At 51.9% G+C, this 55,638-nt stretch overlaps 5 protein-coding genes across 8 annotated transcripts; 1 reads left to right on the forward strand and 4 right to left on the reverse strand.

The window, feature by feature from the left end:
• Positions 1-541: 541 nt before the first annotated feature.
• On the reverse strand, positions 542-3,333 carry AURKAIP1 (aurora kinase A interacting protein 1). 2 transcript variants are annotated; one of them, XM_084274640.1, is made up of 4 exons: positions 3,231-3,333; positions 2,588-2,721; positions 2,273-2,425; positions 542-1,385 (listed from the first exon to the last, which is right to left on the reverse strand). In XM_084274640.1, exons 1-4 carry the CDS (start codon positions 3,280-3,282, stop codon positions 1,278-1,280), a joined length of 447 nt encoding a protein of 148 aa, XP_084130766.1. In that variant the 5' UTR covers positions 3,283-3,333; the 3' UTR covers positions 542-1,277. The 2 variants fall into 2 exon arrangements, with proteins under 2 accessions (XP_084130766.1, XP_084130765.1); XM_084274639.1 differs by having other exon boundaries at positions 2,273-2,721.
• Positions 3,334-5,305: 1,972 nt separating this feature from the next.
• LOC311200445 (C-signal-like) lies at positions 5,306-16,075 on the reverse strand. Its single transcript, XM_084274674.1, has 6 exons — positions 15,911-16,075; positions 8,271-8,322; positions 7,774-7,961; positions 7,207-7,362; positions 6,269-6,379; positions 5,306-6,051 (listed from the first exon to the last, which is right to left on the reverse strand). Exons 1-6 carry the CDS (start codon positions 16,049-16,051, stop codon positions 5,938-5,940), a joined length of 762 nt encoding a protein of 253 aa, XP_084130800.1. The 5' UTR covers positions 16,052-16,075; the 3' UTR covers positions 5,306-5,937.
• Positions 16,076-21,208: 5,133 nt separating this feature from the next.
• CCNL2 (cyclin L2) lies at positions 21,209-31,543 on the reverse strand. Of its 3 annotated transcripts, XM_084274557.1 has the most exons (11): positions 31,181-31,543; positions 30,202-30,276; positions 29,828-29,937; positions 29,445-29,565; positions 28,199-28,263; positions 25,313-25,412; positions 25,126-25,230; positions 24,744-24,885; positions 23,869-23,986; positions 23,688-23,780; positions 21,209-22,575 (listed from the first exon to the last, which is right to left on the reverse strand). In XM_084274557.1, the coding sequence occupies exons 1-11, from the start codon at positions 31,502-31,504 to the stop codon at positions 22,221-22,223; spliced, it is 1,608 nt and encodes a 535-aa protein (XP_084130683.1). In that variant the 5' UTR covers positions 31,505-31,543; the 3' UTR covers positions 21,209-22,220. The 3 variants fall into 3 exon arrangements, with proteins under 3 accessions (XP_084130683.1, XP_084130682.1, XP_084130681.1); XM_084274556.1 differs by lacking the exons at positions 28,199-28,263; positions 29,445-29,565; positions 29,828-29,937; positions 30,202-30,276; positions 31,181-31,543 and adding an exon at positions 27,358-27,464 and having other exon boundaries at positions 25,313-26,072; XM_084274555.1 differs by lacking the exons at positions 28,199-28,263; positions 29,445-29,565; positions 29,828-29,937; positions 30,202-30,276; positions 31,181-31,543 and adding an exon at positions 26,604-26,723 and having other exon boundaries at positions 25,313-26,072.
• A 1,038-nt stretch (positions 31,544-32,581) lies between these two features.
• MRPL20 (mitochondrial ribosomal protein L20) lies at positions 32,582-36,745 on the reverse strand. The gene is made up of 4 exons (XM_084274539.1): positions 36,625-36,745; positions 34,977-35,087; positions 34,618-34,695; positions 32,582-32,985 (listed from the first exon to the last, which is right to left on the reverse strand). The coding sequence occupies exons 1-4, from the start codon at positions 36,709-36,711 to the stop codon at positions 32,812-32,814; spliced, it is 450 nt and encodes a 149-aa protein (XP_084130665.1). The 5' UTR covers positions 36,712-36,745; the 3' UTR covers positions 32,582-32,811.
• A 4,888-nt stretch (positions 36,746-41,633) lies between these two features.
• Positions 41,634-45,154, forward strand: TMEM278 (transmembrane protein 278; the record flags this gene model as incomplete). The annotated part of the gene is made up of 2 exons (XM_084274702.1): positions 41,634-41,903; positions 44,885-45,154. 2 exons carry the CDS (start codon positions 41,634-41,636, stop codon positions 45,152-45,154), a joined length of 540 nt encoding a protein of 179 aa, XP_084130828.1.
• Positions 45,155-55,638: the final 10,484 nt, after the last annotated feature.

Here is a 55,638-nt window from a genome sequence, read left to right on the forward strand (position 1 = left end):
GCCTACTGTTAACACATGGTTTGATAAAAGGAACTATTAAAACGTGCCAGCCTGTGGTTTTACAGGACTGCAATACAGATCTCAGGTTGCCAACAGTTCTCTAGCAAGATCAAACCATTTTTAAATGTGGGCACACCCCTTCCTTAAAACACTGATACAGAGCCAGGAGCTTCTCCAGTAGTGGCTAAGGGCTTCCGAAGGCTTTGAATTCACTGCCATCTAGCGACAGGAACACCCCGTGTCACACACACAACCTCAGAGAGGAGTCACCCGTCCCTCCTGGTAGCAAGGAGTTCCACAGATCAATCCCTTCCCTTCCACCTTAGCCAAAGCGTTCTTCTCCTGGCAGATAAAAGGGAACACATTTTCAGGGTCAGTTCCCTGCATGCTGCAGAATGACACACCTAAGGGAGCTGATGGTCCTTCCCCTCTTTCCCTCAGAGATCAGTCCACCCTATCTATCTGGTAGCACACAGACAGGGAAGAGCTAAATCAAACAAGACAAAAAATGAAAAGCAGAACCCAAAACAGAACCCAGATATCAAGTCCTCTGTCAGGGTTTATTTCACACATCTGCATGTTTCACAGCTTCAATGATTCTCCTCAGTGATACTGAATCAGCTCATTACAACAGGTTTTGTAGTTAATGAGTAATTTAATTAACTCTAAACCTTTGTTGGTACAGGTACCTGGATGGTCTGGATGATGGGCATCAATTGTAGAGAAAGAAATATTAGCACAAAACAAAAATAAATCCCTGTTCAGTATGCTCACACCCAAGGCATGTGCACTCCAAGGCTGCAGGTAATTAAAGCCTCTGCAGGTACCCTGTGGAATTCTGATCCAATTCCCATTTCACTGGAACTCTTAACCAGCCCTTCTGTATAAAGGCCATGAAAAGCCTTTTCAAAATGGTTTTGAAATGATACAATCAGAATTCTTTCACTTCTCCCAACTCTACAGCTGACAGTTCTCACAGGACATCATTCAGTCCCACCTTAAATGGCAACTTGCTGCAGCCTCAGACACCCTGGGAGCAGCAGCAGCAGCACAGGGCTGCAGCCAGCAGGGCTGCCTCACACCAAGAGCTCAGACCATCCCTGAGGGAAGGAAAAGCACCTTGCTGCCAGCTTTGTCCTTGGAAAGCTGCTCATCAAGATTCAAAGTTTCCTCTAACTAATTTCATCCCACTGAGGAACAGGTGAAATGCAATCTGTGTACCTACAGAGTTTTAATTACAGCTACAGGTAAAACAAATCTCATTACAAGAGGGTTTTTTATCGCCTGGAACTTTTCAGGAATATCTTGGGTGTCTGCCAGCCTGCAGGAGGGTTCTTCAGACCAGCTCTTTTCCAGATGCGCTCCAGGTCCTTCTCAAATTTTATCTAAAACAGGGAAAAAAAAGAAACAAAATGGTTAACACAGCTCAGGTGGAACACTCAAGTATCCAGCCAGTGCCCACGTGCCCCAGGGAGAATCTAGGTGTGATGTGCACAAAGGCAAGAAGTGCTTTTAGGCAGCTTGTTCTAAGTGTCAAAACAGCCTTACTGAAGAAAATAAATTAAAATGGAGAAGGACCAGCATTACTTTAAAAGTCCTTTAAAGAGTCCTGTGTGAGGAAGACCAGGTGGATGAAAGTTAAAACTGTGAGGAAATTAAAAATATTTCCTTGTGACAAAGTGTCCAACACTGCTGCCTACAAACATGAAGAACCAGAATTACCATTAACCCAAACTCACACCCAGGCAGGGTGGAAATCACCAGGGAATGAACCAATCTGTATCACAGCAAACCTAACAGACTACTGAAAGGCAGCACTGAATGAAAACATCCAGAGTTTAAATGAAGGCACATGTCTTCCCTCACCCCTTCTATTAAGGGAAGTAAAAGGCACTTGAGGATGTTGAGACAAGAAACCAAGATTAAACCAGCCTCCCTGATCTGACAGACACAGGAATTAATCTTTCACACAAACACTACAACTCTGTTAGCCACATTACAAGTTACTGTCAGGCCAGAAAACTGCACCCAGTAAGTACCACACATACATGTTGATAACAATAAAACAGACTAAATTAGGAGATGATATTCAAGTCAGACACAAACCAGGGAAAGCTCCTGTACCAGTACACACTGAACTCATTAAGGCTCTCCAAGCTGCTGCCATTTCCCTCAAGTCACTTCCTTCCACCTCAGCACCCAGCAGCTGACAGAGGGCAGTCTGAGGAGCAGGCACGCTGCCAGCAGGCAGTGCTCCCCACCCTGGGCTCACCTGGCGCTTCTTCTTGCGACCCTCCTTGATCCTCTTCCGAATGAACTTCCTCCTCTTCAGCAGCTTCTTGTACTTGTGACGATTCATCTTCCTCCTGCGAATCTCCAGAACGTTCTTGCACTGGAGCCTGTTGTTCAGTGTTCCTTCACCTTCCTGCACAGCACCTCCCCCATCGGATGGGGGGCAGTCATACTGCTGGGGAGGTTCATAGCCCACATCTTCCTGGGCATTAAGGCCCTCAGCTTTAGGAAGGGAGTACCTAACTGTCAGCCAGCTCTCTAAGGGGCTGATGGAAAGCTTTCTGGGGATCAGCACCTCTTCCAGTTCAGGGTCCAGTGCGTACCACCGCTGGGGCTGGGCTGCAGGCTTGTTAGATGGCTGCGTGCTGTAGTGCACTGACGTAGAGTGACAGCAAGGAAAGGAAGACACTGACCTTGGCAACAGGCAGCCTTTGAGGAGAAGAGAGTTTCACTCAGGAGACAGAACTTGCAAACAGTATCTTAAGAAAAGCTCTGACCAGCTCTCCAACTGCCAGACAGCAGTGGCCAGAATGATCTAATACAGGAAGCTGCTTACAGGAACTACATCCCCATCACAAAAGGAAGATTTTTTAAGTTTTAATTACTCTGAAGTAACACCATCTGCTAACACGACATTAGACAACACATGTAAGAACAATTTGGAACGGGTAGCAAGTGTGTGCTGTATTAAGCCTTTCTGCTGCTAACAAGTCTCTTCCTAAGCTTAAAGTCAGTCAAGTCAGAGCCACACAACACTGACAGAACAGAGGAGAAACACAGAAACATTCCACAACCACTGAATCCACCACAGCCTCACCACTCCTGCACTGCTCGTGAGGGATGGAACTTCTGGAAGCCCAATTAAAAACCAAAAAGAAAAGCCCACAAAGCACAGCATCCCAGCAAACACTCAACGAGGTCACACATCACCCACCTACCTGCAACTCGTGAAGCCTTCAGCAGCCGGGTGGCAACCTGGGACACCAACATGCTGTGCCACTCTGACCGCTGCCAGAGCCCGCAACGGCTGCCAAAACAAGAAAATCTACTCAACAGGAAAACGCGCTGGTTTTACACTTTAAAAACGCTTCTAAAAGTAACTCAAAGCCCCCAGAAGATGGGCTGCGACTCCCCGGCACTCTCACTGTACCAGGGCCCCCTCATACTTCGCTGTAGGGCCTGGCCCACAGCCACTGCCGCAGCTGAGGCGGTTAACGAAGCCGTGCCGGGTTTAACGGCGAGTAACTGCAGCCCCGGCCCCGGCCCCGGCCCCGGCCCCGGCCCCCCGGCGCGCTCCTGCCCGGCCGCCGCGCCAGAGGCCGGCACCCGCCGCGCGGCCGAACGAGGGGCCGGGCCGGACGGCAGCCCCGCTCTCGGCGCGGCGGTGGCGGCGCCCGCAGCCCGGCCAGCAAACCCCCGTCCCGCTCCCGAGGCGCGGGGGTACCAGACACCCCGCGCCGACCCCGGGCAGCCGCCGCCATCACTCACCATCCCTCCCCCTGCCCCGGAACTTCCGGCGCTCGCAGCGCAGCGCGGGCAGCGCAGCGCCCCCCAGCGGCGTCCTCCAGCGCTGCCGCGCAGGCGCCGTGAAGCGCGGCCAGGCCGAGCCCCGGGGCCGTTCCCCCGCCCGGCGGGCAGGGAGGGGTGCTCGGCGCGGCCTTCCCGCGCCCGCAAGGCCGGAGGAGCGGGCAGGGCTCCCCTCTGCGGCCCGCTTCGTGGGGCCGGGCCCGTCTCCGGCGCACCCGTCCCCGCAGGCAGCGGAGCCGCCGCCCGCCTCATTCAAACGGCGCGGTGAGCGGGCGCTGGCCGCGCAGCGGCGCTGCGGGGCGGGCAGCCGGCGGCACTCAGACCGCCGCGTGTCCATGGAGTCCAGAAGGCCTCAGAGATCACCCGGTCCAACTGCCCCCTTACCACCTGTTACTAACCCAAGCACCTCACGCAGCCCCCCCCTTGAGCACCCCGAGGGACGGTGACTCCACCACCTCCCCGGGCAGCCCGTTCCGATGCCCAACCGCTCCTTCTGAGAAGAGATTTCTCCTCATTTCTACCCTGAACCTCCCCTGGCACAACTGGCAGCCATTCCCTCTCCTCCTGTCACTACTTACCTGCGAGAAGAGGCTGAGCCGCAGCTCACCACAACCTCCTTCCAGGGAGCCGTAGAGACCAATAAGATCTCCCCTGAGCCTCCTCCAGACTAAACAGTCCCAGCTGGCTCAGCTGCTCCTCAGAGGATTTGCCCTCCAGCCCCTTCCCCAGCCTGGCTGCCCTTCTCTGCACTCGCCCCAGGGCCTCGCTGTCCTTGTAGCGAGGAGCCCAGAACTGAACACAGTATTCAAGGTGCAGCCTCACTCCGCATTAGCCAAGCTCAGTCTGTCTTGATTTGTCCTTCAACCTTCTCATAAAACCTTCCATAGAAAAATGGGCACGCAACAAGAACGGGCAGCGTGCAGCACTAAAACCGGGTCTGAGTGCAGGAGTACAGCATGACACACCGTTGTTACAGTAGGGTGTTACAGCCCCAGCAGCGTGGGGATGGCGGAAGGCAGCCAGGCAGCTCTCACACCCTCAGCTGCCTCTGAGGGCAGGTCTTGCAGTGGCTGCTGTCCAGGACCAGCCACACCAGTCTCTCCCACTTTGCCTGGCTGTTTGTGTCTTCACTTGGTACAGGAACCCACCGCCTTGGCACAGCATGAAAGTGCCTGATCAGCTGGCATGAGGGAGCCATGTTGAAGCCAGGCCCAGACTTCAAAGGACTCCTTGCTTTTATCCCTACCTCAGCCAGAACACACAGGGGTGGTTTCTTTCACCAACTGCCTTGAGTATTTCAGACCAGAACAAGGGTCTGCCTCAGTTCCAGGTACACCCCACCACATGAAACCCATTAGCCCGAAGGAGACACTGCTGGTTAGAGTTTCTTCTCGCGAGGTAGAGGAACGGTTTCTCTGCTCAAGGGAAAGCTGTGAAGAGAAACCCGCGTCCAGAGGAATTAACTGAAGTAGTTTAGTAAACAGACTAGTTGTTTAAACAAGACTTTATTGAAGACATGTTAGAAGTTTATGTACAAAACAACATTCCCACCCCCGTATCAGGATGTTAGTCAGCTACTGGGAACAAAGCAAGTGCCTGGTGTGTGCTGTCAGCCTGGGCACACTCGGAGCTTGCTCAGGACTTTCCAGAAACCAAATTCATATAGTTCAGAGCTGAGACATTTCAGCCTTGGTCAGTTAGAACCAGAGGACCTTTTCCAGAGGCATGTCTCCAGCAGAATGAACATACCGGAATCTGACAGCTTACACTGGCCTTGCTCTGACGTAAGGTCATTTGCTTCTGCAGAGAGTGAGAGACCCACTTTGGTTTTGGAAGTGAAGAGGAACCAGCCCCTGGATTTAACTTGCAGGTTTTAATCTATTTTAGATGGTTCCAGGAGACACCTATGCACAGTAGTACTTGCAGGAAGCATTAGGACAGAGCAGTAGCAATACCAAGTAAAAGACTCAGCCACCTCGCTTTCCAAATACACCTAGAGAGAGGCTGGATATCAGACTGGCTATTTCAGCCAGTGTGTAAGAGAACCCTAGAGACACAGCCGTTAGTGGCACAAGTTAAATAGTGAGTGACATCCTGTTCCTGTAGCACACTGTGCTTCTACCACGGTAGAGTTTCCCCTTGCCAGTCCAGGAACGAACCGTTTTCTTTTTCACCAACATGATCCAGAACAGAGAGAATCCCTGGAATGGCCTCTTGCACCTGCATGGGAGCCTAGAGCAAATCAAGCTTGGATTATTACTCAGCATATCCTACAGAAGAGAAACAAATGCATTTAAGGAGTTCTTAGAATCAAGTGGGAAGTATTTTCATGCGTCACAGTGCGCCTCTGCAGCACGTGGAAGTGTTCACTGTACAGTGAGTCCTTGCTCAGGCGTGTGACAAGAAGGGAGTCATACTTCGCACACTTCCTCAGAGAGATACCACTTACCATGTTTCCACCCATGTCTGTCTGAAGCCAGCCTGGATGTAAAGAAATACAGAGAATTCCATCCGATTTCAAGTCTGCGGCCAGACACCTGGTGATCATGTTCAGTGCAGTCTGCGGGAGGGAAACCCACCTGTCAGTGTGCTAGTTCACAGACCTCCAGCCAAGCTGGCACCTCCCTCCCACCACACTGCCTCCTGACAAGCAAAGGGGCACTAACAGTGTCACAGTAACATATCCAGACTCAGTGGGGGCTTTGTCCTCAGCAATACCTGTTAAGCACTGTCAGAGCTCTGTCGCCGTGAGCTTACTGCCCAAAGACCAAACTAAGTTATGATGGGAGGTGAAGCAGCATTTGAAACTCCTAAGGGGGGCTGTGGGGAAAATAATACTGACATAAGGACTCTGTTTCTCTGCCATAGTCACACACAGTCATTCAGGATTTTACTTCTGAACACAGGGGAAACGAGCATTTTGACAGCTTATGAGTAGGTGGTGTAGGAGAAACTGTATGTCTAATCCTGACTGTTTGTACAAACTGAGTCTCTGGATGTGACAAAACTGAAAACTCCACCTTTCCCTAACAACATAACCACAGGTCAGCATGGCTTTCGTTGAATTTCATGCCTGCTATCTTGCTTGGACTGGAGAGGAGCACAGCTAACAGGACACGTGCTTGATGGCACCAGTTCTTCCCTGAATGCCAAGTCCCTCTGGAATGGGTCTACATCAGAGTAGCGAAGGAGCGTCTGTGAGCCTGCTCTCAAGGAGCTGGCATGCCTGCTCCAGATGTGCAGTTTTCACTGGTCCCATTTCCACCCATATGAACAACAAGGACAATTCCTGGGAAGTGCTGCACGCCTCAGATCCTAAGCTCCAAGTGGTCTTTAACTCACAGGCCTGCCCTCACCCAGGAGCTGAGCCCAGAGAAGCCTACAAACCTTGGCTATCCTGTAGGGATAGACCTTGAGGAACATCTCGTTTGCCTGGACGAGTTGCATGGAGGCAGCAAGAGAGGACATGTTGATAATCGCAGCTCTATGGCAGCCCATTCCTGTGCTCAGCTGGGCTGCCTTCCTTAGAAGGGGGAGAAATGCCTGTAAAAACAAGAGTTTGTTTGAATTTGGTCAGCTTGCTCTTGGTGCATTCCAGGCAAGCCAGGCTCCAAGGTTCTCTAGGCCACAACTCTACGCCACCAGCCCAGAATAGTGATGGCTCCCTGAAACGACCACAGGAAACCTTCCAAAACCAGCCAGCTGTAAGTAACCTTTAGTCCTTCTGCTCACCCCCTAGCCCAACCTGTCCACTGAAGTGACCTCAGACAAGGTGAGCTTAAATAAAGAGCCTTGACAGAAAGGATCTCTTGCTGCTCTCCAGACCTGCAGTTTGCGATCAGGCTGGTACCTGTGCAGCCCCAAGGTGATAAACGCTTGAGCTACATGTCCAGCTCCTTAGTGGAAAAGCCTCTTGCAGTGCCATAGGAAGAGCATATTCCTCCCAACTCTTACCTTGGTGACCATCAGCTGAGCAACTGTGTTGGTTTCATAAATGGTGAGCATCGTCTCTGCTGTGACTTCCTCCAAGGACGCAAGCACGTTGATGCCAGCGTTGTTAATGAGGCAGTTCAGCCCTTTGTCTCCCACGATTTCCTCCACTTCCTTCACTACTTTCTTGATGCTGTTTTCACAGACCACATCTGCACAGAGGAGCCAAGAACCACCACAGTGAAGAGTGAACTGTGCAGTGAAAACCCTGTCTGCCCCTGAACCACACACACTAAACCGAAGTGAGAGCATTAGTCTGAACAGGGACATTCAGACAGCACATGGGGATGCAAATGCACAGAACTCTTTAAATGGATGAGGTTTCCCAGGTGTTAAGATGAGGGTGATGGTTTTCAGCTGCTGGAGGTCTTGTACAACTACTGATCACCCAGGAGACCAGTTTCTTGAGGTGCACTCACCTGACTTGGTTTGGCATACTTCTCTATAAGCCCCTTACTCACCCAGTTGGAGGAGCCTGATATTGCTGTATTGTTTGCTCAGCTGCTGGAGCTCCTAGGAAGAAAAAAAATTCTTAGTGTTACCTTTCAGGTCTGTATCTCCATGGCTATTACATGAAACAGTTGGAGATCCACAGCTCCAGACCTGTAGCTGCCATTTATCTTCAGAACTGGACCAGAGGCAGTGACACTACTTTGTTTTCCAACCTACTGAGCACCTTTCCTGAGAGTCCAAGAAACTGGACTCTTCACCTACTCAGACAAAGATACCAGCAGGCTGGATTACAGACATGGTCCTTGGTGTGTACAACTCCCAGGTGTGTTTGTGATGTAACCAAAAGTCTTCAATGAAGTGGCTGCTGTTGCCAGTTCACAGCAGACCCGGTGCTCAGGCTGCATTCCAAGCCAGAAATTCTCCACTTCTGTAAGGAAATCTTAATTCTCCTGCGGCTCAGCTAGCACTGGACATCGGTTCAGGGCATGCTTAAGAAAAGCCACTTGGAATTAAGAGTTTGCAGGCAAAGTTTCCCAGCAATTTTTTTCCATGGAAACTTTGTCTCCCACCGCTCTGGGTAGCTTCAGATCTTCTCACTGACAGTAAAACACACGTGAAGTGTGTTACGGACACAGCGACTGCTCATGAGAGCAATTCCCTCTCTGCCAGACAGCTGAACACCAGCCAGCTGTCCGCTGCCTCTCAGTAGAAGAGCAGCTTGGAGAAAATTGGTACTATACTGGTGCTGCTGCTGGACAAGTGTCCAAACTGGATTTATAGGCCCAGCTGGAATACTGAGGTTTCTGTGCCGTGTAGCCAAACGGGAAGCGTGGCCAAATGCAGCAGATGGATTACATACTCCCAGCCATGCTGAGGAGACTGAGCAGCCCTGGACAAACATTCCAGCTCCAGCAAATCCATTTCTTTAGGAGCCCTTTGGGAAGAGGGGTCAGGAGGGCTGATTTTGAAAGAGTACTTCTTTGCCACTTGGAGACACTTAGGGACTCTGTGTCCTCTGTCAAGCTATAATGCATTAGGTCTTTTATCTCAGTTCTTACTCTGCAGGATTCTCTCCAGGCTTGTTTAGAAAATTTGTTCTCCCACTGAGGACAATCTACAACTGCAGCTTAAGGCTGTTACAGGGGAAAGAAGAGGAACAGGTCAGAAACACAAAACCAGAAGACATTCTTTCCTTTGGATAGGGATTAATGGGACAGTTTTCAACAGATTAGAAGCCCAGAACACACTTATCTTGTTTATTGATAGTCAGGCAGGACTAGCTCTGCCTTGTCAAGGCCTCCAGTAACGATGTGGCTTTGGACTGTCCACCAGACTTCAGTTCCACAGCATCACTTACTTGATAACAAACTGCAGAAGTGCTCTGGCCTCTCCAGGTTCGTTCAGTTATTTATAGTCAGATTACTTTCTTCTCTGACAGAAACAAACTGCTCACTTTTCCTAGAATGCCTGAGCTGCTTTGTGCAGTGACAGCGACTGAGAGGCTGCCGGAGTGAGTGAGCAATGTACTCAGTTAAGAACTCCAAACACCATAGCATTAAGCATTCTCCAGAACAGGAAGAGCATGAAATTACACTTGCTGCATGCAAATCAGCTTTGAAATTCAATGTTTCTTTCCATTTAGTTAACTACTTAGTTAACAAGTGACTCACACTTCGGTGGTTTAAGTTTCTTAGAAGCAGCTTCCAGGCATAAAGCTAACTTAGCTTTGGTCTCCAAGAATGTGACTCCACCTGACATAAACATAAGCTGAAAAATCCAGTTAGGAAATGTAAAGGCTGCAGAAAAGCCTATTCTTTTCCTTACTGTGACTAGAAGGAACACGTAGAGAAGAGGTTCATGGCAGCACGACCAGATACAGCCATTTCAAGCCACCAGCTGTGTGTGCTGCTGCTCCTCTTCCCCACCCCAGGTAGTTTTGATCAGAGATCAAAAGCCTCCCATGTGCTGGGAACTCTGAAAATCTTCCTCAATGCAGGCGTGTGCTAGTTACTGACTGCCCACCGAAGGGGGGTCTTTCGGCTTTCCTGAATCTCACTGTGGTCATCATCAAATGCCTTGTTTTTCATGGGGACAGAACAGAACACACACAACCCCCCCAAAAACAGCCACAAAAAGAACTAAACCCCAAACCTACACCAAGGTTCACTGCAAGATTTCTTTTGCAGCAGACTTGTGCTCACTTTTTTGATGTCAACCAACACGCTCGAGCAGAGACACCCAGGACAAAGGTGAGACCCCTGGGAAGACAGGGCCTCGGAGCACTGCAGCCCATAATGGTGATGCCTACACAACAGGTGAGCTCACTGGTGCTGCTGGTGGAAGCTCAGCTTGTATTTTAATGCCAGTTCACACGGTTTCACTGAAGGACAGCAGGTAGAGCCAGCATATCCCAGGCTAAGTCACCTTCAGCTGTCACACCATGATAGCAAATTTAAAGCCAAACAAGACAGACAGAACCAAGCGCCACAGCACAACCCTCTAGTGCTGTGTTTAGCAGAGCAGCTCTACGAGTGCTCCACACTCCCAAACAACTCTCAGACGTTCCAAGAAAAATTTAAACCCCGATTAGCATCTGTTGTTTCCTGCTTGCTGATTTTAATTACGATTAACAGAGTCAGCCTCCTCCAATTTAAACAGGAACCTCTGGCACTCAGGGCTCCAGATACAGATGCATCGGTACAGAGGGTATTTATTGCTATATTTCAACTCGGGATGTTATGTTGTCTCTGTCATTTAGCAAGATTTACTTTGCCTTCTTTATGAAAGCATTATTCCCTCAGTTATAACTCTTGGAAAGGACCTGGCTGTAATGTGCTGGTTGGAAGCAACCAAGCCAAACCCTCACAGCGTGTAGGCAGCTTTCTCAGGTGAAGCACACTTGGGGAGCCTTTCCCATCATCCTGCTTGCTCTGAAAGTCAAAGGTGTATTGTATTGTCCTGTGTCTCTCTCTGCCAGGCTATTTGGTACCTCAGTGTACTGTTGGATTGTGTAATGGCTCACACCAACCTGCTGCCGACCGCCCCAAATCCACCGCCCTCGCTGACTCAAGAAGAGCCATGCTGTACTGCTGTAGGAAGTGAAAAACGCTTCCAGAGGGGGAAAAAAAGCAGCAGAAAACCACACAAAAGCAAACAAAACAACACTGCAATCACCCAAAATTAGAAAACCTTCAAGGATGCCCCCTGTGCCTGACACAACACATCTCTCTTGCTGGAGCGCTGCTCCAGATATGGCTCAGCTGCTCTTCCCAAGAGCAGAACACATGGCTAAAATATGTGGGGAAGAAAAAACCAGCCCCCAAATCTGACAGAGACAGTGTGCAGGAGCACTGCGGGGCGAGCTGCACGTCTGACAGGGGAGCAGAGGCGGCACCGTCAGCAACGCTGGCTCCTGCTCGGGGAGAGCGCAGCCAAACGGCACATGAAGCTCCGGCAGCTTTCCAGAGCCCAGCAGCAGACCCTGGAGCTGGGAGGGACTGAAGGCTTCTTGTTCACCTGGGAATACACTTGGGCTTGCAGGGAGAGCAGGAGGGTCAAGAGGTGCTCCTGTCCTGAGGTCCCACAGGCAGCTCTCGCCTCGCAGAGCTGAGCTGGGCGCAGGAAGCACTGTGAGCAGAGCTACACCATGGTGGTTTGGGTCCCTTAGCTACCTGGCTTCCCCAGAAAGCCATCCCTTCCATACCTTGGCAAGTCAGAGCGGGCACTACAGGGGCCACACCATCGTTAGGTGCAGCCTTGGACTTTGGGACAGGGATTTTTCCCTTTATGGGGAAGCAGGATGGAGGAAGCAAGCAAGAAGGAGATGGGAGAATTACCTCTGGGTCCCTGAGCCCATACAGCTGCCTAATAATAACTGTGCTGTGGTTTTGGAGTGCAGAGGCAGGACGTCAGGATTATTTTGCAAGAGATTTGTAGCTGCTCCCACTCCCAGTGCTGGAGCAGCCCAAGTAAAGACAGATCAGAATCAAAGTGTGGCTGAAGGAGCCTAGTGCAGCCCTTTCCAAGGAGGGGCAGCGGTTATCTAGATGTGCCTGCAGGCCTGCTGCACGTTATCGTGTGATCTAAAGCCCATTTGTTAAGCAAATGTTCTGCGGAGGCCACCTAGGAGCTACGAAGCACAAAAACTCAAGTTCCTACAACTTCTGCCAGCACAGACTCACATGCAAAAGCTTGCAGCTGCTGAGCCTTACCCCGGGGTTAGCAAGTTACAGGAGACACTCCGCTTTCTGTAGCCGGGGAAATCAAAGTCAGGCTCTGCTCAGGCATCTGCAGTCAGGTCCTTTGTCTGTCCACTGTGTGGAGGACTCAAACGCATGGGGTTATCTGTGCTAGAGAAGAGCTGCTGAGGGATTCTCTGGATACATCCCAGCTACCGGCGAATCGCTGGTGATTATTGTCCCCACGATGGGCACTAGATTTGTCAGTAACTAAGCCTATGTCATCACTTTTCCTCAAAAAACTGAAAGATGATCTTGAAAAGGCTTTTCATTTAAGCTATTCCCATCTTTTAGTCCCCTCCTGGCATCCTGCAGCAGCAAAGCACTCCTCTTCCAAACCAGAAGAGAGCAGAAATTAAGAGAACTGCCCAAAGTTGCTGTTCCCCAAGCGCATCTTTTCATCCAGGAGAGGAACTGGGAGGCAGTGCACTCGTACCAGGCAGGACTTTTCATCTGGTCACTTCTCACAAAGCAAACCAGGATGAAATAAAATGCAGACTGCTTGAATCACTGTCAGGAGAAAAAACAAGCACCCAATAGCTCAGGTGGCAGAGAAAGCCCAAGTCATTCAACTTCACAGCCCAGTCTGCCCAGTCAACAAACAGGTCTTAGATGGGCAGAGCCCATTTCAGGTGCACTAAGGCAAGTCTGCAGTGCCAGCCTCTGGAGTCCAGGAACCTGAACTCTGGGTTTTCAAGGTCTGACTGGAAAGGCAGTGAAGGCAGAGAGTTTCCTCTCCAGGAAAGGGAAAATAAAATACTAAAAGAAAGGAAAAGTGCTGTCATTGAGGCTCTGCCTTTCCTCACCATACCACACTCAAGTGACTTTGTTGGATTGGATTCACACCTTAGAGAAGGTCAGCTGTAACTGCTGCAGCGCCTGTGCTTGCCCTCTGCCAGGCAGGAGGACCAGCAGCACGGTAGAAACACAGTCTTGTGCCAGCTTTATGCATTGTAGATGGGACAGATAATACCAGTGAGGCTACTGCAGCACCTTTAGCAGAGATCCCCCTTCCCCGCGGTGCTTCCAAACCCATCTGTTAGGAATATGCGTTCAGCTGGCTGCAGAGGTTTCTATTGATGTTCTGCCAAAGCACAGCACATGGCCTGGAGGTCCTCACAAAGAACAAAAACCCACCCTGATCCACCAAGGACGAACCTTGCACACACATACCCCCAGAATAAAAAAGAACAGCGTTGGATGGACCCAGCATGTCCCGCGGGATCCCACTGGGGTTGCTGGAATGTGGCTGGCCGCCAGCTTCCTGCCTGCGGGAGACATGACGGCTTTCAGGCTTCCCAGGTTTCTCCTGCTGCAAGCAAGGAGTGACCCAGACTCTTCCCAGGCACGCTGTGCTGTGGGGAGGCTATTTCATCTCCTTGTGCAGGTCCCCCAGCCTTTTCACTGGAGATTTTCAAGTACTGGCAAGGAGAAAACCCTCCCTGGTGTGTTAAGATCCCTCTGTCTAATGTTTCCTATTGAAGGCACCATTTGGCTTCTCCGTGTAATCGATCCAGGACCATTATCATGAGAAATCACTGCTGAACACAAGGGCTGACTGGTGAAAAAAGAAACCCTCCTCTCAGCACCGGCTAAAGCAGCTTTAGAACAAACAACCAAGCAGGGAGATTTCTATCTCACAACAGGTCATATGTCTCTGCCGGTTTCCTGTACCACTGCTGCACTGCACCCTTGTGCAATCGGAAACGGGTCTGGGACAGACGCCAGATCTTGTAACAGGAGTGAAAAGGGAACCAAATAGTAGTGAGTACCTGTTCAGGAGCTCGTGTAGCACGGGAGGGGGGGCTGAGGGGGGATACCAGTGGCTCTGCAAGGCAGATTTCAGTCTTGCTGGACTGTTTCTCAGCCATTCAATTCAAAAATATCCTAAATGTGCTGTTGTGCTGGATTGCCTTGACAAGAGACAAAGTGAAGACCTTCTCCTTTGGCTTTGGAAGTACCTGGAGGGAAGCAGCGGCCAGACCTGAGCACCCTGCGCCGTGCAGCTCAGCAGTGACCCAAATCGCTGCTGCTAGCCTGGTGTGATCACTGTTCACACTGGGAAGAATAAGCACCCCGAGGGAGCAGACCTGCAAGCGCTGTGCACCCCGCACACGCCAGGAATTCGCCTGTCGCTCGGCAGCCTTGAGCCACACTCCAGGCTGGGGCGATGCAGCTGCAGGGTTTGGGATGGATTCTCTGCCAGGCTGCCCGTGGCAGTACACGGGGGTGAGACAGTCACAGAGCTGGGAGCTCAGACCCTCGCAGCTCTGGAGCACTAGAGATTTCCTGGGAGAGGAGGAGGGCAATATCCATGTGTAGTGCTGTGCTGCCCTAGCTGTACCTGCCTTACCGAGGAGAGCCAAGCACAGGCTGGGGATGCAACAGAGGACACTCGTGGCCACAGAGCGAGCAGACTGATACCTCCCATTATCAGTTTGCCCTCCCCGAAGGTTCAGAGAGTGCCTTTAATTTGTCTGACTGTCATTTATAAGAGTCAGGAGGTTGGGAAGGAGTCCAAATGTTGTTGTGATGCTGCGGCAGCAGGAGTGATGGCTGAAAGGGGAGAGGGCTGCAAGAGAATTCAGCAGCAACACCTAACAAAAGCTACTGTTTTCAGCAGAAGGCTCTGGGCCCCACCCAGCCAAGAAGGGCAGCGAGGTGAGCACTTAACTCACTGGGGACTTCTCGACTTGTTGTGGGTCTGACAGAGAAAGGGGCAGGACAGACAGGGCACAGCTCCTTTTGGGGACACGGACACACCAGGTAGAAGAGAGAAGGAAAGCGGTAACTGGCGTTACTGGGATGGTCGCTGGGAGACTGGCTGCCCCTGCAGGGCTCCAGGTCTGTGCAAAGCCGGAGAAGGATGGGACACGCTCATCTCCAGCTGCAAACCTAGCGAGGAACTCGAGGAGGGCTGGAGATGCTGCAGCTGTCTGCCCAGCCTGCCCAGCCGGGGCAGCCGTGTTTGCAGCCCACCTCTCCTCCCGGGAATGCACCGCAGTACCCCGATATCCCACGCCCATGTAACCCGCAGCCTCGGAGACTGTCAGGGCAGCGGCTCTGTCCAGCCCGGCCCCCGGGCACTTGTCCCCGGACACGAGCCCTCGGTCGCAGGGATGCTCGACCCATCCTGCGCCTCCAGAAGCGCCTTCTCCTCCTTCCCGCCCCGCAGCCCCTCGGGCTGCACCGCACGGCGGCTGCCGGGACCTGTGCCCCGGGCTGCGGCCCCAGCCAGGCTCCTCCGCAGGGACGGCGCGCAGCGCTCCGGCAGCCCAGCCCAGCCCAGCCCGGCCCGGCCCAGCCCGGCCGGCACCGAGGGGCCGGGGGTCCCGGCACACGCGGAGCGGCGGAGGCGCGGCCGCCAGCACCGCCCGCCCGGGGAGCCCCGGCGCCCCCGCCCCGGTTACCTGCGCCTTCTCGGGGTATCGGCAGGTCGCAAAGACGAAGTCCGGGGAGGGACTGGCGGCCGCGAGTCCCCGCGCCAGCCCCAGCCCGATGCCCCGGCTGCAGCCGGTGATGAGCACGGAGCGGCAGCGCGGCTGGGCCATCCTGCTCGGCACGCTTCGGCTCGGCACGGCTCGTCCTGGCTCGGCACGGCTCGGTTGGGCTCGGCTGGGCTCGGCAGGGCTCGGTTGGGCTCACTGTGCTCCCGGCGCGGCCACACGCGGTTCTTAACCTGCGCGGCGCGGAGCCGCCGCGGCCGCCCCGACCCCGCCCCCGCCCCGCCCGGCCCGGCCCGGCCCGGCCCGGCCCAGCTCGGCACCTCCCCCGCCGCCGCCGGCCGCAGACAAAGCACCTCCCGGCAGCCGGGGCTCGCTCCCGCCCTCCCGGGGCTGCGGGGCGGGGCGGGGGGCGAGCGGTGGCCGCAGCCGGGGAAGCGTCCCCGGACCCGGCCTCCCGCATCCAGCCCGCGGCGGGGCGGGGTCCGCAGCTCCCGACCGTAATCACAACCCCCCCACCCGCGGAGGAAACGGGCGCGCTCGGAAAGGTTCTTCCCCGTCTCGCAGAGCTGCCAGCCCGGCTCCCTGCCCGCGGCTGTCCGAACGCCCTGCGTTCCTCGGGAGAAGCCAGAGCCCGCCTCGGGGGGCGGCTCCCGGAGCTCCCGCAGGTCCGGCGCGGAGCCGCGTCCAGGGAGGACGGGGAAATCGCTGCCCCCAACACCCCGGAGCGGGTAGAGGGACAGAGGAAAGCTCCCAGCTCTCCACGGGAGCCGAAGGAGCTGACGCCGCGTTGCTGGGCGCCGCGGGTGCTGCCCGAGGCGCAGCTGGAGCTCCGCGCGGCGCACGGGGCGTTACTTTGCTCCTGGAGCCGCTGCCGGCTCCTCGCTTCGGGGGTGTCGGCCCCTGCCCGCGGCGCTGGGATGTCTGCTGCCCCGGACAAAGCGTCCGCTACTGACCTGCGCACATCGCACCTGGGGTACGGAGGCGTAAAGGCTCCAATTACACCTGGTGGTGCGGTATTGCTCTTTATTTCCCCCTTTAATGAAAGGTCACCAAGCTTTTAAAACATTAACTTCGCCCCGATGTAGGTCAAGAGCAGCCTCTGCGCTCGTGCTGGGGAAACTGGAGCACGAAGAGGTTTGGTAATTTGTCCAAATTCCGTGGAAACGCCCAACCCCCCCGCCGAGCCCGTCCCGTTCCCCTCCCGCCGAACCAGCGCCGCGGGACACGGGACCGGCCACCCGAACCGGACACCCGAACCGGACACCCGAACCGGACACGCGAACCGCTGCTCCGCCGGGCAGCGCGGGGGCTCCACGTTCACACCCCCCGGGCGAGATGAAGACTAGAAGGAGCTTCAAGTCACTTCTCACCTCTCAGCCCTCGGACACGGAGCGGGGACACGGAGCGGGGCTGGCTCAGCTCTGAGCGGCGCCGTTCTTGCCTCTGTGTACAACAGTCGCGCCCGGGATGCTCGTGTCAGCCACTCCAGGTGTCTGCACACAGAGCAGCCCCCAGCCTGCTCCCTCCCTTCAGAGGCCCAGACCCTCCCTGAGCCAAATCCTGAAGCAGGTTCAGAACCCGAAGCAGGAAACAAGTCCAGGGTTTAGCAAAGTGTTTACCCACTGCACAAGTTTTAAATACGAAGTGTGCTGTGTTTAACTGTGTTTTTAATATGCCTTTTAGTGGCAGGATAAACACAGCCCCGTGCAAACAAACCCTGAGGGCAACATCCACCATAAATTGTCCCTTTCCCTGATAGGTCTGAAAATACACAGTACAAGCAGCAAGGGAAGGTGCCTGAACCTCCCTGCTGGGAACCAGAGGTGAAATGCTTTATCTCCATGGCACTGAGACAACACCCCGTGGGTGACTCACCCCAAAAAGTAAACGGCCTCCTTGTTTTCCAGCAGCTCCTTGCTCCTTTAACAGTCAACAACAACAACATTAACAACAGCTCCTTGGTCATTTAGCAGTTTCACACGGGTCCTCGTGTGAAAATCATCCCAGCCCCACTCACTCCCACCCACCCACGTCAGCCAGGCCAGCAGCCCCTGTCTCTCCATACTGGGCTCAAACCGATTTGCTGCAGCATTTCAGGTGTGGTGAGAGGCCTCAGGTATGTTCTCGTCTGGTGAGGAACAGGAGACGGAGGGGGTTGGCACAAACATTTGTCAAAGTGAAAGAAACAGACACCAAAGGGGGGACAGGGGATGGGGGCTGCTCCTCAGGCTCCCCCAGGGAAGCTGCCAGCCTGGCACCAGCCTTTTAACACCAAGGAGCATCATTACAGGCAGGCAGTGGAAAAGCTGCTTCTGCTTTGGATGGGGTTCGTATCAGGTCTCTGACTGTTAAGATGTGGCTCTCCCTGACTTATTCCCAGAACCATTATTCCCTCTGTCCTCTGAGGCTGGTTTAGCTACATTCATTTCCACATCCATTGGCTTCTTCCCAGCTGTTGGTGCTGGCTGCAGAGGAGGCTGGAGGCACCACAGGGTACAAGTGCTCCCTGTGCCAGTGAGGCACAGTCAGGCCAGTGCGTTTCAGGCCCTGCCAAGTTTCAGGTGCTGAGCTGGGATTTAGGGAGTTGTACCTCAATTCCTGGCTGTACCACAGCTTCCTTTGGCAGCTTGGGCAAGCGAGCAAGAATATGTTCCCAGTGCCTGGGTTTGGGACATTTAGGCACCTGCCATCCCTGCACAGCTGAGACAGCCTCAGCCCACAGCTGGGGTGGGAGAAGTCTAACTGAAATCCATCTTTACCCACCAGCTGTGCAGGAACCAGAGGCAACACCCCAGCTTTGGTACCAACTTCTCAGGCAGAACAAACATCCCTGCAGGTATTCCCATATCATATCACATCCTCCACGGCGTTCTTGTCATACGGAGACGGCTCTGAAGACTGACAGGTACACCCGTGGTTGAGCTGAGAGAGACACTCTGCACCAGGAGCCATGGGAAGGGCCCCTCCATCCTCCCAAGGCTCGGTGGGTGCCTGGGGTCTGCTGCCCCTGACAGGTCACATTCAGCCCCATGTGAACTGCCAGTGCTCACACACAGAGAAAGCAGAGGGCAAGAGCTGCCTGAGCATTGAAACAGGCTGATCTACAGCTGGTTATTGCTCTGCTGTGTGTAAAAACAAACGTGTGGGTCCATCGCCCTTGACTCCCAGTAGAGCCACAGAATAAGATGCCAGGGGAAAAAGCTCAGCTTTGTGCAAAGAGCAGCTGTGGCAGTGAGCCAGCAGCGAGGTCACCCCATGTACCGATACCTGGACTTTTCTCCTGCCTTCCAAACAAAGCTCCATTCCAGAAACATCTCCCAGACACAAACGTTTCTTTTCCAAGCAGTTTAATCCATTACCTTCCTTCCCCTGCACACTGTGCTCATTGCAGAACAATCCTCTCTGTGCATTACCAACAGCATTTACTTGGTCTTGGAGAACTTTCAAAGGAAAAACCCTGTCAGGCATAAGACTGCTCGGTCGACCTCTTTGTGCCTGTAATTTATTCAGCCCTTGCCGGCAGCACACGAGAGCTGGCACTGCCAGGCATAGCTAGGGCTTTGTGCACGTGAGGGAAGGCTGCAGAACACCTCTGGGATGGCGTTGGTGGGCACAGGCTGGGACATGAGCACTAGGAAGCCCACAGTACCCCTTGCACGGGGCAGGAGGGCTAGAATGGGGACTGAGTGCTCTCAGCACAACTTTGCCATCCTGAGACGCTGGAGATGCCTTTGGCTTCACACTGCTCAGTGCTGCAGTAGAACCACAAACTTTCCCAACTGTGGAATAAACCCATAACCAGCAGTTTTTAACTCTATTTCACTGTTACTTGCCTTCAGTTCCTCCTCTACTCTGGGTCCTGGCCCTAGAAGTGCCGCTTCACAGAGCCAGGTGGAGGTTTCTTCTTCCAGCAGCTTTAGTGCTGAACCGTACAACAAAAAAGATCAAATCCCAGCAAAAAGGGGAGTTTTGTCCCTGCTGGAGCACAGCTAGAACAGGGCACAGGGTGTGTGGCTGCTCCAGGACTCAGGGAACAAACAGGTTAACCTGAGGAAGGTGTTTTCCTCAGCAAACACACACCAAATGTCTCTGCTATGGCCTTGATGCACGAGATAGAGTCCTACATGATGGTTTCTGAAGCTCCAAGGTTTTCCAAGGTAAAACCAGCTCTTACTCTGCTTTTATAGCTGGGGAAGCTGGCACAGGGTCCAACCCCACCACCCAATGTCACACAAAGCTGGTGGCAGATTCCCTGGGGTCAGCAAGGCCCCATTCTGTTACCAAGGCATTATCTCCCCCCTGAGTAGGAGGCAGACATCCAAGTTACAAGACCTAGCAAGGCACACGAGAGAAACATTGCCCAGAGCTCCTTCCTGTGCTGGAGATGGCAAACACACAGCATTCCCCAGCAGCGCTCTGCTGAGGCTCCAAGGAGTTTTCCTTCTATCTGCTGCCTCTCAATTGTATTTTTCTCAGCTGAGATTTCATCAGGACTATAGTAAAGAGCTACAAACCAACTACTACTGCCAGGTGAATAGGAGTAACTAGCCTTCCCCTTGCACAGGGAGCAAGCACCCACTGAAACTATCTGGTAACCTGCATTTGGAACAGGTAACTGTTGTGTAAAATAGTAATTCCTGTTATGGAACAGTGTCAGAGGGAGCTGCAGAGGGCAAAGCATGACTTAGTTCAGAGATTAGTCAGGTTCACAAATACACCCACTGGTAATTACTCGGAATAATCCTACACAACCTCAGCTCAGGAACAGCAGACAAGGCTGGCTAAAGAAAGGCTGACTGCAAATCCTTTGCTGCTTTGCCTCCAGGTTCAGAACAGAGTTGCCAAGGTACTGGTTTGGATTTACAGGAAGTGCTGGAAGAGTCACTGTCACACTGAGGCACCTACAGCCACAAAACACCTCAGGCATGGTCTCCCCTGGAGGGGATGGGGCAAGGGGTGTTTAGCCAGCAGGACACAGTCCTACCAAGTCCTCTTCACAGAGCTCAAGAGGTTCCAACCAACAGCAGCAGCACTCACACACCATCCACACCCCACCAGCCTGCAGCACCCCATTTCACAGCACCCCAGCTTGCTCCAGCAGGATGAGCCCATTGTGACATCTCCTATACCTACAGTCAGGCTGCAACAACCGAGGCTCGTCTGGAATCTACTACAATTTGACGACCTCTTCTTTCAGCACCCAATTTCTCTCCTGAGTAGGCACAGTGGTAGAGCTCATAACAAACTACCATCAAGTAAATATAATAGAAAATCAAATACTTTAATGAAATTAGGGAGCACGAGAGTAACAGCTCAGATATACCACTAGAACTGATACTACTGGGCTGTGGGGTTTTGCTAATTTTTTTTGAATGCTCTGTTTGTTCTTCAACAAGCATGCAGATTGACAAACTACTAATTCTTCAGTGTCAAAGATCCTGAGTAAAGAATTTCAAACCACTTAAAATGAATATATAGGAAATGTCTTATGAGCTGGTGGCCTGCACGCAGCATTGCACAGATAAAAATATACTACTCTCGATACACAGAGCTAAATACTTTCACATTTATCAGAATTTTCTACACAAGTCTTTCAATAGAATTCAAGTTTTGAATTTTCTGTATATATCTTCCACCTGTATTAAACAAATGCTTATTTACATTGTGGGTAAGTTGTAAAGGCTAGTAAGGCCGTATTCCCATACTGTACTGTAACACTGCAAAATATATATACACATATATAACCTAATATAGGCAACAGTTCTAAAAAAAGTCACCTTACATTTGTACAACATAATTGAGTCAGTATGAAAAGACAGCTTTGTTAGCACCGAGCCACTCCAAGGGGTTTTATGAACTGTCTTGAGCCTTCTAGTTCCACAGGGAAGGACTGTTCAGCACAGTTTTCCAACCACTGAGCACTGGAGGTCCTGTTTGCAGAACTGGAAGTCCCAAGTAACACTCCACTGCACTACAGTATGCACATTACTAAAGAGCAGGCATGGGAGCATCCAAAGACAAGTTCTGCAGCATTACAAGGTGACACCCCAGCAGAACAGCCACAAGGACATTTTATCAGAGCAAGCCTTTCACATCACCCTGTCCCGTTACTATCTTCCCTTTGGATTCAGGATAGCAAGTACAGAATTGCCAGCAGAATGGACATCACTCAAGCTAGGTGGTTTACAAGCCAGGTTAACCCTACACCGCAAAGACCACATGGGGAAAAGCTCCAGAGCTTCAAACTCCCAAGGAAAAGCACCTTCTGCTTTACTCATCGCCTGTGCCTGCTGTGGCCAGGATGGTCTCGGTCGTAGCGGTGACTCGCCCGCTCGTAGGAGCGCGAGCGCTCGTGCCTGTGGTTCCTGTAGTAATGACTCTTCTTCTTGTACTTGCCCGAGTGGTCAGAGCGCTCCCGGGACCGGCTCCGGGACCGCGAGGAGCTCCTGCTGCGGGACTTCCGTGGCTTGTGTGCCGAGTACTTATAGTCTTTGGATTTCTTGTAACTTCTCACCTTGGAACCTTTGTAGCTGGAACTGTGGTTGAACTGTCTTGGAGGAGAGTCACTGCGGCTCCTGGATCGGCTGTGAGACTTGGAACCGCTTGACGTGGAGTAACTTTCACTTTTCCTGCAGAAAGAGGAGGGGGGAAACCAAACCAGGAGATGTTACTATGCATTACCATCAGTGCCCAAATACAGTGTCTGTCTGTATTGTGACTGTAAGTACCATACAGACAAGAGCTCCTCACTCGGAGGAGCACAGTTGGAGCCCAGGCACTTGATTCTGTAACTCTGTTGTTCAGTATCCCACAAAAACTGAATCTCACGTCCCAGACTTAATCACACCTGGTTACTGCAAAAAGACACAGTTTTAGAAGTTCACACCCATTTGGGGTAATGTCTCCATTTTGCACTTTTTCCTTCACTACTTCGAAAACATGCACCAATACCTGAGAGTTACTGCCAGACTGGAAGTGCTGCCAACAAGAGGTAAGACAGCTTCTGCTTTAGCTATAGTAATACTACACCAAAACGGAGTTAATGCTCCTTCCTGCCTCTCATTTCCCCTCCATAGGTAGAGGAGTTACATGGTGAACTTCACAGTCAAACACAGTACAAAAAGCAGATTTTAGAAAGACTTTTAGTTAAAAGATTTCAGCTTCAGTCTTTTCCATGTACACAGTAACACACAGCCATACTTTTATCAGTACACACCCAAAAAGCCAATGGGATACAGACTGTGGAGTAAGAAGTCAAACTTGCCTTGGCTGGGGTGCATCAATTCCTACAGAACAAGATCATTCTGTATTTCACAGTGAACATTTTGCAGCAGTGACTGGAGTTCACATTTCATCTATTACAGGAAATGCTTAACTACTCACTCCAGTACAGTTCAGTGACAGCACAAAGGTTCTAGCCAAAATTGTCAAGCTTTAAGTATTAGAAATCCCTCAACACACCAACCCTGCTGCCATACGCCACCAATAAGCCTCCTGACACTCCCAAGCATCCAAACAGCCTTATAGTCTCCTTTCAGTCTGTTTGGCACAGATATGACAAGGTCAGACACCACAACTCCCTTGACCTGTGAGCCAAGACACTACAACTCTCAGCTGTGATGTTTCCAGAGCTTTAATTAGCAGCTTAATCCACCACATCATTTCACAACATCTCATGTTGACAAACTACCAAAGCCTGGGAGCGTCTCACCACACCCCCTTCTTCTAGGGCAGCACATACCTGTGCTTAGGGGATGCGGATCTGGACGGAGATCTCGAGTAACTCTGATCTCTACTTCCACTTCGACTTCTGCTTTCTCTTCCTTTCTGAACACTGCAAGAGACAACAGACAGCAAGTTATTTTGCTTTAAAGTAGTTACGGGGGCAAAAAAATAAAGTAGCTTCATGATGAAAGCCTTACCCATTTACTGGGCTGTTTGAACTCATTCTTTTTGCCCCCTCTGTTTTCCTTTTAGCATTCTTCATTGCCTGAACAGGTAGTGGTGAAGGTTTGTTTCCTTTAACCTCTTTTGGAGACTCTAGAAAGACAAGCCTTTGTTACCTTATTTTGAAAGTATGGCTAGCAACCAAAAACACAACTGCAGCCTCCCCTCACCCTGTTTCATCGTCTTGGTAGTAACCAGTGTACAGACATAGGTTACACAGATGTGCACACACAGCCACCCACAAGAAGTACGTCTGAAGCAGCTCACAGAAGGCAAAAGTTCAATCTGAAACATTTCTGCCAAAATACTTAAGCAACATCTGCAGTTAAGTGGTCTAACACATGGCTTCCAAAGCCACTTCAAGGCAGCAAACAGCAGCTTCCTTTTCTTGCCAATGATTTGGTATCTTTTTAAAGGTAACCTGAGGAGAAAGGTGGCAAAGGTTCTTTGCCATGCAAGACCGACTAGACTAGAAATTTTAGACCACTTATGCAGGAAAACACTCCCCAGCTGTCACCCAAAAATACTACTCCTGCCAGCATTCCACTCATGCCTGTGCTTTAATATTTCTTTAGCCTAACAGGCCAATTGCAAGTATTTCTTTGAGTTTATTGCCAAAACCACATAAAACTAAGTACAGTACTATATAAATTTAAACTAGCCTTAATTTTAACTAATTTGATTTTAGCTTTTATCTATCTGTTTCAAGAAGGTACGATGCTATTCAAGCTCAACTATTCGCAGAGCTGGTAGAAGCCAGCTTACACCACTCTGTATATGCATCCCCAAAAGGTAAACAAGACATTGAAGATGAGAAAGAGTTATTAAAAACAACTTAGCCACTATTTACCATTCTTCGGTACAGGGGAAAATCCCGATGTATTATCCAAACTTGGGGCCCCCTCAGGTACCAGACCTTTCGCTTGTGCTTTTGCCTCCTCAATAGCCAATTTCTTCTTTTCTACTTTACTCTCCAGATCAGCTAAATCGACCTGTGAACACAGCAGCAGCGCTTAGGACAAAACTTAGTAGACTAGACTTTCTGCCTACTCACTTGCAGGAGGAAGGGGAAGAAAATAAGATAATCTAAAGAGTCTTTTCAGACACTGTGGCCAGTACCCTGTTCCACTTCATGTGCCATGCTTGCAGCTAGTTCAAGTGGGATGAGGTTTTCCCACTCCTTATAAGCAGCAGCTTTTACCAGAGGCTCTCAATGTGAAAGAGAAGCAAACCTTTTTCCGAGTATACAGCTGCAAAATCTTGAGGCAGATTTCTTGAATCTCCTCCTCTGTGGCTCCAAAGAGTAAAAACCAGTGTGGACGGTTAGGAAGTGGAATCTGAAAGGCAGAGGAAGACACGCTCTGTTCTCTGCTCCTCTCAGAAGGCCTGACAAACTTGAGAGCAATGGAACTGACTCACCTCCAGCGTCCTAGCTGCCAGGTAAATACATGCACAGGCAATGCTTTCTGGCTGGAATCTCACAAACACATCTGTTCTCAGGCTATCGTTCATGTAATTCCTGAAAGACAGGATATCAGCAAAGTTGCATGGCACTGCAAAGTTGTTTTGGTTTTACTTCTACAAGAACTATTTCTTTCTGCATTCAGTTACTAGACTTTACTCCTGTAAATTTAAAGAAAAAGTTGAATGATTTTACTTTTTTAATCAAATAAATAGAAATCCCTCAAGGGGAGGGATGTGTTGCAAATTAAGTTTGACTGACTGGCTGCTGAAAAATCAGTTGTGAAGAAGAGAACCAATTTTAACTTCACTTTTCCTTCTGGATCTCTACTGGCCTGCTCTCATGCAATAGAGAAGTTATTTTCATCAAGACAACATCCAATATAATCTGAAGTACTCAGTTACAGACTTTTAGGTTCACATGTTTCTCTGCAATGGGGCTGAGCCCGATGGTTTACGCGAAGCTGCAGCTGCTGTAGCAATCCTCCCATGGAAGTGCAGTCCACTTCAGCACGAGTCAGCTTCCCCTGGAGATCTGAAGGAGTCCCTTCTCCTTTCTGAAGCGTTATTTTCCATCCAGATTTCTTTTTGATGCAAAAAGCAGCCATAGAAGAAATCAGGGTGTTTGGGAACATCAGTTCAGGAGAACAGTTCTCAGGCGGATCTCCTCTTTGGCACATGAAATACGGTTTCCAAATTGTCCATTTCAGTAAGGTTGCTTAAAATGAATATTCACAGAATGAGAAAACTGTAAAATATTGCATATATTCCAGTCAGTACACTTAAGCATTATCCTTCTAAATCTTAAATACACAAAGTTACTTCCTCTGTATCTGTCAGCTGATGTGCTTAAAAGAAAAGCCTTTTTTTAAAAACATGTGTCAAGCAAAGTATCAGATGGCAAAAAGCTAAAACCAGACACCAAGTCCTCAAAATAATATACTTTCTGAAAGTAGTAATCAATCATCTAGGTACTTGTTATACAAGGATTCACTAACCCCCAAGGCATCCAAGTCAGAGACCACAGTCCAGCCACCTGAACTAGTAGTTTACATGGGACAGACAACAGGAACTTGAATCCCAAGAGTTGTCTCAACTCCCACCTGCCCCAGTTATCTTATATTCCTGTTTACACAAAGAGTAGCTTCTACTCCAGAGAAGCAGTGGTAAACATAATCTCGTCTTTCTGAGAGAAAACAACTTAAAAACCTACTTTTTTTTCCCACCCAACTACAAAGAGAGCACAAACCTTTTGGTAGAAGAAGCAATAAAGAAAAGCAGCACTTCAAACATCTGGAAGTCATACAGCCTTTTCTAATTTGCCAAACTGAAAAACATGCCTGCTTCCAGGTTCAGGCTCTGCATATTTTCCCTGTGGGCTCAGAATCAGACGCATGAGGAACTGAATCCTTGTCACAGTGTTTTAAGAATAAGTTAATCAAGTAAAAGCTCACATTTTAAAAAACAATTATGCTGGATATCTACCAACTTCTGTGTACTGGAGGCAACAAGCAGCAGTACACAAATATGTTATTTTAAAATCTGAACCATTTCCCAATTGTCGTAATTTCCTCCCTCCTCCTCACCTACTCCTCCTTTGTAACAAGCAGTAAAGTGGCAATGAGTAGTCCATAACTTGAGTACTTCATGCAGTGGTCCTGGGAAATCTGGTAGCAGAAAGTTTCTCTAACTCCTAAGCAGTATATTTGACTTCAAGCTTCACACATCTACTCAAAGGTTTTTAAACTAGTTTACAAATAGATTTCAGTTTTTATTGTGTTAATTTACCCCTTAAGACTTAACCCCCCACCTTAAGTTTGCTTTACCTTTTAAGAATACATCATTTTAACAGTTATAGAAATATATATAAAGAATCTTTCAGAACTTGAACCATCAGGTCATCAAATATATCCAACAGTCAAAATGCACAATAAAAATAAAAGTCAAAAAGGATAAGCACAAGAAGCAGTTGGCCAGTTACTATACTATCACGTATATACCACCTGTCTAGAGTCAGCTTCTCTTTGTAGAGCCTGCTTTGGTTTGACTGAAGACGGCAGCTATCCCTGCACCATAGCGCTTGGGCAGCAGAGGAGAAGTCTTAGTCACTTACCCTCAGAGGCTACCCTTTGATTAAAAGAGTACAGAAAAGAAAAGTCAAAACTGGTTCTCTACACACAGGTCACAGTACCAGACAGTTCAGTCAGCAGAAATATGATCTTTGGATTCATTAAGGGTTTTTAAACCACATTATTGTTAAACACTATTGTTTAAAAGCATGATCTATTTCAGTTTAAGAGCTGGAATTTTACATAAGCTTCCCATTCCCAAGCAAATCTGCACTGTATTGAGAGCAACAAGGCAGAGGACACTTCTTGGCAAACATGAGAACATTGAGTTTACCCAGTCTTAGAAGCTGACATCTTGCATTACCCACAAATTTCTTTTATCTGTGCTTTTATTTGATACACCTGCAATCAAGCTCAAGTCCCAGGAAAAGCCACTTCCCAGCACTGGTAACAGACTTTACCTGAGCATAATTTTCTCAAAAAACCCCAAGAAAACCCTATAACCCCACTCAACATTTTCCCTTCAGCTGAAAAGTGAAAGCAGAGAGGAGGGAAGTGAGAAGTCAGGGTGGAAAGCTACCTTACCATTAAAACAGTGCCTCTAACTTAAGAGGCCGATCAACATTTGAGTAGTAGTTTGGGGCACGCCAAGAAACACTGGAGCTGTCTGGTGTGGCCCACAATGATTTCTGAGCAATGCTGCCCAGAGTGCCTCAAGTGACATATTTCTGCTACTGCCCCTGCTGGTCTCTTAAAACAAAGAAAATCAACTTACCATGAAGTCTGGACCAGGTGTTGGTTACGTTCACATTCTAATACCTGAAGGTACATAACGATTATCTGGAAGATACGGGTTATTGAGTTATTAACAAGAATCTTGAGAGCCACCTATTTATTTCAGAGGGACATCCATGAGGCATCTGTTACTCTTTCAAGTTCTAAAACTCTCCACAGGAGAGTACTTGCAACATCCCCTGTGTTCATCCACACAGCTTTTGCTCTCCAATGCAAAAGTTTGCATGAGTTGGCACTCAAGCAGATCTGACCTTCCTAGCTCTCCGTCGTCTGAGCTCAGTCATCATGCTATCCAGCTAGGTGTTTCTTCTTCACCTGTTTTCAAGCTAGGTATGTTCTCCTACACAATTCACGATGCCTTTTTAGCTGTAACTTGGGAGAAAATATTGCTAGAAGTATGACAGTATTTGCAGAAAACAGATCTAACATGTTGCATGTCACTGGTTTATTCAGTTCTGTTTCTTCCTTAGATATGAAAGGAAAACAAGGATGCAGAGCAAAAAACTACTCTAATAGCAAAAACTCGTGAGAAACAAGTACAATTATCTTCTGGAGTAATGCAAGTGAGTTCTGAAAGTCAAACAGGCTTAAAAAAAGACCTTAAGACAGCAGTAGTTTTTAACAGAAGAGCAACAGCCCAAGTCCTGCAGGCACAGAAACAGGAGGTTCTTTTACCATGCTCAGCTCCTTAAGGCCTGATGTTAACACCACTAAAGCGCCAACTTAAACGTTTGCAGTAGTTACATCTTCCAAGTATCCTCCCAGTCTGACAAGTGACAGGTAAATACAGCTGTCTCATTCCCAGCCCTTCACACCTGAGTGCACTTTCTGAATGTAAGAAACACCACTAGGAAGTGTGTATGAGCATGTTTCCACAGGGAGTGATCTTGAACAGGGTGCTTCTGCTAACAGAGAACTGGAATTTGGAGCCCTAGAGATCTAAGAATTTATGTTTACTTGCTGTTTTCTAACACCAAAGCTACCTACGTATACAATTTGACTTCAAGGAACACTTAGCATCTGCATCCACCTCCAGTCGTCATTCAGCAGTGATACAAGACCAACTACCAAGATCTCTTAAATGAGAAAGAAGACATTGGGATTGTAAGAAACTAGCTTTGCTGAATTAACTAACATTACCATGCAGAAGCTATAACCATGCAGTTAGGCAGTCTACTCAGAGCATATGAAACACTGACTATAAAGTTAACTTATACAGTACAAACCTTATGAGGGTGCTTGACATGAACACAAAATCCCAACTCCTTTAACACTCTTCTTTCTGCCTTAATAATTTGATTCTTCAAGTTCACATACTCTTGATCCAGTATTAGAGGCACAGGCTTTCTGCAAGACAATTTCATATTCTGAAGATTATCTTAACCCCACAGAGTGCTCACATGCAGGTTAAGCTGTGTCTGTGTAGAAAGACGAGACACGACTGTTTATAACACCAGCAATATGTATTTCATAAGTCAGCTCCGTCACCAGGTCTCTTCAAGGTGTTCCCTGATTTATGGAACAGGGCACACCACCACCGTTGGCCCATGCAGTTTAGTTATTAAAGCAGAACACAGACACTTCAGATGACCTCAAGCTCTACGCTTACTTTTTCTCCCGCAGATGTCGAAGGCGATGGAACACGTTAATCACGTCCCTTATGCGTCTGGGGGCTTCTTCAATTTTGGATGCCAGATGAACACAGGCCATTGACACATGCTGAAAAATAAGCACAGCAAGACACTGATGGTCTGCTCAAACCAGGAACTGATCACCCTTTAACAGCTTCAGGAGGGATAACAAGATAAAATTGTGGTAAGAGAAGGAAAATCCAAAAACTCAGCATGCATCTACCAAAAATCGTGTTGATTGGGAAGTAAAAGCCACAGGATCACTACCAGGACCCTGATCACATCTAAACTGACAACCTGCCAAAATAGATCCAAAGTTAAGTAACATTTGTGCCTTTTGGTATTTTCTTACCTCCATGGAATGCTTCACAAAAGACTTGGTATAAAAAAAGCGTTGAAATAGCACCTGTCCTGTAGCCATCGCCACCTGAAAAGGAACCACAGCAGCCATCAGCAAAACCACCACCAGATCCAAAGAGAAAGCACCCAGAACGATTTAAAGTTCATAACACTACTAAGTTATATGTAAGTATGGAAACAAGTTCCCCATTTCTTTAGATACCATTACCAGCACCACAAACCCTGTAACCAGCCATTTGTTAGGCCACAGGCTTCTTGTATAAAGTATTAAACCATGCACAAAAAATCCTCAACAAAATAAAAAATAACCAAGCACGATGGTCCAATAAAACTGAGTTATGACAGCACACAGGAAAGACTTCACTATTTCGGCAGGGAGGGATGGGGTCATCTAGCCCCATTCCGATCTGCACGTACTCCTAAGGCAGACTGAGGACCCGAGACTCGGTAGCTGGAAGCCGCCGGGGAAGTTTTACGCTCGGAGAGCAGCCTGACTGCGACTGGAGTTCGCCAGGAAGCAATCGCCTTCCGAGACGAGAACAATTGGAAGGAGCCCGAGAAGTCCTTCTTTCCGCAAGCGCGGAGCTCAGGGCGGCCCTGCGGGAGCCCCCGCCCTGCCCAGGCCGGGCCGGCGAGGCGGCGGGGGCGGCACAGGAAGGCGGTTACATCATCCACTCCCCGCGCCCGGCCGGGGGCGGGGGGAAAGGCCGCAGGCCTCGCGGGGAGGCCCAGCGGCTCTCGCCACCCGAAACCCCGGCCGAAAGCGGCAGCTCCGCGCCCGGCCCCGCGTCCCTAACGCGGGCGAAGGCCTAGAGATCGGGCGCCAGTCCCGCCGGCGCCAGCAGGCCGAGGCCTGGGGAACAAAGCTCTCCCCGCCACGGCGCACGGCCGCCCCAGCCCTCCGCCCGCCCCACCCCGCCGCGGCGAGAGGCCTCCCCGCCCGGCCCGGCCCGGCCGCGGCCGCGCCCCACCTGCGGCAGACGGAGCAGGATACCGGCCGCCTGGATGAGCTCGCAGCCGGTGACGCGCAGCTCGGTCTCGGTGTCGGGGTCGAGGCCGCTGCTCATGGACGGGGTGAAGCGCAGCGTGTGCTCGGGCAGCAGGCAGTTCTCCAGCGTGATCAGCACCCCCGAGTACAGGCGGTCGCCGATCAGCACCGCCCCGGGGCCCGGCACCGGCGCGCCGCTCCCCGCTGGGACGGACCCCGCCGCCGCGGCGCCGGCAGCCTGAGGCCCCGCCGGGCCGCCGCCTCCCACCGCGACCACGGCCGCCGCGCTGCCCGACCCCGCCGCCATTTTGTGGTGCCGCCGCCGCCTCGCCTGGCTCAGCTCTCCTTCCCCGCCGGGCGGCGCCTCTGCCCCGCAGCCCCCGCCCCTCCTTCTCCACCTCCGGTCGCCGCCTATTGGTGGGAGGCGGCAAAGCGGTGACCGGCGATTGGCCCGGACGCCGCGACGTCTGACGCCAGCCCCGGGCTGGAAGCAACGGCGTGACGCACCGGCCGGGAATTTGAACAAGGCGGAGGGGGCGGGACTTCCGGCCCGCTCCACCGCCCGGGCCCGGCCTGTGTGTGCCCCCCCCCTCTCCCCCCCCCCGCCCCGGCCTGTCCCGCCGCTCGCAGCGTTCCCGCAGCAGTCGCCAAATAACCCCCCGCAGACAAACCCACCCACCCCAAAGCCTTTACTGATAATAAAGCCCCTCACAGAGCGCGGGAACCCGCCGCGGCCTGGGCTGGCCCCGCGCCCGCCCCGCTGCAGCCCTGGGGCGGCTACCAAGCAGAGCGGGACCTGCGGGTGGTGGGTGACTGACTGACCCGGAGCCAGCAGTGTGCCCGGGGGGGCCAAGGGCAGCCTGGCTTGTGCCAGAAATAGTGTGGCCAGTAGGTCTGGGGAGGGGATTGTGCCCCTGGGCTGGGCACTGGTGAGGCTGCACCTTGAGTGCTGGGTCCAGTTCTGGGCTCCTCACCATCAGAAGGACATTGAGGTCCTGGAGAGAGTCCAGAGAAGGGCAACCAGGCTGGGGAAGGGGCTGGAGGGCAAATCCTCTGAGGAGCAGCTGAGGGAGCTGGGGGTGTTCAGCCTGGAGAAGAGGAGGCTGAGGGGAGACCTTCTCCCCACCTCCCCTGCCCTGCCAGGAGGGTGCAGAGAGGTGGGTGATGGTCTCTGCAGCCAGGGGACAGGAGATGGGACAAGGGGCAATGGGCTCAAGCTGCCCCAGGGCAGGGGCAGAGCAGATGGGAGGGGAAAGTTCTTCAGTGGAATGGTTATTGGGCATTGCAACAGGCTGCCCAAGGATGTGGTTGAGTCACCATCCCTGGGTGTGTTTAACAGACGGGTGGATGAGGTACTTAGAGATACAGTTTAGTAAAGAACAGGTATGGTTGCACTCAGTGATCTTAAAAGACGTTTCCAACCTAGTGACTCTGTGATACCTGGGGGAAAAAGCCAGCAAGGCGCCAGCTTTGTGCCCAGGCCCACCCTGTCCCTCTGGCACCGTCCTTGGAGGATTCTGCTCTGCAGCTACAGCCTCCAGAGCAGCCAGCGAGCAGGCCTGCCCGGCAGTACCCATCCTGGTTACAACCCGTTATCTGCAGACTCTTTTAATATCAGTAGTGCTGTACGATACGTGAAAACACCCCCTTGGGTTCCCTTCCGTCTCCCAGGGCGGCGAGGAAGCCTTCCTGTCGCCTCCTCTGGGCTAAAGCAGCGAGGGACTTGAATGTCTTTGGCTCGTAGATAGCCAGATCGGCAAGCATCTTCCTATTCAGCTCCACCTGGGACTAAATGCAAGAAAATCTGTGGTTAAGAACTGTGTGTTTTAGGGGAACACTACATTGCTTAATGGGTGTCTTCCAACCTAGGCAAATTTAGGATCTAGAGGGGGACTAGTCAGGGTTAGGCTGTGGTTGGGCTCAATGATCTAAAGGGTCTCTTCCAACCCAGGTGATTCTATGATTACCTGAGGTCTTAAGGCAAATCACCTATTTTCTACACTGCAGTTTTGGAACTATTAGTCAAAGAACTGTCAGACACAACTACTCAGCTACTCAGTGGTGGATGCCTCACTGAGCCACAGCGTAGAAGTTGTTTGCCGACTTTCTCAGTCTTTCTGGTAGAAACCAAGAACCAAAGAACAATCTCTTTGTGGAAAGCCACGTGTTACAGGTTAATCCTCAGGAGTTGTTTCAATTCTTAGACTCTTTCAAATTTACTTGTGGTGCTAGAAGCTGCTTGGTATCTCAACATGTCTCCTGGAGCAGAGAAAGAGACCAGGGGACCAAATACCCTAAACAACTGCATAGTCTAAGGGGGAGTTGTTACATAAAAAGTTGGCTGCTTTTGGATCTTTTAACAGAGAGCCCTACAAAGATACAGTGCTCTCAGACAAGAACCAAAGGGATCGAGGGAGAAAAAACCCCTGAGGAGGGAAAAAGAAATGGAAAGAAAAATGAGTTAGCTTTTAGGCAGTGCTTGATTCCATGGCTTACAGTAATTACTTCATCAGGAGAACAAGTGTATAAATTTCAGAAACTATTACTTTACAGGAAACATGTCAGAAAACCTAGGTGGTTATCTATTTGAAACACTGGAAATGTTTTCAATAGACCATCAAAGTATGTACAGTTTCATTTTAAGAAGCAGAAACACTGCCTTCTAATTATGATCACAGCCAAGAGGAACCAGTTTTAATTTTACAGTTCCAGTATCAACAAATTGAAACCAATTAAGAACAAGGGACAGTAGCACCAACTCTCTGCGTTACTTGTGCTCACTGAAACACAGAAGGCAGTAGAGAAAAGAGTAGGGATTTCTTGGGGTGGTTTGTGCTAATCCAAGCTTTGTATTTTTGAATTTCTTGAAGGAAAGGCAGCTATCACTTAAAGCCTGCAGTAGCAACAAGTGTAAAAAGCATTTTACAAGTCTTGTTTTTAAGACTTATAGTAAAAGTTTTGGTGACAGAACAAGGTGTAGAGTGACAAGGTTCACCAGGATCAAAGGGAATTAAAGAAGAGAAACAGGTTTAGGGCAGAACTTGGCTCCTGAAGTGAATCAAATTCTTTTCATAAGCAGAAAGCCTTTCAACACTAGAACTAGGAAGCAGAACTGTGTTGGCAGAAGTTCAGTCTGACAGAAGGAATTTTTCAATCCCCCCACCATGCCCTGCTCAGGCTCCAGTCTGCAAGTCCCCACTGTTACTCTTCATTGGCAAGTGGCGACTGCAGCTTCAGTTCCTCACAGCTGCATTCTTACACACCAACCAGCAACCTTCTGATAGGTTTTTTTAGACTGTATCTACTTGGAAAACTTCAGAGTTTTAAGAAATTAATTTGCCTGGCACTTAAAAACCTTCTATTGGCTATCTTCTCCAGTTTGCTGTTTCACAGTAACTATTCCTTGAGCACCACCCTTACCTTGTGCAGATTGCTGATGAAAGACGAGTACTTCAAACCATGTTCAAGAGACGCTGCTTCAATCCTAGTGATCCAGAGCTAGAAGTGTAAGAAGTAACACAATAAACCACTTCAAAAGTGAACCTTTTGCCATGCTGACCTGCTCCCTCTTAGTAAAGATTACATTTTCCATCTTCTCAATGCAAGATACACATGTACAAGCTTCAGACCATGAGCTTTCTCAAACCACAAAGGGACTACGCTTACTTTAAACTCACTGGTAAAACATCCTGAGAGATCCCCTCCACCCAGCAGGGAAAAGGGCTATTTAAGTTCTGTTCTCCCATTCTAATGGCTGCCTGCAACGTTTTGCTCCTTACCGCTCTGAGGAATCTCTTCTTCTCTTTCCTGGCCTTGGTAGCCTTCACAAAGGCCCTGCGAACGCTCCGGACAGCCAGCTTAAAGCAGCGGTTCTTCCTTCCACGGAAGTGCTGAAAGGAGAAGGAGGTGTTCTTGCTCAGGTAGCTTTAAGGCTGTTAGACCTAATAGACGGTCGCCTGCATTCCACAGCTCTTCAGAACAAGGATCACATAATACTTCACAGGCAGCAGCTAAGCCTCCAGCTTGCCTGCAAGGAACACGCTCTTCCCTGCTTGCACAGGATGGGAAACTTGAATCTGGAATGTTGGAGCAAGCTGCAAAATCTCAGTGTAGCAGGAGGGAGCCAACACCAGACCTCACTGTGGTTCCAGGGGGAAGGCAGCCAGTAAAATCACCTTCAGTGCTTCCAGCCAGCCCCACAACTTCCACGTCTATTCTCACTCCTGAGCTACCCTCCCAGTTTTGTCAGTACAAATACAAGGATGGGACAGGACCCTCTGATGTCCCAAAACCATTGCAGCTGCCCAAACAGAACTAAGTTTACCAGATGGTGACCCCCATCTAACACCAAGTACGAAGAAGCAGCCAGTGCTGCACAGCCAAGAGAAGCAGCTGAGTACTGTTGGTGCTGTGGGGCAGCTCAGGCACTGCTGAGAGCACGGCACTGCCACTTGAGCATTTTCCATCCCAGTACCGCAGGGAGATGTGCTGCCTCCCAACAGCCTGCCCCTGAAAAAGGCTCTCCCTGAGCCCTGGTGCAAGAGCTTGAGCTTCAAGGTCAAAGGAGGGGATCCTCCCCCTCTGCTCTGGCCAGGCCCCACCTGCAGTGTTGTGTCCAGTGCTGGGCTCCCTGGGATCAAACAGCCAGGGATCTCCTGGAGAGAGTCCAGCGCAGGGACACAAAGATGCTGAAGGGCCTGGAGCATCTCCCCTGCGAGGAAAGGCTGAGGGAGCTGGGGCTGTTCAGCCTGGAGAAAAGAGACTGAGAGGGGATCTGATCAATGGGGATCAAGAGCTGAAGGGTGGGACACAGGGGCCATGGGCAGCCTCTGCTCAGTGTCTGTGGGGACAGGACAAGGGGTGATGGGCTCAAGCTGGAGCCCAGGGAGTTCCCCCCAATGTGGGGAAGAACTTCTTCCCAGTGAGGGTGAGGGAGCCCTGGGACAGGCTGCCCAGGGGGTGTGGAGTCTCCTTCTCTGGAGAGATTCCAGCCCCATCTGGACACCGCCCTGTGTGCCCTGTCCTAGGGACCCTGCTTTGGCAGGGGGTTGGACTGATGGGCTCTGGGGGTCCCTTCCAGCCCCTGCAGTCCCGATTCACCTGCACTCACGCTCTGACACGGTCTCTTTCGCCTCTGGAAGCGCGGCCCGAGCTCAAGGCTGTAACCTGAATTTCCACTCCGCGCCCCTTTGCCCGGTACCCCCGGCCCCGGCGCGGCTGCTCCCGGCGCGGCTCCCGCAGCGCTCGGGCCCGCGCACACCCGCTGCCCGCGCAGGGCGCACCCGCCAGCGCCGGGCTGGCGCGGCCCAGGCCCCGGCACCCTCCTTCCCCCCGCGGCGGGGGCCGCGCACACGCCCGAGCGGAGCCCGGGCCGCTCGTTCCGCCTGCCCCGCGCAGGCCGAGGGACGAGCTGGCGGCCGCACTCACCCGCGCATACTTGAGCACCTCCTGCACCCTCCAGAAGCGGTCGGTGAGGCGGCTGCGGACCCAGCGCTGCGCGCTCAGCAGCACCATCTCCCCGCCCGGGCCCGGCAGCGCGGGGCCCTGCGCCTTCCGGGGCGGGGCGGGGCGCAGCGCGCCCGGGCTCGGCCCCGGCCCTTCCTGCGGCGGCGGCTCGCCGGGGGGCGCCGGTCTCGGCCCGAGCCCGGGGCGGGGGGGGCCCTGCCAGGCTGGGGGGGTCGCCCGGCTGCCGCGGGGCCGCGCTCAGTGCCCGTCGCCGCGGCGGCGGGGGGCGGGCGGGGTGTTCCCAGGCCTGGAAGGCTGCGTGTGTCTTCCAGCATCCCCCGTGCCCGGCGAGAGGCTGCGGCTGACCAGCCGCACGATGGTGCTGCCGCTGCGGGCAGCGGGAGCGGGTCCCTCGGCAGGGACAGGCTGCTGCCAGGGAAGGCAGCTGACGGATTCGTCTGATCGCCTTTCAGCATCCCAGAGCAATGATGCTCCTGCCAGGAGCTGCTCCCTAACCTGCACCAAGCCACCCTTCCCGCTGCGGGGGGTTGACCCGGGCTGCAGGGCAGGTGCCCGCCGAAGTCACTGGGTCACTGAACCACCTGGGTCAGAAGCCCCTTAAGGTCTTTGAGTCTAATCACAAGTCAGCTGGACAAGGGAGCAAATACATATTGAGGGGCTCAGGAGTGCAGGTAAGGCCAGGGAGAGACCATTCCACAATCAGTGTCACAGGCAGAACAGACTCACCACAGGGGAAAGGAAAGGAAACTCTAATCCATTACACTGCACACAGAGTCGCTCCATGGAGTCCCAAAGCAGAAATGAGCCCAGCAGCTTGGCACGGGGGAAGGTGCAGCAAGGAGGAAGAGGCCGGCTCTGGGACTGTAGGACACGTCGCTTTTAGTAGCAGCTGAAATGTTTTCCCTATTGAGAAAGCAACAGAGGAAAAAACATCACTCTGCTAAGAATTCATCAGATGAAGTAATGGGGACTGATCATCCCTGCCCAACACTGGGTTCACTTCCTATTTACAAACTGTATTTACTTCCTGCGAGTCTTCATCTTGCTGGGTACCCTACTCATACTGGAGAGTATTAAGTCAGATTTTGGCCAAGTGAACGATGATAAAGCTGAGCACATGGGTCGTGATTATTTCAGCAAAGAACGTCTGTGCTGAGAGGTTTGTCAGGCATTGGAACAGGCTGCTCAGGGAGCTGCTGGAGTCACCGTTCCTGGAGGGATTTAAAAGGCGTGTGGATGTCTTGCTTGAGAACATGGACTAGGGGTGGACCAGGTAGGGTTAGGCTGTGGTTGGACTCAATGATCTTAAAGGTTTCTTCCCACCTAAGTGATTCCATGATTCTAAGAGATAAAAGGGATGGGTTTTTAGCCACTGGATGGCTTTTATGTGCACAGAAGCCAGCAGCTAGCTGCTAACCTTTCATCTCCTATGGATTATTTCTGTTCTATTAGAGACCCATTCAAGACCACACACTGTGGTCTCACCTCCTCTCAACGGAAGGAAAGAGGATTCCTTGGGGCAGGATTCCACAGGGAAATTCAGCTTTCACTGTGGCTCCTTCAACCTCTTCTCAGTTTTGTGCTTATGGCTTCACTTCTCCCCAGTGAGACAGGCTCAGACGGTCCAGGACTCCCTTCTGTGGCCAGGACACTGGTGAGCTGGCTGGGGTCAAAGAGCTTCAGTACTTTGGCCAGTCCAGTACCAGAAATTCTTGGTGCCTGTTGCCCAAGGGAGAGTAATTGCTGTCAGCATTTCACACTTTCCCCTACCCTGCTCCTTCAAGGGCAGCTGAGTTTGATACAGATGTTGACTTTATTCTGGGCTACAAATTAACATTTTATCTTATTTACCGGTATATTCCTTCTGGAACAAATCAGGATGCAGGCTGCTGGCAGTGCTGTCAGTCTCAGAGTCTATTTTTAACCTTCTTCCCCTCTCTTGGCACATCAATAACTATTTCTTTTTTCTTCACTGTGAGAGAGCTCAACAGAAGGAATAAACAATAACAAAACATTAATTAAATTCAGTGTCACCTTCAGTGCTGGAGGAAATAAAATTGCTTGAGAGGAATCCAGTTGAAGTCATTAGCAGCCGTCCCTGGCGAGGAATAGCACAGCTGCCCTCTGCTTTGGGTGGAGGATTTGTCTCTCTAGCTCCTGAGTGATGCTATCTCCTTCCCCAGTGCTCCCTGGGGGGTGAGAGGCTTTTCCCTCCGGTCAGGAAATACCAAACAATGGAACATATCCAGTCCAACCAGACCCTGCCATAGCCTGGGAACAGCCACCATGTGTCCACCCGGGATGAAGGTCAGGTGCAAATGTTAGCCCTCGCTCAGCTCGAGGGGAACACGGGGCACGAAGGGGCCAAGCAGCTTTCCTTGCCAGGGGCTGACTGACTGACTGCTGTGTCTAGGAGAGATGGCATGTCAAAGATAAATGTGCTTCAGGGAAGAAGTGGGAAAGACAGCAGGAGAAGGCCCTGGGAGTAGGGCTTCCAGAGGGTCCTTCTGGGCAGAGCGCTTGCTGGCATGGGACCAGCCTTCCGTGCAAAACATAGTACCTCCTTGCCCTTGTTCCCTGCCGTGGTTAGGAAAAGTTACTCTTATGCCACTTGGTGAAGAAATGGGATTATTTTGGAGATGCTGGCTCCCACCTTTGTTTTCCCTTTCCTGGAGCATCACAAAGCAGCTAGGGGTTTGCATAAACAATGAACTTCCCATCGCTGCTGCTGCAGTTAGGTCTGAAAAGGTCTTTCACAACTCAAAGTGGGATGGTGAGGGAGCAGCGGCTCAGAAACTCAGTCTGAGCAGTGAAGGGTGTGCACATGTTCCCCCGGAGTCTGGGTTCTTCCCCTGGTGTGCAAAGAGCCAGTCCTTCACCTGACAGCTCTCCAGCCAGGCTCCCCCAGCCTGCAGCACTGCACGGGGCTCTTATGTCCCATGTGCAGCACTCTGCACTTGGGGGTCTTAAACCCCTCATGAGTCCAGACACTTGTTCTTATTTCTAGGCCTCGGAGTAGGGTGCCAGGCACCTACCACCACCCAGCTGACCAGTGTTTTTAAACTCCCCTTCCCACCCAGTGTCCTTAAACATCCCTTCACCCCACATCCACATTTCACTTATGTGCCAGCCAGGGAGGTTCCCTAATTAGCACACTCATTGTTCACATTTTAGTACTCCAAGGAGCACAGGTTAGCTGAGGGCACACTATTTCTCGATACTATTCCAAGGGTAGATATATTTTTATATACACTTGTAAGAGGGAAGGAATACTTCAAAGGCTCCTATTGTTCTAGATCCTCCGTCCGCTGAGAGATCCTTTCCTGGTTACTACAGCTTTTAGAATACACTGTTGAGGGTACTCGAGGTGGTGGACACTTTTACAGTCTGACCCCTTGTCTTTCCCCACCTCACACATGGGTGTGAGCACCCTGGGTTTGCACACGCAGCAAAGCTGCTAATTCTGTACTGCCCCAGCTCTGTGCGTTCCCCCGGCTCTCACGCAGGGTACTGCCCTGGGCAGCCTGGTGTAGCTCCAGGCTGGAGGTTGGTGTCCCTGCCTGTGGCAGGGGGTTGGAGCTCTGGGACCCTTGGGGTCCCTCCCAACCCAGACCAGTCTGGGATTCTGGGATTCTAAGGAAAGCCAGCACTCACCTGTATCACAAAAATCATTTTACATCTAGTGACCCTTGTTTTTCTGATAACCCTTTTCCAGAGTGGAATTTTCTGGGCACAGTAGCATCAAGGGGAACGCAGGACTCCGGGACTCTGCCTGGCTTGTGCCACAGCTGAGCTGTGCCTTCTGTAAGACCTCTGCTACTTCAGTTTCCTCCCTGTAGTACTACAATCATGCATATCTGAATGTATCTAAAAGGCACAGAAATGTGCAGATACCACTGAAATCCCTAAATGTTATTTATTGTATGAGGCAGATCATTGATACCTGCTGAGCCTTCACTACAAGGTTATCAGTATGCTCTGATAACAAAAGCAGCAGAGAACAGGAGAGTTCTGTGGTATATGGGGATTATTAGAATTTTCTCCAAGGTGTTTTAATCTAGAAATTGCAGAAAATGGATCTGAGGCAGAATAATTACAGTTGAAACGGGACCGTTCTGACCCGGGAACGGAGAGTTTGAGCGTGGCCCTTGGGTGCTGGGTGCTAAAATCACTTCAGCAGTGAGACAGATGTAAAGGGTTGGCGGGCAGAGACAGCAGCTCCAGTCTGCTCTCCACACAGAGCAGCACTGCAGAGCTGGGGAGCCAGCACAGAACGGCAGGCACTGCTGCTGCCGAGTGCCTGCGCCTGCCGGCAGCCGAGGGCAGGGAAGCCGCAGGCTGCTCCAGTCTTTGCTTCCAGCGAAGGTGTGGGCAGGGACTCCAGCAAGGCAGAGAGTGGAGGAACAACTGCTGTTGGTTATCTGCACTGGTCACTTCATCTGGATGAGAGCTGAGCACGAATATTTGCTTGGGTGCAGGGGGAAGAGCATGGAAAGATGATCTGAAGCCAAGGAACTGTCTGGAAGTACCTAAGGCTGGTATTCTTAGCAAACAACAGTGCTCAGAGGTGGAGGACACAAAGCCAGGCACTCTTTGGAACCAAGGAGCCTACCAAAGTTAAGACAGCAAGTGTTTGGGACCTCTTGGGATCATAATCCTAGGAAGAGCCACAACAAATTCAGGAGTGCCATGGATTCAAAAGCAAAAGACTAGCTATCACCCAACTTCCAGCAGCCACATCGCCTTTGGAACCAAGGTTGGGACACTGCTGGAAACATTCTGAAACCACCTGTGCTGGCCAGGTCCTGGGAGGGACCAGACAACAGCTTTTCTTCCTCGCTCCATTGTTGTCTGGGGTTGAGTGTCCTTGTCCCTGTGTGAAAGCCTCTGCAGATTGCTTCCCAGGCGGGTCAGAAGCAAAGAAAGCATTTTGGATAAAAGAGTGGGTTGATTTGCATCCTTCTTGAAGAATGTCTGCCCAAGACACTGAGGACTTCAGAGCAGAAAGCCTCTCAGAAAAGTCTCGGATGATTCCTACCCTCCCACCATACGACATGGATGACCAGCTCCTTCCCAGGGAGCCCCGGAGTGCCTGGTGTTGCTTGATATGGACCCTGGTGGTAGTCGCCATAAATTCCTTGGTCTTTCTCATTAATTTTCTCCTGATGTTTGTGATCTTCACCATTGTCCTGCTTCCTACCATTGTGGTGGTTTACTTTGGCTTCCAGTGCCACTCTCAGGTAAGCAGAGCTTGCTCCAGTGGGCTGCTGGCAGAGCCACCCTCAGGGGTTTATTTACACCCAGAGGGATCAGTGGCTGCAAAGCAAGGACAGACTCCCTTGCCTCTGGCTCTGTTGTTGTGAGGCGGGTGTCTGTGTATACATTTTTTCAGGGGTTGTGTGGCAGGGTGTCTGTGTGTGTAATGGGCTGACAAGGACAGGTTTATGGTGGCTCATGCTGACCTCTGGGCTCTTGGTTGTACCAGGGGATGGTGTCTCTGCTCGGTGCCTGTGCCACAGCAAGGCTGGCATGTGTGTTTGTCTGGGGAAGGACGAGGTTTATGGTTTCTGGACCAGCTGCCTTAAAGCTGGCACTGGTCAGCACCCAGGAGCTGGTGTCAGAGGGCTGGGACAGAAGGGCTCCCATCAGAGAGGCAGACGCTGGCAGAAGCAGCCTTTGATTGCCCAGCTCCTTGGGGACACGTGTGGGACCCCTTGATCCCGAACCCTGTGCACTGCTTTGTGCACTGGCTGAAGTGTAAAGTGCTCAGAGAGGAGTCTGCAGTGGTTCCCAACAAGCTCACATGAGATGTCAGTCTTGTAGGCGCCTCTGAATGCCGGTGTGAACCAGCTACTACATTTGTAGCTGTCCCTTCGTGGGAAATGCAAGCTTGCTTGGGCAATAAAGTTGTTTTCCCATGAAAATAACAAGCTGTGAAGACACTCTCTGGCTTGACAGAGTTGTTTGCATTTTGAAGTCACAATGTTTCTCTCTTTCCTGTGCCCTCTGTCCCTCAGAGCTGCCAACCTGGGCTCCTCTGTAACTCACAAAGGCTCTGAGGGGGTTTGTTACCTTCCATTTCAGCAAGCCTGTTTGTATTTCTGGTCTGCCTAATGACTAATTACAGACACAGCAAAGCCTAATGGAATATGTGATCCCCTTCCTACCCCAATTGAGCGTTCAGATGTGCTCCCAGATGTGCCACAGAGTTCTCACAGCTGTGAGTCCAGTCAGGACTGTGGCAGCGTGTGTGGCTGTCCCACCTGGTTGCTGCCCTCTAGATTTCACTGGTTATAAGTTTCTTCTTGCCATATTTCTGTGAATATTTTGCAGTCACTTGAGTGTGGATGGGAGAAAGAAGTTTGCCTTGTTCCCTCGCCAGTAGGAACTGTTCAGTGAGCCTGGTGTGCCTTTCCCTGCTCATTACCCTGAGTCAGAAAAGCTCTTTTACTTCCTCCTTTGGGGAAAAAAATTCCCTTGCACCATGTAATAACTTGCCCCAGAAGAGAGAATTAACTCAGTGTGCAGATGCTATCGGTCTCCCTGTTCCTCAGAATCTGATCTGAAAGGAAGATTATTTAAATGTCCCTGTCTCCAAGCTCCCTGACAAAGGGACTGAGCTGTTACTGCTCTCTCAGTACTGATGTGTTTGCTAGTCTGAGAAGTTTGGCTTTGATTTTTATTGCCCTGAAATGATGACAGCTTGTAGCTGCTGTTATTGAAAAGCTTTTCCTGACCCTGCAAACAGTGAGACATCTGTCATGGTAATTGTGTCTCAGAACAGGGCAGACATGAGTTGGAGTGAAGTGTAATTCCTGATTCATGAACCTCTTGGCCAGGCAATTCCCACTGCGGCTCTGGTACCTTCTGGCAGCGTTTTACTATGGGATGCAAATGTGTGTGATGCCCAAGAGGGTGAAGTGGGAGGCTCTGGAGTGCCTGTGGAGAGCAGAAGTGGCTCGGGGGGTCCAGGCCTCCTCTGGAGACAGCGCAGTGTGGGTCATTGCCTTGAGGAGACAGACCAGCTGTTTTCCCAAGTGTGGTAAGACAGGAGGCTTTTCAGGGCAGGTTTAATAGGAGATATTATTTCTAAAGCCCATAAATACTTTTTTCCTGTGATCTGAAGCTTCTCTTTGAAAGTCATAAGTACGGACATCAAATTGGACCTGAAATGGGACTGCCTCCTGGAATCACCCCTCCACCCTCGCTCTGCACAACCCTCCCCTTGGAGAGACTCAAGCTCTCCTTTGCAGCCACAGTGCTTTCCAGCTGAGGCCTTTGAGGAGATGCAAAAGGTTTTCAAGTACAGCCGAGTGCATCAGAGGTGGGAGAAGCCGTGTTGCTGTGAGGAGCCGGTTAGCACAGCCTGTTTTGTGAACAGGCTTGACAAGAGCAGTCCTTTGTCCTTGGGCCCCTGCTTTTCAAGGCTTTCCTGGTAGCCAGAGGCTGATCTCAGCACTACAGATCCATTAGGGTGTTTTTTTTTAGTATGATGGGTTGTGCTTTTTGTACTCCTGAAAGAACATGACAAAAAGGAAGGAGGCTGGGGGAAGGAGGCTGGGGGCCACGGGCTGCCCACAGCGGTTGTTAATGCAGAACGACAGGCTGGGTCCACTCCATCTCCTGCTGCTGGGATGAAAAGAGGGCTTTAAGTACCACTCAGCAAGGACCAGGGAGCGGGCGGGATGCTTTGCAGCACCATGGGGGGAATGGGCTGTCCTGGCAGGTTTTGTAGCACGGAGATGCTAGGACATTCTAGGAGCTAGAAATGAGTGCAGTGTGTTCTCAGGCAGAGCACAAAGGGGTCTGTCCTGGGGCAGGCTCTGGAGACCCTCCAGCCACGGGTAGCGATGGGGTGACCAACCTCTGTCTGCACAATCCCATATTGTGCTGTATTTTATTTTCCTTGCTATAATTTTCAGTGCATTGTGCCACCCACGCCGGTGGAGCAGCAGGAAGCGTTTCTATTTGGTGTCTGTCGATCAAATGCCTGATGACTTCATAAGGATTAGTGTTTCCTGCTTCAGGGTCAGTGTGTGGTTCTCTTGTCTCAGAGATGCTGGGATAATTGAAAGCTTGATTAAAATGAGTTGTTAGTCACATTGTGCAGGCTGAAGGTTGCTGAGCTCAGCTCGGGGGGAAGAGGTAATGTCTTTCCATGATGCTCAAGGGTACTTCCAGCACCGTGTCCATGACAATCGCTCTCTTGCTCTTCCCACAGGTGCTGCACTCAGCTGCCCGCTACTGCAAAAGCATCTTGGATGACAACAGCTCTTCTGCCCTCATTATCCTTGGCTTTGTGATCATGTCCCCTCTCATTGTGGTGGCCATGGCTATCTACTGCAGCCTGGCAAGGCGTCTCCATCTCTTCATGTGTTTCCAGCCTTACAGCAGGGCTGTCTACAAGGGGGTGAAGTGGCGCTGGTACAAGGAGGGAGGCCTGTGCGGCTGTGCCACGGGGTGGAACACTCAAGTCAAGGCCTGGGTATGAGTTTGCAGCACCAGAGCCCCTGCCCTGGGTAGAACCCTCTTGATTTCAGTGATGTCTGAAGTAGTACCACACATCCTCTCTCATATGACATGCTGTCAGTTACAATGGAGAGACAAGCACAGTGTATGTGGGACGGTATGGCTGGAGAGAGGCACCACAGGGCAGCTCGGTGCATGGCTCTCTCCCTCCTCATCACTCTGGGTCTCTGTAGTGCTCAGGTAGCGGTGTCTGTGTGCTACTGATCCCTGCAAGCTGTGTGTTTGCACTGGCTGTTGCTCCCATCTCCCAAATATAACCATCCCAGGTGTTACCTGTCAATAAAGGTCGTGCTAAACCTCTGCTGAGGGACTTTATTTTATCTCAAAGCCCTGACCGAGCTGGGAACAGCCACGTGGTGCCCATTCTACCACAGCACGTATCATCAAGTTAAAATGTCATTTTTGCTTGTTTTGTGAGCATTGATTTTTCTTCCCCCCCCAGTGTCCGTTGCCTGCAGAGCCCAGTGCCACTGGAGAAATAACCAGTGGTGGCGACGACGAGAAGGGAATTGGACTGGGAGGAAGCAGGCAAGGTGTGGACAGGGGAACACTCGGTCTGGCCACCAAAGCAGACCAGAACAGCACAGGGATGGTTGGAGGAAAGCAAGGGCCCCATGTTGGACCCTTAGTTCTGAGAGACTGGAGCTGCTGGTTTGACCTGTGCCCATCACATTGCGCTTTGTCCTTTGCCAGCAAGCCGGCATCTCTGCATAGCGCTGCCGCGGGGCAGCAGTGCAATAGAGCCACTTTGCTGAGTGTTCAACTGAGTCATTCTGCAAGCCTTCACCCCTGGTTACCCCATCCTGGCAGCTGCATCAAGCCAAAGCCTCAACAAGCCACCCCCACGATGCTGCAGGAGCATCTGACCTGGCAGTTTCTCGTTTACAGGTCGAGCTGGCGCGTAACGTTTCGATGTACCACAGAGCAATGACCAAGGTTGTTCCACCCCAGAACCTGAGTGGCTGGAGCCATGTAGAGTTTGCCTTTTAATGCTTTGCTGCTGCTCTAGGACTTTGCAGGGTGAAAGTGCTGGCTAAATTGTTCCAATGCCATTCAGGAGAGCAAGAATGCCTTAGGGTTTGCTCAGCCCCTTTATATGAGCATTGCAGGCTGCCTGACTTGAAAAGGGAACTAGAAGTACAGCGAGTAATTGGTTTGAGCTCCTTCAAGCCAGAGCCTTCTGTCCTTCCCTAAAAGGACGCCTGTCCTGAAGCTCCAGGCTTCACTGATAACCATGACATCTTTGGGTGCTTTGAACCAATAAGAAAAGGAAAATGTTATTTTCTGTAAATACTCTGGAGCTGACAGATAAAGTGGGTGGCACAGGCAGTACTTCTGCACTCCCACTGCTCTGTGGGACACAGACAGCCATGGATTAGCTGATTGTCTCCTAGCAAAACCAACATAAACCACGAAGAGGGTGGCACATTCCTCTGTAGGGCTTCCTAGAGAGTCTGAATGTTGTACAGAGGGTTTACAAACAGAACCCTCTGAAAGGTCCCTGAAAGACTAAATTACCTGTCTCTGGCTTGTCCAGGTGACAGGAGATAGGACAAGGGGCAATGGGCTCAAGCTGCCCCAGGGCAGGGTCAGATTGGATGTGAGGGAAAAGTTCTTCCCTGGCAGAGCTGTGGGGCTGTGGCACAGGCTGCCCAGGGAGGGGCTGAGTCACCCACCCTGGGTGTGTTTAACAGAGGGGAGATGAGGTGCTCAGGAGCCGGGGGGATCTCCTGCTGTGCCTCAGCCACGCTGAGTGAAACAAACTGTGATGGACTGTAGAGCCAGCTGTGTTCAGTGCCGCTGTTCCTGTCTGGTGGGGCCTCCTGTTTCCTCCCTGCATCTCTGCTGTCAGTCTCAGCTGGAAGAGTTTAAAAGGACAGAGCAGGACTGAGGAGAAACAGAAGGAAGCTGTGCTTCTTGAGAAGGAGCTGTCGTGCTACAGGACAGCAAGGCTGTGCCTGGAGGCAGCGTGTGCTGAGCACGGATACCAGGCAGGAGCTGTTGTTCCCTTTGCTCCCTTGTCATTTAATCCAACTGCTTTTCCAGGGAGAATATTCTTACACCTAGGAGAGTATCCTTACACCTAGGAGACTATTCTTACACCTAGGAGACTATTCTTACACCTAGCCACAGTGCAGGCATTGTAGTGAACCGGCCCCATTGCCACCTGTGCAGAAGAATTTAAGTTATCAGTAGCAGCCTTCCTAACACAACAAAAATGGATTGAATTTGGTGTTTTACTGCACGGAGAGTTTTAATAACAAAGGGGACAATTAATCCACCTGAAAGCAGGCTTCCTCTCTGCAGTGGGGCTGAGCTCATGCCAGAGTTCGGGCTGCACCTCGGGGGTACCCTGGCATGGGCAGAGAGCAGAACCGCATCGCTCAGGGATGAAACTGGTTTCACCCCCAATTTCCTGCAGAGACACAGAGCCATCCTTCACATCCTCAGCCTTGGACTGAAGCCCGAGGGTGGCCGTGCCAGCCTGCTTTCTGCAGGGCTGATGTGCCAGGCAGGGGCTGTGGCCGCAGATGGAAGGGAAGGGGTGCTGCCAAGCCCTGCCTGCCTCTGCTCAGACAGGGCTTTGTTCTGTGGGCTGCCAGCCCAGCGTAGCTCTGCCTGGCGAGGTACTGACGGGCGACAGGAAGAAACGCTTATTAAAAGTCCAACCATGGGCGTTGTTAAATCCAGCTGTTCATGGACTTACTTTCCCTGCAACATCGTCTCCTTGGTTCAAAGCTGCACTGACCTGCTCCTGACGTACCTCAGAAGATGCTGATGCAGATTCCCACCCAGCCAGGCTTTGGTTGAGCACAATGTTCAGTTGTGCTCCCCACTCCTCTGGCGTCACCAACGCTCCGGATCCAAAGCTGATGGAAACACCAGTAACATGCCACGTCTCAGTGGGTGTTTAATCGTGACTTAGTCCTTCATGCTGGGGCTGGAAGCAGCTTTTCTGTCAGAGGAGAAAGCTCAAGAGTCACAGGGGCACGGCTACTCCTATGTCCCAGTGCTCCTAAGGCAGAGCTGGACTCCTACAACACACTCCTCAACGTGCACAAGGGGAAGGTCCTACTCAAGGGGAAAATCATGCTGATGGGTAGAATAATGAGGCCTTTTGCTGCCTTTCTCCTCTCTCTTGTTATTAGTAGGACTCAGGGGTTCAGTGATGGAGCTTGTGTGCCTCCCTTTGGGCTCAACGAGGTTTGGGAGGGTCCCACAGCCCAGGCGCAGCAGCCCAGGGCTCGGTTGCTATAGCAATACCTGTTTCTGCATCACTGTGCACACATCTGTGTTTGCCAGTGTTCCTGACTCCAGGTCAGGCTCCAAGGCCAGCATCAGGCATCTAACGGGCAGGCAGCCCTGGGAAAACAGCATGAGCACCTGGTAAATGGGCAGGACTGTGCCCCACTGGTTCTTAGGCAAAAGTGGTATTTGCAGCCTGTCCTGGAGAGTACAGGAGATGCACCTAGGATAATATTCTACCTGGCTTTGCATGAGGGGTCCATAAGGCTAAAACATGCACTCGACCAAGGGGACAGCAACCTCTCACACCCTGGAATAGTCTCAGTACATGGTGGGGAAGTGGGGAGAGAGAGTGGAATTGCCTAGAGAGATCAGAGTGCTTTAAAGCACTCATTATACATGTCTGTGGGCGGCGGAGCAGCAGACCCTCGAGGTCCCTTCCACTCCTACCCACAGGATTTCTCCTTTCCTTTTCCCCATATTTAAATTTGTGGTTATGCATAAGGTCAGAGAGGCGGCTCAGGCTGTTGATGAAGGGCACACAAGTCATTCTCTGTCCCTAGGACAAGCTCCTTGGTTACAAACATCAGCTTCAGCATTCCTCATCCCCGGCGAGGAGAACAGGTCCTCCTGTACCAGCCAGCCCGGTAAGACATGAAGAGCCCTTCCAGGCTACAGAAGATGCTGGAAGCATTACTCTCTGCTTTGTGAGAGGAGCCAACATTTGCAGGAGCGTTTAGCTTCTGCAGTGTGAATCCCCAGTATAGAAAGTCACCCGGGCAGGACTGGAGGTGCTGAGGGTTGGTGCCAGGCAGCCGATACCTCCAGCCGCAGCCGGGTGGATTCTAACATGACTGACAGGAGGCAGCTTCCTCCAGCCAGGTTTGTGGGAGGGAAAAGTGAAGTGCAGTAAGGCTGCCAGAAAGGGAACGAGTTGTAATCTGTAAAAGTTTCCTCCCTGCTGTTCCAGTCTGTCCAACATGACTGCACTGGGGAGCTGGTTACCCCCCCCTCTCTGCTTCCCTGGGCAGACTTTGTCACGGGCCTCAGCATCACTGTGGACAAATGTTCATGGAAACTTTATATACAGATTCCATATGGATTTAAAATAACAGGAGTGAACAGAAATGGCAGGAGGAAGGGTTTCTCCCAAAATAAAACGCCTATTGAGGAATTTCTCTGCTTTGTACTGAGTGTAAGAACTAGTGATGAATAAGCCCAGATGTTCCTGAGATAAAGAACAGAGTCACAGAATGACTGGGGTGGAACAGGCCTTTGAGACCATCGAGTCCAACAGTTACTGTCCTCTACTAAACTGTGTCTCTAAGTACCTCATCTACCTGTCTGTTAAACACATCCAGGGTTGGCGACTCAACCCCCTCCCAAAAGACTCTTCCCTCACACAGGCATGGCCCTGGCAGCACTGCTGAAATCAGTGGAGACGCTCTGCCTTTGCAGAGGGTGAGGACTGGAGTGCAGAACCTGTATGAAACACGGGCAAATCCCAGGCCAGCAGAAACCTGGAACCAAAACCAGGTCCTCCTTCTTGGGATAGTTCCTCCAGCACCCATGGCACAAGAAGATGCGTTAAAGGGAGCTAAATTCAAGGTGAACTGCAAGCACTCCCACCCAGAGGGGTTCTGATTCCTCCTAAAAGTAGTTACTAGTCTCTTGCAAAGTGTTCTTAAGAGATTGGCTGTTGCTCTCAGCATCATCCCAGGCAGTTTAACACACCATGTGCTTAGTTCTCTGTGAATAATTCAGCTAATTTGGCAGAGATCTGCCTGGTAATATAATCCCAATGACATATGTGCTGGGCAATTTCTTTTGCTCTCTGTATTTGTGTTACTAACTGCTTAATGGTAACTCAAATGTGTTCAGGGAGTTTCTATCGGCCCCCACCACCTCCCTTCTCTTTCCCTGAGCCAACCAGTCACTGGTGATTGTTTCCAGCTTTGCTGGAGAATTCGGTTTGAATGAATGGAAGCAATTAAAGAAAGAATAATGGGGGGTTGCTTGCCAAGGGCTCCTTCACTCAGTCAGCTTCTCCTCCTGACAGGCAGTGCCTGCAGCACGGGGCGCAGGCTGCACCCCCAGCCTGTGGTTGCTCCCAACGGGGCATCACCTGAGGGAGCTGCACCACAGGGACAAAGGGGAGAATAAAAGCTGCACTTTCACCTGGGTTTCTGGTACCTCAACGCCTCCAGCTACATCAAATCGGTCCCTCACAGCAGCAGTGCCCACACTTTCTCCCCACCGCGGCTTCAGATGAGCTGCGTGCCGCAGAACCTGCTGCTGTGTACGTGCAGCAACACCCAGAGGAGCTTCGGGGAGCTTCGGGGAGCTGCTGCGGCGGGTGTGGGGACCAGCACACGGGGCTGGGCCTGGGGGTGTTCCCGGGGTTCGCATCTGGAACCCTGCAGTTGGATTGGCCTCTGGGTTCTTTTGTCCCACTTCAGCTGTCCGTCATTTTCCAGCAGAGTTTCTCCTAATGTCACGAGTTATTTACAAACCTGTGGTGCAGCTTGTGCTGTGCCGGGAGGACCAGCTCTCCTCCGGTGTGCCCAGGCCTCCAGATGGTGCTGTGGGGCTGAGCCGGAGCATCCCAGGGTGCTGCGGCGTCCCGAGCAGAGTGGGGCGTTGGGGTGGCTGGCCTTGGGTGCTGTGTGCTGTGCCACCCTGACTGCGGGCGGTACACCTCTGGTGTTTATGTCGGGATGGAGAACCCAGTGGCACTGGGTGGAAGCGGCTGGATCAGTGCTTCCCCTGGCGCCTGGGCTACACAGGACCATCTCTTTCCCACCACACACTGGGGTCCTGGGCTGAACCCCTGTGGACAGGCAGAGCCATTTCTGGATAACAGCGTCCGTCTCTGAGATCTGGGGCAAACCCAGTCCTATTATCTGGCGAGGGTTGCAGGCAGCAGAGGGGGAGGCACATCCAGTGGTGTGATCCTGTGATGTATGGCTGGAAACCGGTGTCGTTTCCTGGCAGAAGCCTCCCGAGGATCAGCGTGTCCCGGCACAATGCACACGCTTTCTGTGGCTGCCAGCCATCTCCTCGGCCAGGCCTCGCTTCCTGCAGCCCAGCACCACCTCGACTCCCTCATGGGGGTGGCAGCAGGATTGTTGGGGGGGCCATCATCCCGCCCATGAAACAGCCACGCAGAGGCCAGCTGGGCACTGCTGCTGCTTGTGAGGGGAACCCAAGCTCTGCACCCCGTTCTCCAGGGGAAACAATATCAGACTGCCCCAGGAGTCAGGAATCGCGCACACGGGTGCTCAGTGCTGCAAGGGCCGTGCCTGCTGTCACGGCTTTGCTTCTCCTTTCTCCTCTCTGCCAGGACATGAGTTCATGGAAACGCTGGCAGCTGATGTGGGCAAGCGGGACAGCCGGCGGTGTGTGGGCCCACGCTTCAGGAGGGTGCGCTGAGCGCCAGCAATCCCAGCTCTCTAACCTGCTCCTCCCCAGCCAGGCAGCAAGGAGGCATCACTGCCTGTAACCCGTTACACCACCCCTACAGCTACATATGCCCGTTACACCACCCTTACACCACCCTCACACCACCCTCACACCCATTACACCACTCCCACACCCACATATGCCCATTACACCACCCTTACACCACCCTCACACCACCCTCACACCCGTTACACCACCCTCACACCCACCTACGCCCGTCGATGCCGGGAATGCAGGCCTGCTGGCCTCGCTGCCCGCGGAACCTGTCCCTGGCTTTCCTCCCTCAGCCCGGCCTGACACATCTTCTCTCCCCAGGCAGCTGCAAGGAGCCAGAGGATGTTTACTCGGGACATTCCCTGCATTCAGCGAGATGCCTGAGGGCAACTGAGGAAGCTGAGGGGAGACCTTCTCCCCACCTTCCCTGCCCTGCCAGGAGGGTGCAGAGAGGTGGGCGATGGTCTCTGCAGCCAGGGGACAGGAGATGGGACAAGGGGCAATGGGCTCAAGCTGCCCCAGGGCAGGGGCAGAGCAGATGGGAGGGAAAAGTTCTTCCCTGGCAGAGCTGTGGGGCTGTGGCACAGCCTGCCCAGGGAGGGGCTGAGTCACCATCCCTGGGTGTGTTTAACAGAGGGGAGATGAGGTGCTCAGGGATCTGGTTTAGCACAGGACAGGAACGGTTGGACTTGATGATCTTAAAGGTCTTTTCCAACCTTGTGATTCTGTGATTTTGTGACTGAAAGGGGCACTGGCCCTTGCAAAGCATCTCGGTGTTGTGCCGTGATGTGAGCACTTTAGGAGCTGTTGCAGCCAGGCAGCAGGCACAGTCAGTGGCACTGGCTCTGCCTGCAGCTCCATGGCAGCAGGGACGTGGCACTGAATGGGAAGGTTAGTTCCCTCCACACACCCGAAATCCCAGCTCTGCTCCTGCTCTGCAGCAGTGTTAAACCAGGGTGATAAACCCTTATTTTGCCAACACGTTTTTATCTGTGTGGCTCCAAGCAGGAGCAGACCTGGGATTTTCGGCTGCCGAAGTCTGTCAGAGCCTTTGTGAAGTGTCACCATCCCAATGCCACGATGCCTGTTCTGCCCGTCTGCACTGGCTGGCAGCGTGATCGGCGTGCAGGGGGTAACCACAGCTTCCCAGCCCGTGCGCCTCTCAGGCAGTGTAGAGGATCGAGGACCTGCCTAAGGGGGATGGGATAACCATGATGAGGAGGGTCAGGTGGCCAGGAGCAGAGAGGGAGCTGGCTTGGAGTCCCCACTCTGCAGAACCGCCGTGGGAATGCAGCTGGCTCGAGTGGGTGTCACTGTGAGAGCAACCTGTGCTCGGTGTCTGACGCTGGGCACAGCCTTGATGCTGGAGAGATGCCCTGGCATCTCTGGTGGTGAGATGGAGCAGACTGTGCTATGGGTCAGAGAGGGTTTCCCACAGGCACAGACCAGCCGGGTCCCCTTAATGCCACTGAGGGTGGGCAGGAGGAAGGGGAAACATAATCATCCTCTTTTCTTTTCCTGAGGTGTTCCAGCATATCCTTGTTGGGATCTGGAAACCTGGGGCTTTGACCAGACCTGCTGGCACGAGTTCTCTTACTGGAATTTCGGGGGGAAGCTGAAGAGCCATTCCCACCCCATTTAGGCACTGGAGATTGTTCTGACATCCTGCCTGTGGGGCTCCTTTGGCAGCCAGGACACCTCTGCATGGAGCCATTTCTTCCACTGTCAGCACGACTGGTGGGCTCAGCGTCAAGCAGACCAGACTGGGAAGGCCTGCTGGGTCAAGCAGACCAGACTGGGAAGGCCTGCTGGGTCAAGCCAGAAGATGCTGACGTGCTTCTGCCCCCTGAGACTCGGTGGGCAGTCCTCCAGCAGGTATAAAGCAGACAGGATGGGTAGGGCTGGGCCTGGTTTTCAATGGTTCGTGTGAAGCTCACAGGAGATAAGCAGCACAGCAGAAAACAGCCAGACAAATGGTTCAGGAAAACAGTGGTGCTGTCTGGTTTGCTTCTCTGCTTCCAGATGCCTCCAGTTTGACTTGTGCCTGCTTTCATTGTTTCCCAAGTACATAGTATAGAGCTAAGGAAACCAAGCCCTAGACCCTTAAACAGATGAGCAGAGGTAAAAATAGAAACCAGGGGAGCAGACTTCCTCCCAGACATAAGCCTCTTGTTGCTGAAAGCCAAGAATATCTGCTTTGTTCCTGGAAAGCCCTCACCCCCACCCCTTCACCGGCTTCTGCTCCCCAATCCAGACTGTCTCAGCACCACTGGTGATGCTGAGGCCGGGGGTCTGCTCACCACAAGTTGGACAGACCTGCTGGCCCATATTCAGGAGTAGGCTGCTCCCTCCCACAGACATCAGCAGGGTTACCCAAGCCTTTGAAAGGCACCATCCCCATCTAGAAGTTGGGTGCCAGGAGTCCGAGTGTCAAACAGGGCTCAGTGAGGCTGTGGATGTGCATGGAGGGAGAGGTGTGAGCAGCATGACTGACTCTTCTGGATACAAGGCTCCCACAGACAAGAGAGGTCTTCTCCTCTGTGCCCCAATACCTGCCTGTACCCTGGGGCAGCGGCAGTTCCCAACAGACACACAGTCTCACAGCCAATCCCGCTGGGTATGGCTGTTCAGAAAAATCCCATGAACATTCTGGAGACAGAAAAAAATCCTCTCTCCAAAGCCTGGCCAGGTTTTTCTCTGGCACAAGGCACTCATGAGGTCACCGTTGGAGTTCCTCCCACCGTCTAGATCATTCATAACCAGAAATGAGAACCTTTCCCTTTGGGCTTGAGACCACTGGTGTGCAGGGCACCTTGCTGTGCTCTCCAACATGGCATATCCATGTTCACACTCCTGCTGGCATCCCCTGCAGCCTGGTGATGTCTGCTGCAGGACTGGGATCCTGCCTGTGCCGTACATGACACAAGCTCAGCCTCCAGCTTTCATCCTCCTTCCAAAACCATAACACAGTCACGGTCAAAGTCTTGTCATCACTGATTAATGAACAACTTTAACAAGAAAGAGTCCAAGAATCACTGCACTAAAAATGTCTGCTGAAGTCCTGGAAGAGCTCTGATTCCAGTTAGGGCCAGAGGTCCAGCATTCAGGGGTGAAAAGACTGCATTCTTTCTGGGTTCTCCAGCAGCAAGGGCTGATGGTGACTGGAGCAAGGGGTGTCTCCTCATGTCTACCCACAGACTAATCTGAATGCGCAGGAGACAAGGGTGACCACTGCATCTGTTTTTCCCTGTTCCCTCCCTGGGGCATCTCTCCATCGTGTTTCATGCCTCATCTCCAGCCCTGCCAAGCTTGCAGCGGCCTCTCGAGAACTCATCAGCCACAGAGACCCGGAAAGAGAAGCTCTAGCTGACTCCAGAGTGCCTTTTGTGGGTGAAGGATCAGAACTGCCACGTCCTTGACAGGTGCCAGGAAGCAGTCGGTGCAGAAAAAGCCTGGAGTGTGGGAGAAGGCTGGTGACAGGATCTGCCAGGCTTCCTCCGCGCGACACACGTGGGACGAGCCATGGCCCGTGCTTTACAGCAGCCCTGTGTGAGCAAAGCTCCCTGCCACTGCTCCTGAACAGCGATGCCACCGGCTGAGCACCAGCCCCGTGGGCCCGAGGGTGAGTGCTTCCTCCTCCTCCCTTCTTTCTGCCCGGCAGCCCATCCCTCTCTCACCTTCTGAGAGCTGGGAGTGGAAGGGGTAAGGATTCCTTCCTTGCTTACTGGGTTTGGGACCACAGCT

The sequence above is a fragment of the Gallinula chloropus genome (assembly GCF_964237585.1).
Source record: "Gallinula chloropus genome assembly, chromosome: 23".
NCBI lineage: Eukaryota > Metazoa > Chordata > Aves > Gruiformes > Rallidae > Gallinula > Gallinula chloropus.

What these genes read in the sequence shown, in the direction of transcription:
- AURKAIP1 (XM_084274639.1), bottom strand. Translation starts at nt 3,282, where the DNA reads ATGTTGGTGTCCCAGGTTGCCACCCGGCTGCTGAAGGCTTCACGAGTT. An exon ending in GAAGGCTTCACGAGTTGCAG is followed by an intron (nt 2,722 to 3,230) that starts GTAGGTGGGTGA and finishes TTCTCCTCAAAG; the next exon opens with GCTGCCTGTTGCCAAGGTCA. An exon ending in GTCGCAAGAAGAAGCGCCAG is followed by an intron (nt 1,386 to 2,272) that starts GTGAGCCCAGGG and finishes TCCCTGTTTTAG; the next exon opens with ATAAAATTTGAGAAGGACCT.
- LOC311200445 (XM_084274674.1), bottom strand. Translation starts at nt 16,051, where the DNA reads ATGGCCCAGCCGCGCTGCCGCTCCGTGCTCATCACCGGCTGCAGCCGG. An exon ending in TATCAGGCTCCTCCAACTGG is followed by an intron (nt 7,962 to 8,270) that starts GTGAGTAAGGGG and finishes TCCTCTGTGCAG; the next exon opens with ATGTGGTCTGTGAAAACAGC. An exon ending in CTCAGCTGATGGTCACCAAG is followed by an intron (nt 7,363 to 7,773) that starts GTAAGAGTTGGG and finishes TTGTTTTTACAG; the next exon opens with GCATTTCTCCCCCTTCTAAG.
- CCNL2 (XM_084274557.1), bottom strand. Translation starts at nt 31,504, where the DNA reads ATGGCGGCGGGGTCGGGCAGCGCGGCGGCCGTGGTCGCGGTGGGAGGC. An exon ending in TTGTGAAGCATTCCATGGAG is followed by an intron (nt 29,938 to 30,201) that starts GTAAGAAAATAC and finishes CTTATTTTTCAG; the next exon opens with CATGTGTCAATGGCCTGTGT. An exon ending in AGCTGTATACTCGGAAAAAG is followed by an intron (nt 24,886 to 25,125) that starts GTTTGCTTCTCT and finishes CTGTGTTCACAG; the next exon opens with GTCGATTTAGCTGATCTGGA.
- MRPL20 (XM_084274539.1), bottom strand. Translation starts at nt 36,711, where the DNA reads ATGGTGCTGCTGAGCGCGCAGCGCTGGGTCCGCAGCCGCCTCACCGAC. An exon ending in AGAAGAGATTCCTCAGAGCG is followed by an intron (nt 34,696 to 34,976) that starts GTAAGGAGCAAA and finishes TTACACTTCTAG; the next exon opens with CTCTGGATCACTAGGATTGA. An exon ending in TCATCAGCAATCTGCACAAG is followed by an intron (nt 32,986 to 34,617) that starts GTAAGGGTGGTG and finishes TCTTGCATTTAG; the next exon opens with TCCCAGGTGGAGCTGAATAG.